Here is a 72,089-nt window from a genome sequence, read left to right on the forward strand (position 1 = left end):
ACAAGGGAAGGATACTTTGCTAACCGACTGGTTAACAGTTACGTCTTACACTATACAAACTGCTCATTCACAGTTGTGAAGTTGTGTACCTTTAAGTCAGCCTCAGTGATCTTTATTCTTGGGGATATATTGGATTAAGAGAATGTAAAGGGGTAATCTATGAGTTCGTCCATATTTTTGGTGGCACTCATACTACTTTGGTGTTTTAATAGCCCTTGTCAATCAAACATTGTTGGTGGTACTGTGATGTATTTTCCTTTGAATTTCTACTGATGATGTGTGATTTTTGTTGATGGCACTCTTGTCTTTGCCTGTTCAGCCATGTTTGCTCGTGCTAACTTCACAGCTTTTCCTTATTTCAAACAAACTAGAAATGTAGCTAAATCCACATTACTCCCTAAGAAAAAAGGCCTTTACTTAAACCTGCTGTAATTGATTTTTTTGAAGCTACCTAGCAGAGTTTCAGGAGCAGGACCACACCTCAACTGTGCCACATCCAGCATTCCTATAAATACCCACCTAACCCTCTCCTCCTCTTTCACTCTCCTATTCTGCACCAGAACCGAGATCACGCAACATCGCCTCGATCACTCTCAGAAAAGTGAGATACTCCTTCATTCTACGGGTATCATCCATCCATTTACATCACCTTAAGTATCGACTTTGTCCACACTGGAATTTCTGTACAACCATTCATCTCTCTTGAATGCAAAAATCTTCAGTCAGCCATAAATAAGCCAGAGTCTGTCGACCACCTGCTCACCAAGGAAGTCAAAGAAGGCTTCATGATTGGCCCATTTGCTCATCCTCCATTCCCTAACTTCTGTATCAGCCCCCTCGGTATCAAAACCAGGAAATACTCTGGAAAGAAACGCATTATCATCAATCTCTCAGCACTTCATGGCAGTCCCATCCCCAGCATTAACAGCTTGATTCCAAGCAAAGACTTCTCCCTTCACTGCACCACCATCAACCATGCCATTCCCTCATCAAACTTGTCGGGAAAGGGATGTGGCTCTCAAAAGCAGACATCATCAGTGCGTTCTAAGATCCCCCAATGCACACTGACTTCTGGCGATTGTTCTTCTGCATATTACTTTGCCGTCAGGCTCACTTTTGGTTGCAAAAGCAGCCCTAAACTCTTCAACACCCTGTTGGAAACCCCCTTCTGGATCCTGTCAAACAACCATAAATTTCCATTCCCTGTCCATCTCTTGGATGATTTCCTTATCATTTCTCCTTCCTCATCGCCACCCACTTTTGTTAATTTTGCTTGAGTCCCAAAACACTTAATACAACTTGGTCCTCCCAAGCGTATCACTGCTACATCCATTCAGATCTCAAAGATCTCAAATCTGCTCAATCTTAAGTAACTAGAAGTTTTGGGGATCTGTGGTGCTTGGGTGCTACGGCTGATTCCTGACCGAAGCTTCCCCACAACGTAAACAGCAAGCGGAAGAACTACAAACAAGTTTCATGCCTCGCACACCAATCATTTTCATTAATAAATCATTTAAACACCTCTTGTTGATGGTGTGTCCTTGCTAGTGAATGGCCACTTAGGGGCTGTGCAACAAGCTGTAAACACAACACTGACATATAATCAAGTTGATATGGCTAACATGTTAGCAAACAGTTGTGTTTTTAACACCTCCAGCAGACACAGAGCAACATTAGCATTTATTACCAGAGGAAAGAGAGGCATGATAGAATATTTATGAGACTATTTTGTATTTCCCTCTTCTCTTGGGTTTTGTTCAAACATGTGTATATGCATTTTACACAAACATTTGATATGGACAAACAAGGTGAATATGCCATCTCAAAATTTTTGGCAATGTGGTACTACCTCTGTCCATCCCAGTTTGGAATTTAGGTTTGTAAAAAAGACAGACTGATGTAGGAAAATACAGTATTGTCTATCGCATCTTTAATAGCAATTTGTTTCCTTCTTTTTCAGGCCTACTGTGCACAGTGGCAGGAGACAAGTGTCTCTCGTCTCCCTGCAACAACGGTGCCACCTGTATCGACCACCTGGGTGACTATGTGTGCGTGTGCCCTAAAGGACCAGTGCAGTACATGGGCAAAAACTGTGATGAGCTGTATGATGCCTGCATCATGGCACCTTGCACAAACTGTACCAGCAAACTTGGGACTGATGAGTTCACTTGCCACTGCCCAGATGGCTTCACAGGCCTCAATTGCACCCAGGATGTAGATGAATGTCAGAGCAACCCCTGCATAGGTGTCCGGTCCTACTGTGTCAACGGAGTCAATGGCTATTCTTGCCACTGTCCCTTTGGATTAGGGGGGGAAGACTGCCAGGATAACATGACCACTTGCTCAGAGGAAACATGCCAGAATGGTGGCACCTGTATGGACATCCCTGACACTGGGCACTGGTGCCAGTGTGCTGCTGGGTACCAGGGGACAAACTGTGAGGAGAACATAGATGAATGCCAATCTGAGCCGTGTCAGAATGGAGCCATCTGTAAAGATGGGGTCGATGCCTACCAGTGCTTCTGTGTGCCCGGATTTCAAGGCTACCACTGTGACTTGGACATCAATGAGTGCGCCTCCCGACCCTGTCAAAACAATGGTACATGTCTGGATGAGGTGGATCACTACAGGTGTGACTGTGTGCCAGGTTTCAAAGGTAAGACACTGTCTACAGTAAGTCAGTCAAGACATGAAGAAGTAAAATTGTCCAATAATACACAAGAAGAGATTCCAAAATTAGAAACAATAAATAACATATTGGGGCCCATGACTCAGTTTTCCGTCATCGCCCTTAAGAGGGTAAATCTGGCCCTGCCTAAACCAAACTTGACCTACACTTGATGTTCTTTTTATTGGATTGCAGTAAGGTTTAATACGGTAATGCTGCTGATCATGCTGTTATCCAGTGTTCTGTGACAGCATTCAATGAACCCTAACCCTTTAAATGTGATCATTTTAGGAGTATCTTTGAATGCAAATCTACACCTTTGGGGGTATAGATTATTACTTCCAGTGCAGATAGCATAGTGCTTTATTTTTACCTTTGTACAGAGAGTAAGACAGGTTGAGCTTTTATACCTATTAAATATATGAAAAGAGGCTGCATGGCTGTGTTTAAGTGGCATTAGTCTGTGTTGCTCTTGTCCGTCTGCAGCTGAGCTCTTGGCAGTACCAGTGTCATTGTGTTGTATCTGTATGTGTGCTGAGATAATTAGGTGTGTTGCCAATCTCATGCCTTGGCCCACTGCCATTCCTGCACTGTACCCTGCAGGGATTAACTGCGAGATAGAGATAGATGAGTGCGAGGTGCAGCCCTGCCAAAACGGCGCCACCTGCCGAGACCACATCGCCATGTACGCGTGTGAGTGCATGGCCGGTTTCCAGGGCCAGGACTGTGAGGTCAACATTGATGAATGTGCCAGCATGCCATGTCTGAACGAGGGCAAGTGTATAGACGGGGTCAACAGGTAGGACTACACACACACACACACACACACACACACACACACACACACACACACACACACACACACAGATGCATGTTTATACTGTCTGCACATACCCACACTTGTGTAGTTTGAATGATTTGAGTTTTTAAAAACACCGATACATAAGGTGTGTCTACTGGAAGACATATGTTTGAACCAAATTAGCTGAATTTCTTTGATATATAAAAAAGATCCAGCAAACAGACCACTGATATGTGAGTTTTAAGAGAAGCATAAATATAAGTAACAGAGCTCCAAAGCAGCAAAATTGCCTGAATCCAAACTACAGTAGCAATTGGTTAAAAAAAAGTACGGGTTTATGTCAAAAGGAATGAAACATAGACGATAAAACAGTGGTCATAGGCTGAGACTAAACAACAATTGTTAGCTCAGATTCACATACAGTACTAGCTGTTTCAAGATCTTTTAACAACATCTGTTATGCAACTGAATTTATGATGGAGATAAATCAGTCGTCACTGTGTGATAACATACAACAATGACATGATGAACATATGTTTCACCCACCTCTCTCACAGTGTTGCAATGGAAAAAATTTTGCATATTGATAATTGTGTTGTGCACAAAACAAACTGAAGCAGAAACTGAAACTTAACTATTTGGTCTTAGTTTCATTGTAATTTCCTACTAAATACAGAAATATAGTCAGGCAGTCTATTCACACAGATCTCTTGTCCTGCTGAATGTTGAGAGGTAGTGATGGTTACCTTGTGTACAATTGACCCACTTTGACCCACAGTTATAATGCAGCACAGACTGTGCCAAGGTTAAGGTAATTACTGCAAAAATAGTTGCTAAAGTTACATAATTAATATTTAGAATATTTTGCCGAATCATATGGTTTCCTTGTGGAAACTCTGCATTAAGGTGGGCAGAAAATATGTGTTTTTATTGATATTTATATGTTGTGTTAACACACACTACATGTTTTAATTGCCCTTTCTACACAGCCAGAACCTGCGACTTTTATGCTCGTACGTAATGCAACCAATTTTGTCCAGATAAAAATCCAATAAAGTTTATTCAAACAAGTTGACCACATCGTCAACAATGTTGACAAAAAGAGAGGAAGGCAGTATTACCTTATACATGTAAATGTAAAATATACTCCAAAAAATATTACAACAACCTCACTATAGTTTAAAACTGATCTTTTGACAGCAGTTGTGGGAAATCAGACCATGGAACTGCTGAAACTGCAGACAACAAAGCAAAATTTCTGACCTGCCAGAAATCCAACCGATAATCCTACAGCCAATTCTGCCCAATTTGGTGGCAACTAATTCATGATTAAAATCTAGCTTAATCTGTACAGTACACTCTGCCCTGTTTTAGGGAAACATTCTGTGAAAATACTCAGTATCTTACAATTTGAGTAAATTTCTCTGACGTCATACTAGATTAATGTTATTGGTGAGATATAAATTATGTCAAATACCCAATTATAATACAGGTTAGGCCCATAAACTGAGCTAGATTGGTGGTTGTAAGAGATTATCTCGATATTATATGTAACTAATATAATAGAATTAGTGCTAATTGCTAATAACTTCTATAACTCTGTGTTTACATCTCCCTCTCATGTTGAGCCAGTTGAGACGATGTGTCATCCAACAGTCTGTTGTGTCAGTCTGGTGCTGCATAGCAGACATTAAAGTTGACAAGGGATAAGAATTAATCCACTTACTGTTAATCATTGTGATGAGTCACTGGATGTCTGGAGGTGCTGTGAATACCTGGTAGTAGCACTAGTGGGAAGAGCAGGGAGTCAGGATGTTATATTGTAAATATCCTTAGGGACGAGACAACTCATGTAAAATGGTCCAGAAAACAGTATAAATTCATCACATATGTTCTGACAGGAAGTGAAGTCGATAGACCATACCCATGATCAGCTGATCTCCCAGAGCAAAACGATACAGCTATTCGCATAGCCAAGTGATCTTTTTGAGTGCCTCTTTAAAAGACTAACTCAATGACAAGTGCAGTATGTCTTAACTGTATGAATCTACTGAAATAACTTTTAATCTTATTGATCACCAACTTTGCAAGGAGCAATGTATTTGTCTATTTGAAAGGCTCTTAAAACGTGTTTATACATGTTTAATAAATACAGTATATATTGATGTATTATATATAATCCTTAGAGACTTTAGTGAGACTATGCAGTGTTTTAAAGAAGAAATAACACATTTGTCCTTTCAGGAAAATTAAAAGTTAAATTCCTTATTAATAAAATGCACTGCTACTCAGTTTAATACACCTAGAAGTTTTGCCACTGCAGCCTTAATTAGTCTGGTGTGACCAGTAGCTTATGGTGGCTAATGCTAGCTAATGTGCAAAATTTCTGCAAATGTATATTTCTGTATAACTGCATTACTGTGTCAGCTTGCTGACTCTTCTGTGCTTGTGCTACTGTGCTCACTGTTTCCTCCACTCGCTCTCAGCCTGGGTGCCTGATAATGATGTCTTTAAAGCAACTGGCTCAAGAGAATCTTGGGAAATGAGGAGAAATTAAACCTGCAGTGCGGAACTTTTGTCTCCACCCTCTGGCAACAAGAGTAATTACACAAACACTATTGACGTCATTGCCGCAGACCCCTGACGCTTTACATGAGCTGGTCCCCGCCCTGGTGACGCGACACGGTTGGGTCGTACTGAAGACAGTTCTCCTCGGTTGACACTTGCAAACCAATCATTACTGGTTGATATAAAATGCATAACTACCAGCGCGCCAGCATGGGAAAGTCGCCACAGACACAAGCTTTAAAAACTCCGTCATACTGCGAAATACAGAGAGATTTACCTGGTGGTGACAGGCTAAATCAGCATTGTGTGAACCCCTTTTGCTGAAGGTTTGAATGTAACTGACATTCATTTATATATAAAAGTCCTGCACTCCAGCTTTAAACGTACCATCATCTGTAATTGCCACTTGTGGCCACAGTGGCCACTGTTCAGCAAAAGTTAGAGTCTCGCTTTAAATCTTTGTTGACTCATGATTTTTCTTTCTTTCCTTCCTCAACAAGAAAATTAAGCTGTTTAGAATCTCCTTTTATGCCATTCCAAACAGTGAATCTAGATATATTTATCATCTCTTAACTTGTTAACAATCATATAAAACAGGCTTATATGTGTCTCTGTTCTTTCCTAGCTATGAGTGTGACTGTGAGGGGACGGGCTTTGTAGGTGACCACTGTGAAGAGGATATTCCTGAATGTGCTTCTGATCCCTGCCAGCATGGAGCCACATGCTCGGAGGGGATCAACCAGTACAGGTGCCTCTGCTGGGCAGGTAATGTAAAATAACTCTCAAACATTGCAGCAGTAACACATACACCCACTGTTCAGTACAGGTTATCAGAATATATTATATACACATTACACTCTGCATCACATAGTCGTCACGGTCTGAACAATTCTTTGATTATTGTAACAGTCACCATGGATCAGGATCTCTGCTTGGTCACTAAACTGGAATCAGGAAATGAAATGTATATTCAGATATGTAAGGGAAAATGGTAGCAAGATCTCAACACATTAAGGTCTTCTTGATGCTGGAGGTTCCCCACACATAGGTCAATCTGAACAAAAGAGTTAAATAATATGCCCCTTGAGTTTCGAGGGCAAGAAGGGGCTAAAGAGAAGGGCTGCAGTATTCACTATTTGTGCTACAGTTATAAAAACAGCATTGCAGCACAATTTTAATTCTTCAGGGCTGTGATGAATTATGCAAAGTAATGCACGAGCACATTGTGATGGAGAAAAATGCAGATGTGTGCAGTCTTGCTGTGATTTTTGCTGTGATGATTGTTTTTGTGAGTGTGTGTGTGTATATGTGTATACTGTTGTGTACCTTATGCTACATTTCCCAGATGAGTTTACAGAGTTAAAGGTTCAGATTTAAATAGGACTGACTTTATACATACCTGCCATATGTATTATATCCTGAAACTATTAATTATTCTAAAACTACAAACTACTTAATATTCACAATTCGGATTTTTTAAAAATTTTTTTAGCTTATTAATGCTTTTCTTTATTCTACATTGACAGTTGGAGGAGGTATGTGGACATAGTACACATGTAAGACAACAAAAGAAACAGAAAAAAAAGAAATTACTAAGCAACAGCGTTACTTCTGGCCCAGCAATTAGAATCAGACTCAATCGACAAATACATTACAATCAAGAAAAAGATGATAATTAACAATATTTTAAAAATAAACAAATATATAAAAGAACAAGCACGTTCAGGTAAATTTTAATTAGCTACTTAAAAGTAATCATCATTATCTTAACAAACTGCCGTTGATATTTTTAGGATTTTTCAGATTCAACAATGCATGTACTAATCCTATAGTACTGTGTTACTTATCTGTTTCTTGGATCATCAATCAACATATGATGATACTTGTCAAAAATAAAGTATACGGTCTTGGAACCTTGTCATGTAAATATTTATATCTTTAAATATTATTATAACTGGTATATTACAGCAGCTGCAGCTAACAGTTCAGCTCTCGCTAACTAACAATGGTAAAACAAACAGAATGATTAAAGCAACCAATAAATGATTACGCTAACTTCTAAATAACATGTGTTTTCTTTATTCATATCTAAACATCTTTGTGTGCATATATGTATGTGTGTGTTTGTGTGTTTGTGTAGGTTATGAGGGGGAAAACTGCCAGGTGGATATAGATGAGTGTGAGCAGCTTCCCTGTGAGAATGGTGGCGAGTGTTTCCAGCGCTCAGATATCCTGAACTACGGGGCGTTACCTGAACTCAGCACAGCTAATTTCAGCTATGAAGAGGCAGCTGGTTTCATCTGCCGCTGTCTGCCAGGGTTCACTGGTAAGCCAGTTCACAGCAAAAACCTTATACCTCATCAACAGTAAGTCAAGTGATGAAGTAATGATAAGATACAGTAGATGAGAACATCATTAATATGTTGCTCTTGCAGGAGAGAACTGCTCAGTCAACGTGGATGAATGTGAGTCTGCTCCATGTCAGCATGGAGGAAGCTGCCAGGATCTGGTCAACTCTTATCAGTGTTTGTGTCCAGATGGCTTCACAGGTAGGAAAAACTACTTATCTCCTCCTTTTCTCTTATCTCCTAACAAAACGCTTTTGATGAGCTGCTCTTCCTCCAGGGTTGTGTCTTGTTCCTGTATTTTGGTGTTGGCACACGGCAAGGAGTGCAACTCTGAACTGGCAGTTTCCTGGAGTGCACTGAGATTATTTCATTGACTGCTCCAGTTTGATATGTAGGTGATATGTGCTCTAGTGGGAGGAGAAGCCCATTAGGGGGTATGGCGATCCAAATCCAGCGCTGTAGGCTACTGCAATCTTGGTACCAAGAATGAGTGCGTCTCACGTGGTTCACCGCCCGCTGCTCAAAGCAGGTCGAAAGCTCAGTGCACTTGTGTTCTATAATATTTTGGTCACTTTATTTGGTGAGGGCAAACATCAAACAAATCCCCTTTCAGTCAGAGATATTTGTGTCAAGGAACTGACCATTTACGGTTAAACAGTAAGATTTGGTAGAAAGGGAGCTCTCAAAGAATCAGAGCAGCCAGGATTCTGCTGAGAGAGCTCATCCCCCTTAATCATATGTGAACATGAATCTTAGTTGAATGAACCCTGAAATACCATGCATGGTACCGCTGTGGGGTGATGGAGGGAGTTTGGGCAACACATGGGATTGGAATGAGGATGATCAGAAGACTAAACAGTGATAGTGTGAGGTTATAATGTCCGCACTGTACAGCTGCATGAATATGATTTAATGTTACTGGACACACACAGCTTTGAATGAGCCCATGATTGTGAATAACTGATGTCAATCCACCAGCACAAGTAACCAACCTGCTGGGTTCACAAAAGTAGATCCCTAAATGTCAGTGGGCCTACAAGGCAGGCGCTTCCTTACATTTGCTGTCGCATGGGTTTGTGGTCAGTGAGCTTGTACAGGATGATGACGCTGACCTTCCTTGCTTTTCTACAACTAAAGACATGGTTGGTGATTTCAGAAAAACATCACCTGCACTTTTCTGGGTGGTAAAACACCTGAAGGTCAACCTCTGAGTATTGGCAAAAAACACATTTTCTGCAGAGGCTGTTGTTAACATTGGCAGAAGGTTGATGGTGTTATTTTACAGATTCTTCACAGAATCAGTCTTGACCTGTTCATCATTTCTGTACTCACCAAATTATTTACTGAGATTTGAGAACACAGTGACATCATTACAAGGAAGTAGAACAAGGCAAAAAAAAAAACTTTAAACCCCCCCCCCCCCAAAAAAAAAAACAACATTCAGACAGGTTGTAAACACACCAACAGTTCAACCAGATGATCTAAAGCACTTATTTGGAGGTAAAGGACTGAAAAAGAGCACACCTGAAATGTCAGTAATATGAATACAAAATCACCTTTGTTGTGTCTTCAGCATATTTGGCTAATTAACTTGGTAAGTTTTCAAAAATGAGGTGCAACATGTTCAAAGGTTTATTATTCCATGTGCAGTAAACACACTTAATTCAAATACTGGAATAACAGAAACACAGACAAGCACTTTATTCTCATTTTGTTGTAGATTTTTTAAATCACATGCACAATTAAGTACATGTTCTATTGTAGTATGTTTTCAGATGAGATGAAATGAGACTTCTCTAAAGTATGTCTTCCTACATACACAGAGAAAAAAATGTATAATTATTGTATTTGCCCACCGCTATCGTTGTTAGTTTTTACTGGTTTTGTGTTTGCTTTGCTGCAGAAAGAACTTTAATTTGTGGAAAAATACAGATCTGAACCGAACTAAATGTCCCCAGAGCAGACAGATAGCCTTCACACCAGGTCTCAGAATCCTCTTGACCAAACAATAAAGAGTTAATCTTCCTCCAGTTGATCATACCTCATGGCCAGCCATGGTATTAATTCCTCATTAGAGGAGATTTGTCACCGCATTGTTCAAAACAGGAGGAACCGCACCAAAAGCTGACCTTGAAACACAAAATCTTGACTTAGAAGTAAGGAATCCAGCCAAAAGCTCTCATCAACAAAAGGAGAAGCTAATTTGCTAACAGTATTATGGCCATGCAATGTAGGGGCCACAACAGAGCAGAGGATAGGAGGGGATGAGGGGGCATATGGTATGGAGGAGCATAGCAGAAAACAACAAAGCCAATAAAAGGTGCCATATGTCAGCTGGCCATCTTGGGCATTAAACGGGGGTCTCCTAAGAAATATTTCAGGGGGAGGGGAGATTACAGTAAAGCTGATTAGGAGCCCAATTAAAGCCTGATGAAAAAACAAGGATGACACAAGAAAGCAAAACGAGAACCTTATTCCAAATGATGTGCATTTTATTCCTCTGGTATGCTACAGTGTAAACATACTGTTCTTGTGCAACAGCAAGCAAAGATAGAGGAAAACTTCATATGGAGCAAAAGTATAATCCTATTAAGTTTGTATGGCACGTGTGCAAGAGGTTGACTTCACACGTGCATGAGATGTTAAACCATAAAGATGAACCCCTCCTGTGCCCTCCGGCCATGCTTATATAAGTTAAGAAGCTAGAGTTTGATCGACCTGAGTTCTTGAAGGTTGATGAAGGACATTTTGGATTAAAGACGTCCAGGGTTAGGGTTGGATTTAAGGTTAGGGTTATTCAGTCATACATCATTTACAAATCTATGAGTGAATGATGCATTTCACAACGTGTCTTCTACAGGTTCACTCATCACATTATGAGCAACAGGTGTATGCTTTAGAAGCTTACTGTAGCGTCCACTTTGGTTAATTACAGATCATGTGACAAAACATCAGTGTCACTGTATCATTTCCAATATTGCAGATGCATTCACTGTTTCTCTCAGAACTGTATCAGTGTTGGGTGAAAACCCCTCTGAAGCAACTTTTATACCACCGGATACTGTAAGAGAATACTGTCAGTATTGCTGTTATGAAAGAAGATGATGGAAAAAAGATGTCTGATGTGAATCTTAGAATTATGTGAATAAAGGCAGAATTAAAAGATACTGTAAGTGTCACAATTGCCGGCATTGGGAGATTAAAGCAAATTCTGAGAAGAACATACAGTATAATACATATAATCCAGTCACACTGTCAATGAACCATTATTCCAAACCCCCACTTTCCCACCCACCCCTGAGGTCCAATGATATCAGTTTTAACATTAGTAACATAAACTAAAAACATATTTTTAGTCAGAAAAACAGTACTTTGATTAAACTTAGAAATCAAACAGCAAAGTCAAAATGATGAAGTCTGATAATTTAAGACTTAAATGTTACGTACATATCAAATTTCTGACAGTTTTCTCAAAAATCTGACTTTATTCCCAATCATAATACAGAAAGTATCATAATACAGAAAATCTGTTACTTTAGCAATTCAGAATTCTGAGAAAAAAGTTGCAGATTGTTTGTCCTTATAATACATTTTAGAACTTAGAAATTTGAGAAAAACTGATCATAGATCATAATCCTACAATCAAACACAAGTAGTACAAGTAGATGAAACTGATAGCTGATATCTATATTAATAAAAGATCAATATGCACTCCATGTTTTGGTCCAGCTGTGCTCAGGCCTGGCCCACCTGAAGACCTGGTCCTGCAGCACCTCCTGCAGGTTGATTCCAGCAGCACCTGCCGCTAGTGGGCATCCACAGGCCAGCACATAGATCAGAGAGGAGACTGCAGCACTGCATTCCTCTTGTCAAACACTGACAGGAGCCAGCTGGAGGCTTACTGCTCTGCTAGGGCTGGGCTGCAGACAGGAGAGGAGTAGGGCATGTGAGGGAGGGAGGGACGGACGGAGGGATGAAGGAGGGAGGAAAAACAAAAGGTGGGCAGGGCTGTAATCAGTCCTGTCTGTCTGCCTAGTACAGAGTGGAGGAGTGGAGGCACTTCTGCTTTGTAAGCTAAAGGGAGAGAGAGACAGAGAGAGAGAGAGAGAGAGAAAGAGAGGGGACTTGGTTGTGTCACTTGTGTTGACTCAGTGGATCATGGGGGGAAGGAGGTTGATGCTGCTGCTGCTGTGCTGCTGTGGGCCCTGGAGGCTGACAGGTACAGTATGGTACAGCACTTTTTAATGCTACATTAACAAAGAAGAAAGTTGTGTGCTTGTGCATGAGGTTGGAGTGTTGGCACAGAAAAGAAGAACAGCTTTAGGGTTCCTTGGGTGTAGAGTATTTTAAAGGACTATGCTAATGCAAGTTGACTGCTGCTGCCAGGGCTTAATGTTGAATGCGATTTGATGAGGCGGCTCCAACTACTGAAACCAGGCAGAAAGACTGTAACTCTGGCACAGGGTGTTGGTGTTCGGTACAAATTTATCTGACAAGCATATAGTGCAATATTTCGATGTCTTGCTAATACAATCAGTATGACAAACACTTCTTTAATTGTGTTAAGGAAGACTGCAAATCTAATTCACCTCTAATTTTGCTATTACTTGCTATTTCCTCCAGTCATTTCCTCATCTGCAAATGACAGTAATGGGAACATGCATGTATTGCCTCAACCAAACCTGCCTGTTCATCTGCATGTGTGCATGCTGAGCTCTGTATCAAATTAAGTCATTTAGTTTGACTTTCCAGGCAGCAAGTACAGTCCCCTTGTTGCTTGTTGATGAACTATATTTATGTTATTAAATCAATAGATTATATTTTACTCCATGGTGATCCAATTGAAAGAGGCAAGGGGAATTTGGATCAGTGTTGTCGAAATTAGTTGTATTAAACATCAGTGCCTCTCCATGCAGGTGTGCACTGTGAGGTGGACATCAACGAGTGCGACAGCAATCCCTGCAAGAATGGTGCCACGTGCGAAGACGCTGCCAACTCCTATAGGTGTCAATGTCCCGAGCCAGAACCTGGCCAGGAGCCATGGGGTGGGCATGACTGTGACGTCAGCCTGGTCGGCTGCCAACAGCACCAATGTCAACATGAAGCAGGTTGTGTTCCCATACTGACTGATAATGGTAAGCACAGCTACACCTGCCTGTGTCCGCCCGGCTGGACCGGAGAACGCTGCAACACCTCCACCACCTTTTCCTTCAACTCTGAGGGCTACATCCACATGCTGCTGCCTGTTTCCAAAAACAGGACAAGGCGAGAGACTGATGACCATGGTCTACACATGCAGCTCCGATTCAAGAGCACTCTGACTGACATGGTGCTGTACTACCGGGGCACCATGGTGCGCTATGTCTCCCTGGAGCTAGTTGGGGGTTCCCTCCAGGCCAGGGTGAAGTCAGAAAAGCTGCTGCAGGTCATTTACCCTGGCCCAGTCAATGATGGGGAATGGCACCAGGTCACTGTGACCATGGATGAGAGGCTGGTTCTGATTGTAAAGGGACCCGGCTGTGAGGAAGGGTGCCAGGTGAAGAATGAGGGCCAGAATCATCTGAACTTCCTCCACCCCAGCTCCTTTCAAGATCTGTATATAGGAGGGGCACCACAGGAATATTTGGCCCATGCGTCCAGTGGCAAGGGGTTCATCGGCTGTATGGAAGACCTTCAAGTTGACCATAAGCTGCTCCTGCCTCAGGACCTCATCAGAGAGGAGAACAAGGGCTTGGAACTGGGATGCACCAAAAAAGACTGGTGTCATGATGACCCATGCAAGCAACGTGGGCAGTGTGTTGACATGTGGGTTAAGGCCAGTTGTCAGTGTCACCGGCCCTACTATGGAGAAAGCTGTGAGAAAGGTGAGCATCATTACGGTATACCTTATAGATTTGCAGGAATACACTCTACTTTTACAGCAAAAATGCTACAGTTGGTAGCATTTGTTCCGTATGGCAAAATAAAATGTGTGAATGAAATCTAAACTCCCTCCTAATGAGCAGTCATTGAACACTGTATCCAGACAAAGCTGGATGTATCAAAGTCTGAGCTTCTTTACCTCCTCCATTTTGAAACCAATTTACCTCTTACTGCTGTTTGGGGTTGCCATGCAAAATAACATAATTCCTTTTAAAAACACTTGATGGAGAATGGTTCAGAAACAACAAAACATATAAATGCCAAATGTTAATATGAATTTGAGAATGCAAATATAATCACTTCACTTGTATGTATCAGTTTGACACTTTTTTTTTTACAGAGTTTACACCTCTGTCTGGGAATGTTATCCCAGAGCCATATCAAGCTATTGTTATTGCTCAAAGAAATATTTTTGTCAGACCCTCTCTGTCTAGTCAATTTCCATTTCATGTCAAACTAAATTCCTACAGTTTGTAATGCCTGGTTTTTGTTAAGAACGTGTTGTGTTCAAGCCCAGGCTGAGACACCCAAGTGACTTGAGTGATTTTCTCAAACTTGACAAAGCTCTAAGAAATTATGCAACTGTTCAACTAGCTGAGAAGTATTCCTCCTGACTAGTACTGCGCACTGACTGAAAGCTAACTGTAAAACTATAGTCCCCCTTAAAGAAAAATTGAATAAAGCATTGCTGATACAGGTGTAGCATGTGTTGGTGTGTTGGGGTAAGTACACTGACAATGCTGTGTTTCTCACCTCCCTCTCAGAATTTCCGTCCTGGACCTTTGGTCATGAGAACACCACCAGCTACGCTGCCTTCAACATCTCAGAAACCCATGGAGAAAACTTCACAATCTCCTTTATAATGCGCTCCCTCAAACACAACGGTCTACTCCTGCAGCTCCATCAAGAGGAAAAGCCTTACCTGACAGTCTACCTCAAGGAAGGCACAGTTGCTATCTATAGCCCTCACACCACACTGCTGTCAGAGGCCAAGCTTGTCACAGATGGCAACAATAATTTGGTGACTGTAAAGGTGCACTATGGCCATGTGGTCTTCCCCAAAGCAGGGAATAGGCGTGCTTTAGGGAATGTGAGTGTAGAGGCAGGGGATGTAGCGTATGTCGGAGGACTCCCTGCAGGCAAGAACATGAACGCCTGGGGTGGAAACTTCAAGGGATGCCTGCAAGACATTCGACTGGACCACAAGCATCTGTTCACTGTGAATCATGCAGAGGGGGTGGAGGTGTACCAGACAAGTGCAGAGGAGAATGTGCTGCCAGGATGCCAAAGTGACAACACATGCAAGGTAAAACAGAAGTATGGTATACAGTCTACTGTATGCTCATCACTTTAACTTCAGAGTAGACAAAATGTGTACCCCCCTCAAAACCATGTAGAGAAAACATGAATATTTGTGGTGTGACTGATATTTTTTTTTAGTTCAGTACAATGTAGCACCTTTAAATATGACTTTTTTCCTTCCACAACATTCCATTAAGTTATAAGAAACGAGAATACAACAAAACATCCAGTCATCCAAGAGGCTGCAGTGAAGCAATAATCTAGATTATTGGATTAATAAAACTGTGTACAACTTTGGTATTCTTTTTCTCCTGTGGGGCAAACAACATAACGTTTGTCCTTGGATGTGTCACCAGAGGATGGACCACATTGTTACCTAAATCAAAAGGATTTGCTCAGCTTTCATCAGTCAAAGCTGTATTTATCTGCATATGATACTAAGGTTTGCATTAATGCAAAGTACAGCTAAGGTTGATCAGTTTTTAGTCATTCTTGTCATGAACTGTGTTGGGCAAGTGGAAAGTCTAACCTGTTGGTGGAACTAGATGAAACATCAGTGTATCAACAAAGTCAGGAGGATTCATCCTCTGGGAACCATGAATGTCTGAACTAAATTTCATGGAAATCCCTCCGTTTGTTGAGAAGTGTTGAGAAATGTCGTTTGGATTAATATGAAAGTGGACACTCCAATCTCTAGAGCTACAGTGTATATCATTATAACATTGCTAAAAGTCAATTAGGCTGCATTTTAAACAACATGTCAGAGATTGGCATCACTACCTCCCTGATATTAAGTTTGAATGAAACACCCTATGTTTTTCCTGTGTTTCGGTCTAACACTGATCTGAAGTTAATTGTGTTAGAATCTTGCAGGGCTGTCTGATAGCTGGGCTGCACTGTGTTGCCTCAACCCTATTAACATTGATCTGGTTGTGAATCCCTTTGATCTGTAAATTAGCTCTCAATCCCCTCTGTGGCTTTTACCTCCACGGTTGCATCAGGTAAGAGATTTTACAAGTGATCATTTAATCCATCCATGTGTGTTTGTCTGTACACAGGATGAGCCCTGTTCCAACGGTGGACAATGTAGGGTCACCTGGAATGACTTCAAGTGTGACTGTTCCATTAACTACTCGGGCCGACTGTGTGAGACACGTTTGTGGTGTGTCGACAACCCTTGTCTTGATGGAGTCCAGTGTGTGGACCTACAGGACGGTTATGAGTGTGAGTAATCCTTTAGCAGTGATTATCAATCTCTTTATCAAGGCAGGGCAAGTCAAGTCAGGTCAGGTCAAGTTTATTTATTTAGCTCTTAATTTCTTAATTAGGCTTACAGTCTTGAAAAGTGTCAGAAGGACTATTTAACATTAAATGGTAAGGACAACCTGCCAACCGTAGACCCTCACTAACATCAAAGGGAAAACTCCTTAGTACAAAAGAGGAAAGGAACTTCATGGCCTCGGCAGTCCGGCTGTAAGACGAGATGAGAAAGCAGAATATCCAACATAGTGACACACAGAAACAATGATTATACACTATATTTTATGGTGGATTATTTTTCTAGGTAGCAGAGATGAAATGAAAAAGCAGAAGCAAAAGAGGCACATGGGAAATCTGATAATGACAATACAAGGCATGAGATAGTCTATCAATCACCCTACCATGTCTCTTTATTTTATTTTACTGAAATTGCATCAGGATCATGATGAGTTTACTCATCTTTTGATTTTCATGTTTGACTTTCTTGGGATTTGAACTCCTGACTGTGTTAGAGTTATCGAGCCACTGTACATGGGGCCACATGGCAAAAAGATTTTGGACTCCTTAATAGATTAAATAGGTGTGAATATTATTTAGAAACATTGTTTAAAAACACTGTTTTCACTGAGAAGTACTCCCCAGGAAGGTGGAGTACCCCTTTAATTGTGATACCTCAACATGATTACTGTAAACACATGAGGCCTGGTGATTGGTAGCGTCTATCTCATGCCTGTGTCATGGTTTCCATCAATGCTGTTTCTTCCTGCAACACCGCCAAGCTTACTGGCCCAGTATGTTCACACTTAGACAAATTTGTTTCAGATTGCCAGTAGCTCCCTATCTACTTACAGTCAGTTCCAGAAAGATGGGAAAAAACAGTAGTTACCATGAGTGTGTCAATCCTGATGTGGGTGTTATGAATATTCTGCTGACTTCTCTTCATTGGATGCTAGCTCGATGCGGAAAAATCAGCCCCAGACCAAAAGTTCACAAAAGTGTGTTTTGCTTCCAGCAGCTCAGTGCCTGCTATCAAAAGAATGAATTAATGTTATAGCAGTGACAAAATGGTAAGCTTTGTTTTACCATGTAACTCATACACAGTTCTTGGTTTCAAATGATCTTCTCTTCCCACAGGTTTAACTGAAGCCACTTTTCAAGACAACGCTCTCCAGTATGTTGCCAATGGCTCTCTGCTGAGCCCTGTAACCGACATCACTATGGACATAAGAACGCGGGACGAGAATGGGGTCTTGTTGCGGGCCTCCAGCGGAGCTGAGGTATTCTGCTTTGGCTTGCTCAACTCCACCCTTCTGGTCAAACTGGACAGCGGGGCGAGTGCAGAGCTGCTGGCTTTTACAAGTGACAGGATTATTGCAGACGGGGTGTGGCACCGCATCCAGCTGACCATGGTTGACCCCTCACAGTCATTGTCCCGGTGGCGCCTCACAGTGGACGGGGGGAGAGCGGGTGGCAGCTATGGCGTTGGCGGAAACCTCAACTTCCTCAATGATACCAAAATCTGGCTTGCTGAGAAATTCACTGGATGTTTAGGCGAGGTGAGAGTGGGTGGAGTCTATCTGCCACTTGTAAATGTACCAGACGCACCTCAGATGAGCCACTTCTCCAGACTGGATGGGCATGAACCAATAATAGGATGCCAGGGTGCCCCAATTTGTGATTCTCAGCCATGCCTCAATGAGGGTGTGTGTCAGGACCAGTTTAATGAGTTTAACTGCAGCTGCACCCCAGGATGGGAGGGGGAGCTGTGTGAGACAGAGATAAATGAGTGTTCTTCAGACCCCTGTGTCCATGGCACATGTAAAGACCTTCTGTCAGACTACCAGTGCGACTGCGAGCCTGGGTACATGGGGAAAGACTGTCAGGACGAGGTAGATGACTGTCTGGAGTTCGGCTGTGTGAATGGGGGAACCTGTGTGGAAATGATGGAAACTCACACGTGTTCATGTCCTCCTGGATACAACGGCAAGCGCTGCCAGTGAGTACAGACTTTGGTTTCTCTACAGCATATTTTGGGTCTTTTAGCTGTTGAGGCTCTCCAGTGTCCCACCAATGTGAGATTAGCTCCTACGCTTACAACTTTCCCATCTGCTTTTTGCCACACCATGCAAGAAAAGTTCACCTGGTGAAATCCAGTATGACCACACTGCAACAAAAGACATTATTGAGCTGCATTATGGGAAGTGTAGGAAATTGGAGCTTGACCCATACTAGGGACTAAAAGTCAGGATATATCTGCCTCTGCGGCAATTTTACTTCAAAAGTGATTAAAAGATTATATCCCTGAGTTTCGTTGACATTACTTGTCTGCTAAAAGTATTGTAATTAAAGGGCCAGTCCACCTAACTGTACAGTTGTACTACAGAATCATACAAATATACGTATAATAGAAAGTATGTTTATTCCAACAGGTGGCGTTTCCCTCCAGTGGCGTGTGATGCCAACACAGAGTGTCTTAATGGGGGGGTTTGTATAGGAGGCGACTCTGGAGGCAACTGCACCTGCAAGCCGGGATACATAGGTGCCAGGTGAGAGCTGCACACTGCACATTCCTCACCACACACCTGCTGCTCAGAAGAAAGTGTGTCTGAATAACATCCAAGTGCAAAGGTCAGGAGAGTGTGTGTGTGTGTGAGAGAGCTGCTGCTCTGTCAGTCAGCGTTGTGTTAAAGCCCTGCTGATGTGTTTCAGGTGCGAGACAGAAATAGACGAATGTGAGTCCAGCCCTTGTCTCAACGGTGCCACCTGTCTGGACAGACTCAACCACTTCCAGTGTGTTTGTGTGCCGAGCTTCAGCGGCAGACTGTGTGAGAGCAACGTAAGTGACAGTGTCATTCATCTTCACAGCACATGTTCTGAGTTATGGGCTAACTCAGCTAACTCATAACTCCATGTTTTTCATGACAGATTTTTAATAGTTGTATTATTTGGTAGTAGTAATCAGTAAGCCCTTTTAGGCTTTTTTTATGTTCACTGTGCATTCATTTTCAGTGTTCATTTGTTTGATTTGTGCCTGTGCAAATAAACAAATTCAAATTCAAATGGCTCCTGGATGAGGAGACTCTTTAGACAAGGACTGGAGAACATGTGGATGAAAATCCTTTTATTAACATCTTAACATGTTCAGCTGCAGACTTAATTAATTATAGAGAGTCAAAGTGAAAACACTAAGAAAGTTAGTAAAAAATTCTCAGTCAAGTCCTATTGACATAGTAGTAACCTAAATAACTAAGTATCCAACCTTCTTAACTGTGTTGTTTACTCCATATTTATTCTATTCTATCTATTCAGACAAGTACAGTCATTAAAAAAACAATCTAATATTGTTTCATTCAGTATTTCTGTTTTGTGGCCTTTAATGAACAGACATAAACCTTGACCGTAGAGGGTTTAATGTCATGGCTCAACACATGCTGAAACCATGGGTGAGTTGAGGGGTTGTGGTTCGTTTAGACATGAACAGCAGGGCAGAGAGGACTGAACGATGTAGCCTAGTGGTTTTCAGACAGCAGAGATTAAAGCTAAAAGTATGAAAAATGACATCAAAAGAAAGTGTTGATGAATTTTATATATATGATGACATAAGAACCCACGAATAGGTCTAAAATTCAGCCAGCAAAAATGCCTTATAGTTACATTTACGCCATCTAGCGGCCATAGTAATTATGACCCAGGGGCACGGTTCAGATTATGTCAATATGAGGTGACAATATTAGGAGGAGGCAGGTTGGGTGGATGGCTAGATAGATAGATGGCAAAAAGTGAATGTAGCTACTGTTTGCTTCCTGTTTCCAACCTGTTTAATGTTGCCATGACAATGAAGGCTGTATAACTTTAAGGAAGTAAAAACCACATTTCAAGTGATCATTTGAACTCAAACCATGACCCTAACCAAGTGTTTTTGTGCCTAAACCTAACCAGACCTCAACCAAACAGTGTTGTCGCACCATAAAAAATAATTCGTTTTAACAGTGATTTGTAACGGTTTTGGAAAGCAGCATATTTTGCTCCTATGGGTCATTCTGGAGTGCAAGTACAATCAATCTATGTGGTCATTTAATTATGAGGATATGTTCTAAATAATACATCTTTGTTTAACTTTGTTCGCAAAGGGTTCAACTTCTATTAGCTACTGCTGTAGTGGAGCCAATTTGTTCTAGAATATGTAAAGTTAGAAAGAAAGCAAACCTCAATGATTTATTAACCATTAATAAATCCATTACTTACAACTTATAAAACCTTTATAAAGGTTGCCTTATTAAAAAGTGGAACGAAAGAGGGTTTTTGTGATGCAAACACAATATTTTCTGTCCTGTCCTCTTGCAGAAAGAACAGTATAAAGAGCGAGTCCCCTGGCTGGCAGTGACCATCCCGCTGACCACGCTGTGTATGTTACTTGGCATCCTAGTTGTGTTTTTCCTCATCATGACGGCCCGGAAGAAGCGTCAGTCAGAAGGCACGTACAGCCCTAGCTCGCAGGAAGTGGCTGGTGCTAGGCTGGAGATGGGCAGTGTCCTCAAAGTTCCCCCAGAGGAGAGGCTGATCTGAGGCCTGCAGCCCTGCCTCACAGCCTTACATCCAGAGGATGTGTCTAACTAAAGGGTGGAGAGAACTGATGCTCTGCACTGTCATGCTGCTGGGCCCTCTTGCCCTACAGGGAAGTGATGGAGGATAAATCAGTGACTGATCCTCTGCCTGGGAAAACTACTGACATTGAAGCCTCAGACATGGACAGGTAAAAGACCAGAGGAGGAGAGAGGAGAGTGTGTCCAAAGGATTCTCTGACTCTGGTCATCATCCTGAAAAGAGTCTTGAGGATAATATTAATATTTAATCACATGGGACTTAAAAGATGTGAGGATCTCATGTAATAAGGAGTGTATTCACATAGGCTGAAAATCTCTGAAACTAAAATTCTCTGATGTCCTGTATATGGTCATGTAAGGGCAAGTAATTCATCATTTATGGTTTGGCAAAGCAAAACCTTATTTGCATTCAAAACCTTCCTCTGTAGACCTTCCTTTTGCATTTGCATGCCAAGGGAAAGAGGAACTGAGAAAATACATTTGAAACAAATGATGTCAATTTGCAGAATTTAATTTGCATGAGTAATGGCTTAATATTATCAGGGAGTCATTTCTTCACCAAAATACTTGTAATTTGAACTAGAATTTACATATCACGTACACTGGAGGAATTTCAGGTTGGTATCTGGTTAATTTTGGTACAGTTGGACAGTTATTTAAAGGGGCACTTCACTGATTTTCCACTTGAAGATATCTTCTGTGGCTCTGCAGTTGCTCAGGTCTAAATAACCCTGATGATGTCATCGTGATGTCAATAGGCTTGATGATGTCAATCTGAGTTTGGGCTGGGAGACTGCTAATTTACAACAGAAAGCATGCATTAAAACCAGGAGTGTGGAGTTTGAAAGAGATGGGCAACTGCATGAAGGGTCTAATAAAGAGATGATATCATGTTGCAATATGGGAAGTGTAGGATCCAATGTATTTGGAGCTTGACCCATACATATAAAGGCTAAAAGTTGCCTTCGCTGCACTGATTTCTACCATTCATATTTGAACTTTTCTCTTGCAAGTCAACTTTATGGAAATATAATATTAAATCACTGAATCTTGTCACAGGTCCCTCAATGACACTAAACCTGCATGACTTAATCTGCTGCCATAATGTCTTTTTCCCTCACTTTTTACTCCTCTTCCACAGTTCATTTTGTCTCTTTTCCTTATATCTTAAAAAAATGGAAGTTGCAAAAAAGTTAAGAAAGACTTTGAATGTATATACAGTATGTATATTCTTTGCTGAATCAGAAATTTTGAATTTATACATTTTGGTGTGGGGCACCAGTGATTTCACTCATAATGCTTGTACCATGAGAGAAGAGCATTTGAAGTATCCCTCCATCATTTGTTTGTTGATTTTTATTCAGCCAGGCGCTACTGGCTTCTGTCAACGAGTAGCTCCTAATTAACTGAGCTGTTGCAGTGTTTGGTTTGAAGGAATTTGTGCAAAGAGTTCATGTGATGGTACATAACTCGGTGTGCTAATGGACATCATTTCAGCCACTGCAGGAGTCAAAAACTGCTGTTAATAATTGCTGTATTATTCTGTCAATGTGCACTGTCTGTCCCAGCAGGCAAACTACTCTGCTCACTGTTACTGTGTAAGTATGCTGTGAGTGTTTTATCCATGTCTTTGTGTTGTGTATAATGTGCTGCAAAAGTTAGTCACTGTAATTTTTTTTCTTCTTCTTTTTTGTAACATATGCGAGCGGAACACTAATAATTGTGGTCTGAGGTGGTCACATCAGTGTTTGTGGACATAAATAACTTTATTCCAGTGTCAGAAAACAAAGAAAGAATTTAATTTGGCAAAGAATGTCTACTTGAATTGTAGAACATTTAGAAGAACAGTTCAACATTTTTGGACATACACAAGAGTTGAGATCTATCAGTCGTTCTGTATGTTAAGTACAGAGTTGGAGTAAAGACATAGTTATCCTAGCTTAGCATAGAGACTGGAAGCAGCGGAAACAGCTAGTCTGGCTCTGTCCAAAGTGAAAAAATACACCTACCAACACCTCTAAAGCTCACTAATGAACACATTGTATCTTGTTGTATCTAAATAGACATCAGATTGATATGAATCCTCTATTTTAATTTATTTGACCAGAGCTGCTCCAGACATGTCTACTAGCAACTTGGACTCTTCTCTGATTTCTAGCTTTGGGATAAAGTTTTCACAAATACTGATCAGACTGCACTAGAATTTAAAAGTATTGTGAAGGATTCTTTATTTGTTTGAATTCTTAAACTGAGAATTTAAACTCTGACGCCACTGTACTCACATCTGTACTCCAGGAAGTCCCTCCGCTCACTTGCCTTTCACTCTGTACTCACCAGTGCTGCTAACTTTACTAAACCACTAAACCAGGATGCTTTTACAGTTAACTAAAGGTGCTGAATCTTTGCAGATTGCACTGTACCGGGGTCATATTCATGGAAAGTATCACAGGTGAATATGAATTAGAAATACACCGGTCAATACTATTGCATGTAGTATTAAATGTAATTTTAAAGGGGCAGGAAGTAGGATTTTGATGATGATCTGTGGAGTCACAGGTAGAGTTTGTACTGATGACTCAGTGATTATTTAGTCCACCTGACCCAGTATTGCTCCCACATGGCACAGATTAGATACACTTTGTGGTCAAGAGTATATGAATACCCCTGTCCACATACTACTGTGTTCTTTTGGTCTGGGGCGGTTTTTCCTGCTTTGAGCTAAGCACCTTAGTTCCAGTGAAGAGAAATCTTAAAGGGGAACTCCACTGATTGTACTCATCAACGTTTGTTTACAGGTGTTGGGGAGTACTACTGCATTTGTGAGAGAAGTTTTGTAAGCATTTTGTGGCTTTAGAGACTACAAGTTTGAAAAGTAAAAAAATCTGGGGAGTGTGGAGTTAGAAAGAATTGAGGTTACAGACCTCTGTAGCCCACTCCTCATCTCTGCTTGAGGCTAGCAGCTCCAGGCTACATTAGCCGCTACTACCTTTACACACCTGAATCTCCAACCCAACTGTCGGCAGTTGAGTTGCATCATAGGTAATGTAGGCTGAAGCTTTTACAAGGAAGAAAATACGTTTGGAATAAAAAAGGAGATCTCTGTTGTTTTTGCTGCATCAATTTTTATCCTAAAAAAAAACAACTGTCCATTGTAAGTCCAACAGTGTTACAGCAGTGGAGGACTAAATCAGCGGAATACTCTCTTAATGTTACAGCACACAGTGATACCTAAGACAGTGGTGTTCTTCCAATGTTGTGGCAACAGTTTGTGTTTGTCCCTTTTCCTGTTTCAACATGACAACATGACAAATGGTTTTCAGTCTGAGCAAGAACTTGACATCCAACAGCTTTGGGATGAACTGGAACGCTGACAGGGTGCCAGACCTCATCACCCAACATCAGAGTTGGACTTCTCTAATGTTCTTGTGAATGAATGGGAGAAAATCCCTGTAGCCAGGTTCCAATATCCCAAATGTGGTGGAAATTCTGAAACCAGGAGAGTGCAGGTTGTTATAGCAGCAGATTGATTATCATGGTTTTGGAATGAAATATTCAGTAGTTAGATATGGGTGTACTGTTGGGGTGTCCATATACTTCTGGCCATGAGGTGCATCTATGAGGGTATGAGGGTATCTCCTCATAAAGTGGCTTCTTTATTCATCATCTCAGTTTCAGTCCTCTATAGCTTAAGATGTTGGTTTGGGACTTCCAGAAACTAAATGCACTCGCAGTTGGGTGTGTCTGGGGAAAGTGCATGTTTCTGGTTATAGTTAGTGAGGGTATTCTGTATTCTCCCAGCATGCAGCTGCTTCTCTATTGTTGCGCCTGCTGGCTGCCTGGAGTATTCCATAAAGGTCAGAAATCACTTAGTGTCCCTTTAAAACGATTGCAGGGAACATACAGGTAGTTAGTGCTAGTACAGTATGTGCCTTCATGTTCTCCTGCATCCCATCAAACACAAGCATCCTCTGATTGTTTTGATGTTACTTGTTCCTGTTCAGACAGATAACAGCCTTTGTGTTGACTGATTTTCAAAGGAGAGGTCACTGACAGAAACTCACCATTAGACGTGTACAGGGACGCAGCTCTGCTGGTATTGAAATGCTGTTAAATTACACAGGCAAAAAGTGTTATACAAAACTATGACTTATACAACGAATCATGTATACAGGAAATATGAATATTCCAGCTATGTACAGAATGGTAGTGATTTCACTGGAGTTGTTTTTACTTAAGCTGTACCATGTACAGCACACTGTAGATCAGTGAATGAGGAGTTATATTCCAAAGTATTATATATTCACTTTAGAAATAATAATCATCCCCTGTTGAGTTTTTGAAAGACAGGATTCTGCCTGTGAGAGAGTTACTATTGGGTCAATCTGAGACTTCTAATGTATCAAACATGTTCTTTAATTTGAAGTGTTTCCAGGCTGCCAGTCATTTTTAAACAGTCACCACTGCTTTCAAAAAGTGGATATCTCATTTTGGAATAAAATTCTTCATTGGTACTGTGAACACGTCTATATGGCGAGGATTTTTTTATGTGTCTGTAAAGTGAGATGTATACTTTCAATCAGAGTGGATAGTTAAACTGTAATTTTATGTATATAGAGGGAAATGGCACTTTTCTTTTTGGAGTGAAGGTCAGTGGGTATGAAATCTGTCTTATACAGTGTTCAAGGAATAATAAAACACGAAAGAGATAAATCATCTGAATGGAAAGTGTTTTCATTTTGTAAAATTACACAGTTTCTTTTTTTTCCCAGGAAATTATTTGTAAGAAGATTGAAACTTTGGAATATGGAATGAAAGCCTGAAAATATTGAATGAAATATATTTGCTCAAACATGATGACACAGGCACCATGTTTTGTTTCAGATATGTAATGTTAGCCTATCATACACTTCATACGCAGGTAGCAACAGCACCTGTAAATGACAGAAGTGAGTCAATGAGCTTTTATAAACTACTAATTTGTAAGTCTTTGCTGTATATACTATGTATTCGCAACAACATCACCCAGGTTATATTTTTATTTGACAATATATTCTGTCTGCAAAATTGGTTTGTGGCAGCAAAAGCACGATTTATGTTTTTAAAGTGACAGCACTTTGGTTATCTTGGTTAAGTATCTTAGTAGTGATTAAATATTGAAAAAGTCAGCATTGACATGGTGTGTGGACTTTTTCCACGTTCTTGTGGCCTAAACCTAAACACCTAAACCTACACGTTAATGCTTGTTGTTGACTATACAAAAAAAAACAACCTCCTCGTCATCTCAGAATAAGCAGATTGCTAAGAATTGAAAATCTGTTGTTTTTTTTAGTCTCTTTCTTAAGTATCCAAAAGAACTTACTTAAAGCCAAATACAGAACAAAATCAAAATAAAAGAGAGAGATACCCTTCAGCTAGTTTACACCTGTCACATAACAGTAATACTGATGGATTTTACTTTCTTATTTTGTACTGTATTAAATTGCATGTACACTTTATAATCCACCTCTGTGATCATCTGGTACCTCAGCACTGAACTCAGAAGCATACACATTTCTAAGATAACAAATATTTACCGTAGACATAAAGGCAGCAATGAGACAGGAAATGAAATGTCTAGGGCAAAGGGCTGAATGGAAAATATCATACACAACAATTTATTTTGCAAAACTTCATATTGAGAGGTGTTACATTGAAAATAATGTCTAATGTGATATAAATGAAAAAACTTTAAAAGATTATATCGGGTTTTAAGTCGGACAAAAGAAGCAAATGTATCGTTTATATGAAGATCATCTCTGCAACACAGTCCTGTCTCCCTGAGGACAAGACAACCTCCTTATATCAAGAATGGAGGAAATGAATGTACAGCTATGTTCTGAGTTTGTTCAAAAATGAAGTATATTGCTTCACCCATAGAGAGATGAGTGAATTCAACGGTAATAACTGCTCTCCAACAAAAACATTGATATCTGACTTTAGAAAAAGAAAAGAAAATCTGTTTAACTGTTAAATCTCCTCCGCATTCCCCCTCCTTTAAAAAAAAAAAAACACCTCCCTCCTTCCTCTCCCACTTTGCACTTTTCACCCTCCACTCCCCCTCCCTCCCTCCCTCTCTTTGAAGCTGTAATGGTGCATTCCTTTGTGTCTCTGAGTGACTCCCACCCAGGGTGGCTGCTGGCTTGGTCAGCGCCTCTCCTCCTAATGATGGCAAGTGAAGCAGGACAAGCATCCTCCTCTTCCTCCACCTCCTTTTCCTCCTCCCTGATCCCACAGTGTGGGGGTGGAGGAGCCAGAAATGCTGGCATGAAACACTGAGATCATCCTGCTACTCCAAACCATGTTAGAAAAGGCCGATCACTGTTTGAGAGACAGAAAGATGCACACAGTCACCTTATTAGACACTCTGGAAATATTCTGCTCTTACTAAATGAAACTGGAAGCAAGAATATGATGTAACAGCTTGACAACAAATGTCACCTTATTGACTCAGATAAAACACGTGATACATTAGAGTGCAATTTCTATCACCTCTACCTGATATTTTACACATTTACCACTTTTTAAGATACAACATTCACACCTAGTATTAACATGTGATCAGTATTTGTGTGGACACACTGATACTCTGGAAATGGAGAGAAATTTACAGTTTGTGATAGCTCTGCTCAGTGTTTATTTATTACTCACATTAATATTGTGACATCACTTCCTTTTCGCTGGTGAGTGTGGGGTAATTTTCTAAAATAAGAGGCTAATGTGATGGCACCTTTCAGTATACTCCAAAGGGAATGCTATGACCTGTAAAGTGAGTGTAACATGCCAGATGGCTGCTACTTTTTGGTAGCTTTGTTAAGTAGGTTAACATTATTTATAGGCTTCTATAAGATGGTAATCTGAGCTAGTGGAGAAGCTTGCTAGCTAAAAGCTTACAAAATGACTCTTGCCCTGCAGGTCATAGCAGTCCTTTTAGGGGCTCATATGGCAATTCTAGTGCTCTACTTATTTTAAGCCATACTAGCAACATGCCTCTGGGGATGGCAATGTCGGTCATGTTGTCTGTCTGCCGGCCCACCACTTTGGTCCAACAACTATGAAAGATCTCAACAACTATGGGATGGATTGACATTACATTTTATACAGAAATTCATGTTCCCCAGAGGATGAATCCTATTGACTTTTGTTATCCTCTGACATTTCTTCTAGTGCCACCATGCGGATGATGCATAGTTTAGATTGTAATATATTCACAACTATTTGCTGGTTTATCATGAAATTTACAGCAGATATTCTGGGTCCCCAGAGGAAACATTCTAATGACTTTCTTGATCCTCTGACTTCTCCTCTAGCGCCACCAGCAGGTCAAAGTTTTCACTTCTGTGCTGGAAGTCCATCATCCTCTGGAGGTTGGCGATCCCTGTGTCAAGCCCTAATAGGCTTATATCACGCAATATGCCATTTTGAAAATTTCCTGTGCTTTCCGGAAGTGTTGCAATGAGCGAGATGAACATGTCTTACTGTTGTGTATCATGCTGTACATCTTACTAAAGAACAGATAATGATAAAGGCATCTTTCCATTGCTTTCCTAGTTAGCTATACACCCGCCGCGAATGGATTGCTAAAATAAAGAGGGATGTTGGACCATATTTTCAGGTAATGTTATCAAGCTAGCTAGCCAAGCTAGTGTACCAGTGTACCTGATAAGCTGGTCAAGACTAACCTCATACATCAGCTAACATATGTCATCTCTCAATAGATCACAGATAATTATCAAAATGCTTTATTAATTTTCTGTCTTCAGCTATAGTAGTGTTGTATGGGCCACGGCCGATCCGATGGATATGGCTGTGCAAGAAAATGATTAGTGACTGTAGGCTTACTACATATTTTTATCAAGACGAGTAGTATTGCGCTGCTGCAATAGGCTCCATCTGCAGCCCTTTTTTCATTGCACTTGTCCGCACAGCTCTCTTCTGTCTTTGCATACTGACTGCCAAGCTGTCGAAGTCTGCGACCCTTGAGACTATTCTCTTAAAAACAGATGAAGTCAGATGTTGGAAGCGGACGTGGTGCCAGCTCTTGCTTATGCACCCTTGTTTCTATCTCCAATGCCTCAGCATCAGAGCAGATGACAGTTATGCCACTGTAGTAGTAGCTCTCATTTTCATTAAGGGCTGTTGCATAATTAAATGGCTTAGGGTGGAAGAGGAAGTACTGGGTGGTGGTCAATGGTGGTGGTAGGCAGGGCAAGTACTCCGTGGGTCATCTATGACCCATGGGGCAGATTTCCAAAGTCTGTTGCCACTTTGTCCACTGGGTGTTTACTTAATGCCAGCAGCAGTTTGTACATTTGGCTGTTGCTACCAATATCAGCAACGTTTTTTTGAATGTCATGAGCAAATTGATCACTTGGTAGTGGAACTGGAGCAGGGCAATAGAGGTTGGGTATGACTCCATCACAAGACCTTTTATATGTCTTTGGCGGTGTATTAGCTGTGGGTGGCTTTAATTTCGAGATTTCTGCTGTATTAATAGGTTTTTGGGCAAGGCCTGACACGTGTGAAGGAATATGCCATGTCTTTGGCGGTGAGGTTTTACTAACTGCAGAAGGGACTGATTTGATGCCAAGTTTAAGAAAATGTGCAAGAGTATAGAGTGATCCAGTTTGATGATTGCAGTGACCTTGGCCAGTTGTGCAGTTGCACTTTGATTGCCCAATGAGATTACCTTCAGATGTAAAGTCCACCTGATAACAGTGGGAAAAACAACAGTGAGAAAAGTCAGTATGTATTTCTTAATTAGTCAACATATAAAAGCTCCAGAATGTACTTTATGTAAATAAATACATTAAGCAAAAATAATGATGGGACTTTCCGATTATCATTTCCTAGTCATAAGTCTATCAATTAAAACAGACTGGTTTGAGCAGGCTTATATGTGTAATCTCCTTTTGTATTATGATTATATAAGTAGAGTAATCACACCAATGTGGTGACTATACTCATGGATTTTCAGCAGTTAGACAGGCCGTAGTATTTCCTCAGAGTTGTGCTTATACTTGAACTTATATTTCCACACGAAAATCGAGCTGAAGCAAAATTGAGCTGAAGCAATACCTGTCCTGTTGGGACTTAACAGAACCATTGCAGATACAATCTTGATCGACCAGTTACCTTGATATAATTTAATTGTGCAGTTAATTATAATTAATATGATGCATGAGTAAATATACGCTTGATTCAGTGTATTCTAATGTTTACTGTGGTATGTTGTCGTCTGCAGGGAAAGGTCAATTTCATGAGCTTTGAAAAGTGTGTATCTGCTAATTTAGCGCATTATTAAACAGAATAAAATTGAAAGTGAACACTCATTTGTCTTGGAGTAACCACCTATCTGGATCATGTAAGGGGGGTCATTTTTATTCTTATTGAGCGAAATGCCTTCACAACGCTGCCTGTCTTGTTCTTCCTGACTCAACAATCATTGCATTAACAGACTCAGCATTAGCAGAATAGAACACATTGGTTAATACAAAATGCAATTTGCACTTAAACTTATGTAACATACCATTTTGTGGAATGCAAGAAAGGTTTATTATTATCTCAAAAATTAAGGAAGCTTATTTAACAAAAAACGTATTTACAGTGCTAGCTAGTATTATCAGCCGAGTAGCTCAATGTTAGTAAGGCCCTCTATCCAATTGCTGTTGCCTTTTAGTAAGATTGCTGTTAATTTTGGTAGCTCAAGGTTAGCAGACCAAGACATTGTTATTAACCTTGATTTCTGGGATTTCCACTTCACCTCAGCCTCGTGTTCAATTCAAAATGGCAGCCGCATTAAAGTAGAGTATGGGATAACTGATGGGGACTCAGGAGAGTGTATATAGACATATAAATGCATCGGTGAAATAAAGAAGATTCTTACAGTCAAGTCATACTTAGTGTTGCAGGATTTTTTGTTTTCTTTTCACAAAGCGTTTTCTGACTGAAATAAATATCTCACCATATACTTAATGGATTGGCACCAAATTTTGTGCGGATATTAATGGTTCCCATACAATGTTTTGAAATGATTTTGGTGATCATTTGAATTTTTCCCCACTAAGAGGTTGTCACTGTTGTTTTTAATTGAAATATCTCGACAACTATTGGATGGACTGCTGTGATATGTGGTTCACACATTCATAGTCCCAGAGGATGAAATTTAAAACCTCACACACTGGAGCATAGGGCTGTGCGATAAAATGATCTCAATACAGGATTGCAATAAAAGTTATGTCGATTACGATGATAAACTTCAAACATTTTTTAACTCGATATGGATAGATCTAGCAGCTTGTTGCACAGCAGAAATAAACGTGACAACAGCCAGTCAGTTTTTGCCTTGCATGTCAAAGTCAGATTTCCTACTGCAAAGCATTGTTTGAGCTACCGCTAAAGCAAGTGGATGCCCTCTAGAAAGGAAAAAAATGAGTGGAACTGAGGGGCATGAAAGCAATATGATGATAATGCAGCACCCTCAGATTAGCCTCTGTCCCTGGGTAAACAGTGAACCCAGGTTGGTGAAAAGGGACAAACTCTGCCGCATCTGCTGACGAGGCTATGCTAGTGCTATCATTAGCAGGGCTAAAGTAACCCTAGCCGAAAAAAGCTGCTCTAACTCATGCGCACTTCTCTCTAGAGACATCCTGTCTGCAACTGAAGCACAGTCATCACACATCATCGTTTTAGTGAGGCAGCTTTAACTATGGATTCACAAAGCTAACTGCTAAGTTGGGCTAATCACAAAGCTAAGTAAACAGAGTAGCAACAAAAGGCTAGTTACCCACTAACACTAGTGTCGTTTCATAAAGAAAACTAGTGAATCTAGTGATATGTAAACTAAGCACAGAATATAATGTAGTCTGTAAGATAAATGAAGAGGTTTTTATATATATGGTAGTCCAAAAGTCTTTCCCATTCTGGAAAAGTGGTCTCTAGACTTTTGGACCCTACTGTATAGATATAAATAAAGATGGCTGGTTTACAATTTTTCACTTTTTACTCAGATTTCAAAATCTAAAACTGAGAGATGGCCAAAGGAATTTGATGTGATTGTAGTTACAGCTTTTAGTTTTATTTACATTATTTTAATAAGTTGTAAGGCAAGTTAACTTGTATTGTTTTGTTAGGCAGATAAAGCATGTTTGCAAAGTTGAATGTTTCCATTATGTTATTCTATTTTCTATGTTAATAAAGTATTCTAAAGTTTCACTTATGAACCCTCTGGTTTCTTCAGGCTTCAGTCATTATCTGGCCAATTCGACCATTTTTCATTAGAATGGTGTTTTTGCTCACGCATATTGTCTCAAAAACAACCTGCCATATACCTAACTCCATGTATGTATTCATGCTCCTCAGAAGATAATTCCCAATACACAAAGCCCACCTGACTTTCTTCTAACACAAGGCCAAAATGTCTTTCCTGAAGTACCAGAAACTTTACAGCTCAGACCCACCGTAATGGCAAAGGTCAAAGAAATGAAAAACAGAAAATGAAAAACAATATGTTGTAGTGTGTAATAAAAAGTTGTAATATCTGCTGGTAGGACTTGATCATTATTAGTGCCATATCATCTATTTTTATCCCTTATCTTTTTTGCTTTATGTTTGTATTGTACATTAGTTTATTAGAATGATTTCTGCCTCTGTTTAATTGTGAGTGTATGGTGTAGCCCTGTTAAAATCATGATTAGAACAGCTTACAACTTGCTTTCACTGCACTAAAGTGTCAACCACGGACCACATGTCCTTCGGACATGATGACATATATACTGACATTGTGCTGTACAAATAAATTTTAATATAGTCTCTCCCTCCCTGGGTCTCAGACTAGGGTGCACAGTGCACCCTCCCACTCTGCCTCCCACCCACCCTTGTGCACCTCCTCCTCCACCCATCTGCCCCTCGCTCTCCCTGACTGGATGGCTGGCTGGCAAGTGACAGGACTGACAGACGAGGCCTGTTCCCGGGTTAGTATCATGTCGACGGGGAGCGAAGCCTCCCGGCGGTGTCAGCCATCATGGTGCCAGCTCCAGGTCTAATGAGGGACACTGCCGCCTCGGCATTCCCTCCCTGGTGTCAGGAATCGGCCGACAAATCAGCAGTGCATCACGGGCCCACCACAAATGATATGTTGACAAATGCAGATATTTCACTTTTAATTGACACTAAGAGACGGAGATGATCCGGCTGCCAGAGATTCTGAGGAGACAAGAACAAGACAAGATGGGAGAGAGATATGGAGAGAGGGAATGGGGAAGGGGGAGGGGGGTAAAACAGTGTTAGAGAAAAGAAGATGTTGGAATAGGCCTTGGAAGATGTTTAATATTTGCGCAGGGTGTCATTTTTTCTGTGTGTTATGGTTGAGGGGGAGAAGAAAGGGGGGTTGAGATTAGAAGTGTGTGTTTCTGAGACTTGTCAGCGCTGACAGCCGCTGTATTATACGGCAGCCTCACAGCCGACTGACTCTTCTAAACCCTGACAACATTGCCTATTCATTTAGCCAGGTGGGCTTTCTCTGTAAAGTCCCCCTATCTCAACTGTGCCTGACAAAGGCTGGATTAGGGAACATTTGATATTCTACTATGTGTTTTGCTCTTATTGTTTGCCTTGCAAATTCATTTTGGGTTGTATTTTTTTTTTTTTTTTTTAAACAAAACAGTAAGTTCCAACACTATTCATAAAAATAATTTTACTGTTGGATATGTGCTGGTCAGTTATGATACAGTATTGTAGCATTAGAACCAAACTATAATATTTATACTTATTATAATGGTTTTTTATTATTGTGTCATGCATACATACATAAACCAGATCCAGAAGGCAGCATATATATTTCAAACAATACTACAAAGAGTCCAGTTCACATAGCATACATAATGAGATTTTCAGATCATCATGTGCATGACTAAATTCACAGATTACTTATAAAGCACATGTAGCTATAACCTACTAGATCAAACAAATTAAACACCAGTCAGTCTTCACTGTTACCTAACTTTGAACATTAATTTAAATAATCATTCCAAATCATTACCATCTGTGCACCAGAATATTCAGTGTATATTGCTTTGTTGAGGCATTTCAATTATAAATAATCACTTCACTTTTATTCATGTTTTCATCTTCTCCAGAATTGATTATTGTAACTTTCTGTTTACCTGCCTGAGTGTCAAACTTATACAGAACACTGAAGCCAGTTGGTTCACTGGAATAAAACAAGAGAGATCACATAATTCACATTTTAGCCTCTTTGCATCATCTTCCATTTGATTTCAGAATAGATTTTAAGGTTTTACTCATTACTTTTAAAGCACTCCATGGTCTGCCACATATACCTGCACTCAATTAGCAGTTCCACAATCTAGATTTAAAACTACTCCCTTAAAATCTATACTAAAAACAATGTTTCCTATGTTTGCATTTCTGCATTAAGTGGTCTCTTTGCTCCATGTCACTTTGAACCTCTGCTTGGGTTTGCACCAATCACTTTTGCTATATCACTGTGTTGTTTTTTAAATTTTGAGAAAGTGCTTTTTGAATAAAGTATATATACATACATATACACACATACATATATATATGTGTGTGTGTGTGTGTGTGTATATATATATTATTATTAAGTGATTAAATAATGTACAACAGAGAATAAAAATTGACTCACTTTTCTCTTTTGCCAAATCGGTTTCCTCCTGGAATATCTTCTGAATCTGCTTAAGTTTGAGGAAAAATACAGGTTATTGAATGCGTGAGTAAGGATTTTTTACTTCTAGATTACGCAGATGTAAAATATGTTTCATGGCCTATTGAGCACCACAAACTAAACTCCATTTATGTGACAAAATAGTTTACACTCAAGGTCCACTCATGGTCTTCAACAGTGAGGAGAAATAATATGAATGCTAAATGCCTTTGACCTCCTTTATATTGATGTGGTGAGAGAAGTTTCAGAAGCAGATATCTATTTGTGTTATCACTGATAACCAAAAATATTACAGTTTCCCCCCATCTTCAAAAAACTTCTAAACATTACAGCTTATGTGTCCAAAAAGAGCAGATTAAACTCCATATTCATTTAAGCATTTAGTCAGTAGTGTTTCCACCAGTAACAGTGGCCACCGTTGAAGTCCCCGAGGTCCTGAGGTCTGGACCTCAGTATTTTTTTTACCACAGGCTACTCTATTTTGGTTCTCCCTGCAAATGAAAGTGATTTTTATACTGTAGTCTGTAGTGCTGTGCTATTGTCTTAAAAATCAACATTAAACATCAATATGAGTGAATAACTTTCAAGCATTCATACAATTTCTTAAACATGACAGTGTTTGCTTGGTCCTGCATAGTGTAGCCAACATGTAGAATAACAGCACTGGGTTATTTTACCTCACATTATTAGTCATGATAACCAACTGCAATTGTACAAAACATGAAGCAAAACTAAATCTTTAATGTTATTTCACTGTTAGAGTTGAATCTGAAGACTTTCCATAGCAACCAGCATGCCAGAGTCCTCTGACTGAGCATCTGTGAATGCTACATGAATATTTTCCAAAGATCAGACTGAGTTTGTTTGTTGGATTCGTTAATTTTTGGAGACTGAACAAACAGACATGGATCACACTGCTTTTTTTTCCTGTTGTTTTACAGTCTTTTGAAGGCTTCCTGTAACGGATCCCTGCCTCTCAGTGTGATTTTAGCGTTTGCCTCAGTTGCTTGTTATACATCTAATCTGAAATCTTAAGCACTGCAGTGTTAACATCCTAAACTCTCTGGTTCTTAATATCATAATTTCAATATGTAAAATAATAAAGACTATAAAATTCAACTTTAAAGGACCATGAAGACAAGGCATAATATGATCAAATAATACTGCTTCCCTGCCTATGGGTTATTGTTACTAATGTGAAATCACTATTGAAATAGGCTTTTTAACATGTTTAATATATGTTGAACTTAACACATTTATTACAATTTACTGTGATATATTTAGCATGTATTTGTCTTTATTAATAGCTTTTAAAGCAACTGAGGAAGAACAGTAAAAGACCTTCAGTGTAGCAGAGTGAGTTAGGACTGAGAGAAGGAAGAAGAGATTGAGATGACAGCGGATGATGCTCCTCTGGATGCAAGAAAATGCAACAATTTCTGTTAATTTTTATGTTAACGTTTCGCCCTGGCTACAGCCCTGAGTGGTATACTAGACTGTACATATAACATTTTGTATCAAACCTTGCAAACATGCAAGGAGAGAGAGTGAAGGGAAATAACAGTTTTCTGTGAGTTCACAGACACAAACACACAGAAACACCCACACAGATATGGTCTGTTGCTAGCTAATGGCTAATGTACAGTTGATACATTGGGTGTTTGGGACAAATAAACACAAAAGTCAAACTTGTGCAAATGACCTCTGTCGGAACGAAAGACTTTATGGACGACATGACAGCTAAACAAAAGTGAAGCCAAAATATCTTGATCACCCCCTGGTGGTTGGTTGCAGTATAGGTCATAAATTCTGCCCCACATGTTAGCGGATGGGAAATGGACCAAAATAAAAAATCAAAGTGCATATCAAATACATTTTTCCTAAAGATGGTTTCTGTCATTTTAGGTAGTTCTTTTGACAGTGATGTTTGTTCAGGGGTTCATTTTTCTGATAAGTTTGCTTTAAATTAGTTGTTTGATCATGTAAAAAGGGAGTGTGATGTCATGATTGACAGCTGTGATTGACAGATGCTAATTGAAGATGCTGTTGTGATTCACTACCAGCTGTAGCTGCTAGTTACCGGCTGGTTTTTGCCTCCATCATGGCTCCTGGGTTCACTCGGCTCTCAGTGGCAGGATGGCTGTCAGTCAAGTTGAGGGGGCGTGTCTCGCAGGCCATCATCCCACCCCCCAACTCTACTGCACAGACTCTGGTTGCAATGGACGTCACACAAGCAAGCACAAACACAACCTTTACATACAGTCTATGGTCAGAACACACCATAGTAAGTATGCTGTTGGTTTGAAAAGTATTGCTCCGTCAATAAGATATGAAGACTTATAGTAGCTTTGATGTCTGCTGTGTGATTGACAGCTGTGATTGACAGTTGGCTCACCTGATGGTCTCCCTGCTCCGGGACTCGTGCTGTCTCTGACTTTCAAAGCCTCTGTTTAAAGAATAAATGGTGATTTTTCTCGCAGTTCTACTGTGTTTGTAGTCCTGAAGTTCAACCAACAAGACCCTCACATGATTCTGTCATGCAATATTTCATAAATTTAATGTTACCTGCCCTGTTAGCACAATTTAGCTAGTGTGCAGCACTCAGTGTTCCCAGTAAGCTAGCATTAGCTTGGGTCTGAGATAGTGGGGCATGTTTCCAAAGCGTGAGGTTTTGTTTTTGTCAATGTGCTGGCATGCTTTTTCCCATGATACATAGCTGCTCAGAATGAAATGTCTGAACATCTGTTGGATGGAATGCCATTGAGGATGAATCCTTATGAATATGATGATCTCTGAACTTTTCTTCTATAGCACCATCATCAGACCAATGTTTTGGTTTATGACTAAATAGGCTACCTGAATAGATAATGACATTCCCATTAGCCTCAGCTGTACTTTGTGTGTTTAGTGCTAATAAGTACCTGCTAAATATCAACATTTTAACATGGTCATTGTGAGTATGTTAGCATGCTGAGGTTAGCATTTAAATGAAAGCACCTCTGTGCCTGCAAATACAGCCTCACAGAGCCACTTTTTAAAAAATTCTTTAATATATGTTGCATTTTTTAAGATATTTTTGCATTTTAGCCTTTTTTTATTGTTAGCTGAGACAGACAGGAAGCATGGGGGAAAGAGAGATTGTATATATCCTAAACAGAAGGCTGGAATATGTGTTTAATAAAAGATTGCTGTTCATTGCCATCTGTGCACTCCTGTGACCTGTGTTATAAATAGTAATAAAGTAGTAGTTGTATTTCATATATGTAATATTTTAAATATTATAATATATAAAAGGTATATATGAGTCTCTACATGCCCCCCAAATATCATGTCTCAGACAATGCAACTGGAAAGAAGTTTTGTTTTGTTTTGTCTCCAATTTGTGAGGAAAATCTCCTCTTGGAGAGATGACATCAAGAAGACATCAATTTTTGAGAATTAGCTACCATTATGAAAAAGGTTGAAACTTTTAGCAAAAAAGAGAACAAAAAACAGGCTTTAATAGTCATTGAAGTTACACTGTTTGATGAATCTAAAGGTGTAGCATTGACAATGAAGGATTTTTTGTCATCCAGTGATTCAGTACTGCACGACTGTAAAGTTGGAGGACTCATCAGATGTCAGCAAACAGCAGAGGCACAAATATCCTGACAACTCTGACAACAATGGATCCTACACTCCCCATGATGCAACCAAAGACATCTTATCATCATCCTCTGTCTTTTAAATGCCCATGTCTCTCAACCCCCAGTTTGAAACGCACGCTCTCTGTTAAAAATTTGCAGTCTTCAAGCCCAATCCTGATGACATCATCAGTTATTTTCTCAGATTTCATAACAGCACATATTATACTGTCTTCGCAAACTGACTCCTCCTGACTACTAAACTGTCCTTTATGCATGAAATCAGTGGCGTTGGAAGCTGTAATTAAACTACCTATTTACTTAAGTCTCTAGAATTACATGGTCTGTACATTGTGCAATGATCCTATGACCAAAACATTCACTTTCATGTCATATTATTTCACATTTTGTAAGTGTTATAAATCAATAATTTCTTGCATCTGAAGAACTCCCTCTAGTTTTGTTTTTGTCAGTGTGCTGGCATGCTTTTTCCCATGATACCTAGCTGCAGTTTAGCAGTGACTGCATCCTTGAATTTGTAGATGACTTGTTAATGATTGATTATTGAAGTTTATGCCATTTGACAAATACATATACAAAATCACTCAGAGGTGACTTCAAAGATGACTTTCTGTTGTCTCTTACTGACCCACATGTTTTCTAGAAAAAAGGAGGAATGTTTTTTGGAACTTAGGGTCACAACTTCTGTCTCCGCCTGTTCTCTCTGACTGTCCTCTGTGTTGCAGATCCCAATTTTGACCACTAGATGGCAGACACGAGCCGCAGCTCTGACTGAGCACTGACAAGCAGAGGGAGAACGTCCAAGTTTCAACGTGTTTATTTCACATCCTTGGGCTTTACTCATCAGATCAGTTTAAATAACTAACCCTCCCATTTCCATTTTTCTTCCATTTCTCTCTCATGAATAAAGCTGTGGCCCTTAGTGGTGCCTGTACTGTCTCTTGGCAACGCTAGACTGCTCTCTGAAGCTTAATACACAGTCACTCAAACAGACACACGCTTGGAAACCCACAAACACACACACATGGCACGGGTAATAGTTGCGGGTCACAACAGAAACATCATTAGATATCCAGCTGTCAGCCACTTTCTTGGATTCTAAATTGGACGCATGGGTGAGAGTGATATAGCACAGCCGAATAATGACTCAATTGCATATTTTCTGATCTGTTAAAAAAAACTCTGGTGTCTTCTCACCTTTAAGTGTCTACTGGAAATGAAGGCAGACAGACTTAAAGTACCCCAGGAATCAAGTCGAGTCTGGGCTGAATCACTTGACTCAAGGGGGGGGTGGCGGAGGAGATGGAGGAGGGCTTGCTTTCTCACGGAAGTAAGAGTTTAAAAGAAGAGTAAGTTTCACACGGAGGCAAGAGAGAGTATTTACTCTGCTGATGAATTTGTGGTTAATTGTGAGTGTTGCTGTGTATGACTATGTGGGGGGAATGTTAATGTGTACCCTTGGGTAGGGCTGATAGAGAGGGAGACATCCCTCATTAAAGTAATTAGACCTGCAGGAGAGGATCCCCCGGCCCAGGAATAGATATGCACACCACATCCACATGCACAATACACACACACACACACACACACACACACAAACTGTGAGGACCTCTCACACACTACTGGAAACCACACAGACACTAACCTACACGCATGTTTCACACACAACACACAACCTAATCCAGCTCTAATTTCAAAAATTCAGCTTTGCCTCACACCCGTATGCATTCGTCAATATACCTGAAAGCAGTATAGCTGTATTTTTTTAAAAAAAAAAAACAACACAACATATTAGTATTAAAGGATCATTCCAGTTTAATACAACTTGGCTCTTATTTGGGTCTGATCATCTGAGTCCTGCCTTGTCTGATGTCATTGCAGTGATGTCACCATGTTCCCAAATCTCAGTAATTAGTTTAGTGAACACAGTGTTATCACAACAGACAGAAATGATAACAAAAACTGTAAAAATAAGTAACCCAAATTGCAATAAACTAGAATTATGCTTTGATGAAACAGCCTGATCAAAGCTAACAAGCCAAACCTCACACTTTGTGACAAAAATCAGTTAAAATATGTAAAATAAAAGTAATAATTCCCCCTTCCATTTTTATGTCTGTGATTATGATTTATTAATTTTTTTCTCTTTTTGGTGGTGCAATTTTGCCTTTATTGGATAGCAAACAGTGTAGAGGCAGACATGAAATGTGGAGAAACATCCCAAGCTGGAATCCAACTCATTGCTGTTATATGTGTCTTAACCACCAGGATGCCGGAATGTCTGGTAATTCTCTATAGTACTTTTAAAAATGAGAAAACAATTTATTTTATTTTCTCACATAATTTTCCAGCTGTCTAAGCAAAGGTGACATTTCTTGAGCGTCATTGTAGATGACATGTTTTGAAGTGTCATGGTGGCCTAAGGGTCCAAGATTTCCACTATCAGAAGTTTTTAGCCCCCCAAAACCATGTACAGTGTTAAACATAAATGTTAACATTTGATGTGATGCACCAGAGTTAGCTTAAACTAATTTTCATCTGCAGTCCCTTACAATTAAAACATATAACGGGACAATAACAAACCGTACAAAGCAGAAAACACACAGGACACATTATACAAAATATAAAGCTACACACAATAGCACATCACATACACCCACAATGTCAACTAGAAATTAATAATGTAAGCTTGTCAAATTAAAAGCAAGATTATTTGCATTCATGAGAAGACCATGAGATGACATTTAGATTCAGTGGTTACAGAGCTGAGTAGTTTTTAGCAGATTTTTTAATTTGTTTTTTTTTTTTTTTTTTGGTTTGTTTAATTTGGTTTTGAACGTATCACACATTTAAATGCTCAATACACTTTACATTATGTCCCCCATAGTTTATAGCATAGCATAGAGTAGCATTTATAAGCAGTATGAAAACATTTAATTTAAATGGTTTAACACACGACAATTTAGTTGTAAATGGAGTGGAGTGGAATGGAGTGTATATTAATGTTTTTGTCAACAGCTATGACTCATCCTGTGGACAGACTTAAGTGCCCACAGGAGAAGATATAATGTAAAATATTATTAGTTGCAGTTATGCAAAATATGTCCTCATGGTAGAAGTTGTAATTGTTGAGAAATACTGTATATTAATAAGCATTTACAATGTCCTTATATCTGCTTTCAACTACAATATAGTGTTATAAACCATTTATTAATTGTTTATATATATATATATATCAGCCACAACATTAAAACTATTGTGTAGGTCCCCCTTGTGCCGCCAAAACACCTCTGACCCGTTGATGCGTGGACTCCAAAAGACCTCTGAGGTTGTCCTCTGGTATCTGGCACTAAGACGTTAGCAGCAGATCCTTTAAGTCCTGTAAGTTGTGAGGTGGGGCCTCCATGGATCGGACTTACTTTTCCAGCACATCCCACAGATGCTCAATTGGCTTGAGATCTGGGGAATTTGGAGGCCAAAGCAACACCTAGAACTCTTTGTGACGTTACTCAAACCATTCCTGAAAAATGCAGTGGTGCGTTATCCTGCTGAAAGAGCTCACTGGCATCAGGGAATACTGTTTCTATGAAGGGGTGTACCTGGTCTGCAACAATGTTTAGGTAGGTGGTACGTAAGTAACATCCACATGAATGCCAGGACCCAAGGTTTCCCAGCAGAACTTTGCTCAGAGCATCACACTGCCTCTGCCAGCCTGCCTTCTTCCCATAGTGCATCCTGGTGCCATCTGTTCCCTAGGTAAACGACGCACACACACCCGGCCGTCCACATGATGTAAAAGAAAACTTGACTCATCAGAACAGGCCACCTTCTACCATTGCACCATGGTTCAGTTCTGATGCTCACGTGCCCATTGTAGGCGCTTTAAGCAGTGAATACAGCCCCATACGCAGCAATCTGCAATGCACTGTGTGTTCGGACACCTGTCTGTCATAGCCAGCATAATCTGTTTCAGCAATCTATGCTACAGTAGCTTTCCTGTGGGATCAGACCAGACAGGCTACCCTTCGCTCCCTACATACATCCATGAGCCTTGGGCGCCCATGACCCTGTTGCGGGATCACTGGTTGTCCTTCTTTGGACCACTTTTACTAACCACTGACCACAAGACCTGCCATTTGGAGATGCTCTGACCCAGTTGTCTAGCCATCACAATTTGGCCCTTGTCAAAGTCACTCAGATCCTTACGCTTGCCCATTTTTCCTGTTTCCAACACATCAACTTCACCAACTGACTGTTCACTTGCTGCCTGAGTTGACTGGGTGGAGAGTTGAGGCAGGGGAGATGGTGAGTCCCTCTGTGAGTCCCTCCTCACAGAGGGACTCCTGGGCGGCTGTGGCTCAGGAGGTAGAGCGGGTCGTCCACTAATCGGAAGATTGGCGGTTCGATTCCCGGCTCCTCCAGTGCCGATGTGTCCTTGGGCAAGATACTTAACCCCAAAATTGCTCCTGATGGCTGTGCCATCAGTGTATGAATGTGTGTGAATGCTTAGCTTCCTCTGATGGGCAGGTTGGGACCTTGCATGGTAGCCCCTGTACCCATTCAGCGTATGAATGTGTGTGAATGGGTGAATGTGATTCGTAGTGTAAAAAGCGCTTTGAGTGGTTGGAAGACTAGAAAGGCGCTATACAAGTACAGTCCATTTACCATTTACAGAGGATGAAGAACTGCCAGATGTCCTGATGATGGTCCTGAAAGTTATGGAGAGAGTGTGCTGATGAAGACATTGGATCATCCAGGGTGCAGAACTTCAGTGGCATGACTTGAGAGCGTCCCGTCATCCTTTGATAAAGAAAACTGTAATTATAATGAGGCTGCCCCATAACACCATATGATAAGGCAAACAAAGCAAGCTGCCAGCTACTCTTCTATGTAACAAATTAAACTCTATAGAACAAAGATAAACTCAAAAATCGGTGCTGCTTATAAAAACTAAATAGGGGGGATTTAAAGTAGTGTTATCCACAGGAGTAACAAATCAAATTAGTATATACATTGACACTGAGATTTTGCTTTGTTGATCTATTTGAAGCACATAAAGGCTTATATCTACATCTTTTTCTGCAGAAATGTGATGCAAATGTCTATGAAGCCCTGCATTCCTCTACAAATGCCATTTCAACACGATGTTGCAGTCGTGTAGATTGTTTATAACCTCAGATTTCTTTGCATGCATCAAACTTGCAAATTGCATACACTTGCATTAGCATAGAATATATAAGGGCTCCAAATGATATTGGCTTATTTATTATTATTTTTCTATTTAAACCAATCATCAACAATCCAGTTGGAAGCACTATATGTATTGCTTTGTAGTAACTTTTTTAAGATTGAGTATCAAAGTGACCAATTAGTTTTAAAAGTAGCTTCCATCAGAACTGCCTTAAGGCAACATAATCTCCCTCAACTGTATTAAAAGCTGTACAGTACTGAGATGTTAATGACAAAACACAGTTGAAGCTTGCCTCGAGTTCCACTCAAGTCTGCTCCACTGGACAGTGCACCCTCAGCGGAGGGGTCAACAGTTTTGGGTAGGGTGTAGGGGGCTGGCTTCGGTCAGGCTTTATTCACAGTTGTATTGTGGAGGAGATGGGGAGGTGAACATGAAAGCCTTGCGCTGTTTGTCTGTAGTTGAAATAGTGGGAATCTGGGGAGGAGGAGAACAACAGAGCTAATTAGTCAAGAGAAGCTGACAGAGCCCAGCCAAGTGGCTCAGTGCCAGTCAGGGAGGGGGAGGCAGTGGTGAGGACATGGACATCAAGGTTACACTCATATATTGGTTTGCAGATGTTGGATTTTTATTATTTGTATCCTGCAGTTTTACATGCTGATTACAGGTATGAATGTGTTTTATTTTCTTAAATGTCCTCCATATCCAGTGGTTTTAATACTATCAAAGGAGATCACTGGTTAAATACTTGGCATAGATAATAGCCATAAACTAAATATTAGCAAACTCAGATCACCTGAATGAAAAGACAGTTAGAGGAATAGGAGTTGACACCAGACAGAGAGGACAGCAGAAGAAGGAGTTTCAGATTCCCTCAGACAAACAAAACAAACAAAGTTTGTGTGATGTGGTCAAACCACATTAAACACCAGTTCATGCCGTTTCTCAACTTCAAAAGCCCAAGGGTCATCATATAGATCCATCATATAGACCCATAAATCATATAGAAGAAACAGGTTATAACCAGGATTTAGTCCAAAAAGAGGACTAAAAAAAAAGAACTAAATGAACTGTCAGCAGTAAAGAACATGTGATGATTGTCATGTCAGGAAGATAAGGATGACTCACTATTGATTACTACAGACAATATATAATAAAACCAACTGTATCTGGTTAACAAGTCCAACCTAACAGGTGTAAAATAATAATAATAATAATAAAGACCTTTTCTTTTTGGTTGTACTCTTTTCTTTGTTTTGTGAATATCTGGAAGTGTGTTATGTGTGGGTTGTGTGTAGGACAGAATAAAACTCAACCAAACTTAAAACGAAATAACAGGCCATTTGGCATTTCATCATGATGTCATCATATGAGCTTCTCTGATCTGTCACCTCTGTGGTTAAGGTTTCGTTTCGTTTTTTTGCTTGTTTTTTTTTTTTGAAACAATGCAAAACAATTAGTTTAAGTGGAACCAATTCCCAAAAGAAGTCAAGTCAAACTGCTTTTTAAAGGTATAAACTTTAAAAAACCTTTATTATAGTGTCTACATTATAAAAACAAGACCACACAGCCTTCCTCAGGGTCAATCAATCATACACTCAGATAAGTGAATGCAGTACAAGCTTCAGTCACATGCTCAGACAGTCTTGTGGAAATTGATTGGGCGAGCATCAGGAGCACCTGTTTTGTGTCATTTTGTTGTCTCAAATCCAGTAAGAGCTTCCTCATTAGTTTTTCATCATAAAACAGTTACTATTGTTTCATTTAAGTGCAGGAATGCTCACTCAGTTGGGGTATGTGTGAACTGAGAGACAGACATGAGATGTATGTATGTTGTGTGTGGATGTATGTGTATGTTCCCATCTGCTAGCCTGTGGGTAAGTGTGTGAGGATGAATAGAGAAAAAAGAAAATGAGACTAAAGAAAGCTTGAAGAGAACAAATAAATTATTAAAATCCAGTAAAAGTGAGAGGGGTAATAGGAGGAAGGGAGAATAAAGAATAGAAAAAGGAAGGGGATGGGAGGAGAGGGTGTAGCAAGAAAAATGGCTAGGCAGGGAGATTTTTGCAGCCATGGATGTTTCAAACGTGTTCCAAACAAGCAGCAACTACCATGGCTTGAGGCTGAAGCCAATGTGGAAGTACCTTACAGTGCGATACCACCGACGGCCGCTAGATGCTGGCTACAAAAAATCTCCCATTGACTCATGTTCAGTGCCTCTATAAAAATACTATTTTTCAACAAGGCATTATGGTCTCAATTGCTAAATTCAGGCCCTCTAATGAGTGTGCTGGTGGTGATTTTAAGCTAGCGTTAGGAGGGATGGGAAGTGGGGTGTGTTTCCAAAGTGTGAAAGGCAACACCCTGCACTCCTTATTTGGAAGGCTCCAATGCAGACCAACGGGTGACAGCACACCTCGCTCCATCCATCCTTATATACAGTATGTGGTTCCAAAGTGGCCCCCCTTTCATTGGAAAAGCTTCCTCAGGCTTATGATTTTGGGCCCAAAAAGCATTCAAGACCTCTCAATTTTATTTGACCTAACAGATCAAATTCTGATCATTCAAAGAGTCATTTCAGAAAAAAATGTAATCACCATTTTACAGCTGCTTTTTTTCTAATGATCATATATGATGATCATGTGACACCGCACTACCGAGTGTGGCCACTAAACCGCAATAACCTTGTTTGCTTGTGGGCGTGTCTGGCCTGGACCCCAACTGACAAAGCTTCCTCATAGGTCATGACACCATCAGGAAGACATTGACTCTGGTAGGATACAAAAGGTGAATCATGGTTTCTGGAGTCAAAGTCAGACACAACAGTAAAGAGCATCGTCACATCTGGCAGAACACTTGGTTAGATTATAAAGTAGGTACTGTAGAGACTTCACAGTGTACAAAAGTGCAAAATCTTAACTGCTCCAGACTTATCAGAAAGTATCTGCCTTTCAGCACAGCCCAGCTATTCATGCATGACATGATATTCTCACACCCATCATACTGCATCACTACCTGGTCACAAGCCTCACAGTCAACTATACAACCATATCACCATATCATATCACTATATAATAAGACAATAAAAATCATGGATAAAAAACCAATGAGTTGGCACCATTGTCACATCTTGGAGAAGCTTCATAAGCTATTCCAACCTAAAGCTTATTTTTAAATGCCTACATGGTCTTGCTCCTTCTTTGCTTAATGAACGAATGAACGAACAAGACAGCAGCACTCCAGTAGAGTCAGCACACGGGCCTCAACAAACAGTAACTGTTGCATTGCAATGTGCAAAACCTCATTTGGACAATCAGTCTTCTCTGTTCAAGGAGCAAAACTATGGAAGTGACTACTCACTGAGTTGAAAATGCAACACAATTTCAATGTTTTTAACAGAGGTTTTAAATCATGACTAAAAGAGAAACAACATTGTTCTCACACCTAATATCCCTGTATAGACACACCTGTATTTTTTTTATCTTCTTTACATTTTAACTTCATGTCCATGTCAAATAAATAATAATAAAAAATGTTCTGACGCAAACTCAAATGTTCCAAAACATTAATTTGAGGCATTCGGCAGCTTTTAAAAAGACAGAAGAGCAAGAGATGGACAGACAGGCTGGCAGGGAGGAAGAGAGTCAGCATACAGAGAGAGAGGTGAGAAATGAAAGGTTGTTTAATTAAGCTGAAGTTAGAGGGCCACTGTGGACCAGCCTGTCAAATCAGCCTGGTCTTCTATTACTTGTAGCTGTTATTCACTCTGGGAAAATTTGCTTATGCTATGTACTGTTCTTCAGCCTCACACTGTCTCACAGTCTTTCAGTTACAATACATGGCAGCAGCACAGCCTACTGATGGACACTTACAGTAGCATCTTGAGACATGTCATGTGTTAAAGGAGCACTTAAAGCTGCACTAACCAATATTTTTATGTTAACAATGGATCAAATGACAGTGTATAATGTGAAAGGTGTTGTTCATAGTGACAAGTCCTCAGAGATTTATCACCTGACTCTGCAGTTGTCCTCAGCTTTACATAACTTTTTAGCATCTTTCAGCTCATTGATTTGGTTTTATGCCTCACAACTTTACACAAAAAAAGGAAGTCAAAAAGTTCTGATAAACGCACAGTACACTGCCTGTCCAGCACCAAACAGCAGACAAAAGTAGCAACTAGCTGATAGAGAAAGTGCAATATAGAGTTTTTTGTGATTACTGTGGCCAATAATGCTTGATTTTGCAGCTGCTTTTTTTCAAAAATTGTGACACAATTTGTAATGTTTTATGTGCTCTTTTTGTGGTAAAATTGTGGGAATTGGGAAATTTGCAAGCAAAGGAAAAATAATGCAATTTTTAAAAAACTACTACAAAAGAAGAGTTATATGTAACCACTTCCTTCAATAAAAAGCATACTACATATCACAGAGACAACTATATTTCAGTGTTATTTTTTTAAATGTATTTTCTGAACATGAGAACCATGGCCTCAAAGTTATATGCATCACTGGGGAAGACAGGAGAAAAACCAACCAACGGTGTCATGTTATTTTACACTAGTTGGCTACTTATCTTGACTTTCTTATGTTCAATGAAAACTTAATCAGTAAAACAATGGCTTACAAGATTTCTTAAAAACAATACCTTTATTCAATCCTGTTGTTTCCAGATTAACCATATAGGTCTAATGCAGAAGAGTGTGAAATGAAACAAGAGGCAGGTCAGTGTTTAACACCTGTGAAGACATCCAGTACATTACAGTGGGAATTTTACACAACACCCTCTGATTTACAATGGAAAATAAAAACCATGAAATTCTGGAATAATTAGAAAAAAAAGCAAAACTGAAGTGTGTTATGAGTTCTTCTGGCTGTGGGAGGATTCCACTCACTTTACATGTTGGGAGATTATCTTCATAGCTGCTGTGAGGCCTGTTGTTGCATCCAATCTTACAAGAGCAAGAGAGGAGTAAGGGCTGCCTGTCTTCTTTGAATCACAGGAAGAACAAATATCAAGCGTTGGCAGTTTAACAGTGATTGAAAAAGCACCGTGGAAAAAAACGAAATTTAGCTATGGATACTCACCTTTTCTTTGGATCTTATAAGGTTACAAGGCAGAGTAGCTGTTGTCACCAGGACATCAGGTCCCTGCTAACCAACCTCTCCGTGTGTGTGTGACACAGCCACAGTTAGTCCAGTAGCTATTGTAATTGATTGTCTGGGCTTGCTCAGTGCTGCAGGTGTTAAGGCAGCAAGACAAGTTATCAAGTTACCGATAAAATGTACTTTACACCACTGCATTACAGCTAGTTTTCAGGACCAAACCAAAGTTTAATGGTAGTAAAACATTCTCAGTAGCTGCACACTCTCGGATATCAAATTTAATGCTTTTTAAGACCTCAACAGAGAGCAATACTGTTGACAATATTAATAAGAATATCTTAATAGGGATATTTTTCTGGATATTTTTGTATCTCCATATAGACCTTAAATTCTGAACTCTAATTTAAGACTTTTTAAGTATCCTGGGAGTTTAAAATTTTAAGAATCCGCGGGAAACCTGACAGAAACAAAATGTCATAATAAAAAAGACTTTACAGCCCATCTTGTGCTACCAGTATTTTCCTCCAATGCTCTAAAGATTTGGCCATGCATTTCTTTTCATTCTAGAGATGTTGCCTTAAATTTGGCTATAAAAAGTATAGTATTTAATGTTATAATTATATAATTTAAAGATCTAATGGCCTACTCTAGTGACACAAGAAACATGCTGAGATAATGAAGAGGACTGTAACATTTTATTCAGGATTTATTTTAGTTTGGTTTATTTTCAGCATTTTCTAACTGCCCTTTAAACTAAGAGGAAGTTGCCATTGAGTTGTTATATTTTCATCATATATCATACCTGGATTAAATGTTTGTTTTGGTTGATTGCAAAATCATCTTTGTTGCAAATACAAAGAGTTTAATTCATGATTACAATTCCATAACTTCCAACACTCCAAATTTTCACGGGAGTCTCCCTATTTTGAACCTTTCTCCCACTATACTCCCAATTGGTAATTACTCCCGTTAATGTCCCAGTTAATGTCCTAGTTTTTCCTTCACGTCATTATCACAACCTGTTTCTTGTTGATGCTACTCTGTCAATTTATCTATATCTTACAGCTCTTCTTTTCTTACCAGTTTGTCACACTCAGGTACTACAGTGGTAGAGAATTGAAGATGAAATCTGGAAACTATCATCGGACCAATGCGATGTCAATATTGCATTCTGGTTGTTGATTGGTTAGGGAGGATGTCCTCCCTTGGAGCGTCATTTCACATGTCTTGGCCAATCACAGATTAGCATGAAAAAAAAAGTACATTAAATTGATGTAAGAGATCCCGCCCTGAGGAGGACAGCAGGAGCTCGTCCTCCTCTGCCTCCCACTCATAGTGTATAATAAGAGCTGGAGAGGGCGCCACTGCTCAGCCTTGCAGCCAATTTTTCCCAGTGGCCACTCGCGGTATTGCAGCGAAAAATCCCCCTGTGGCCCAAAAAGGATTTTCCCCATAGACTACCATTGTAAAAGAGACACCTGTAAAACTGTTGACAGGACACCTCGAACTGCAACAAGGTCAGTTATGACTCTTTCTATTATGAACTTTTGATCCATGGAGGTTTTATATTTGTAAAACTTTCCTCGAGCCGAGAAAAGTGATTTAAAAATCTGTGACGTCATCACAATGTAAAGTCTATGGGCCAAGTGGGAGCTCGCGAGCGGGGTCAGCGGGGGAAACACTAGTGCACATATTCAGTGGGCGGCACAACGCGGAAGCTAGAAACTTTTTTTGGTGTATGCACCAGGTGAGCAATTCCTATAGGACTGAATGGGTGCCATTTTTAGTCCAGTATCCAGCTCTTATAATACATCCATGCTCCCACTGCCCCCCACCACCGCTTCACACAGACTGCCCTTTCTCCTCCTGCCCTGCAGGTGTCGCCGTTGAAGCATTTTAATCAGAATTTCAATAATGGATTTTTTCCAAAGAAGAGAGAAAAAATATTTTATACCAAGTATTATTTTTTTATATTTTGATCTCCCTCTTGCCTCTCAATAAAGGAGGAACAACCTAATCTGCTTCTATGGATGAGCCTCCTCTGATATGTATATATATATCTATAGGTTGCAATGGCAAGGACATGATAGCAAGATAGTTGTTAGGCGCCTAGCAATCACCAACTTTGGCGATATAGTAAAAAATGAATTTAATGTTTAATTAACTAGTGCTCAATGAGTAATAGCATTATTTTCTAGCCCAGCACAGGGCTTAAAAATCCTAACCCATGTGGCTGCTCTTCACCAATGTCAGAAGTGCTGCCTCTCTCCTCACCTGCTGTGGCAGATAAAGGAGTCGGCTTGGTGCATATGAAAAGATTCATACATATTGAAACCACAGCAGGTCTGATCCCGCCCTCATTCATAATCCATATTCCTTAAGAGCTCGAAGAACAAAATACCTCTTAGTGCTCAGCTTTGGCATTCATTACAATACATTCTCCCTCTGTTGCTTAGTTTGGACCTCATTGAATGCAGAATAGGGTCTGAGGAATAAAGCTGTGTGGCCCAGATATAATGTGATTAAACATGCAAGACATAATGCATTTGGTACCGGGAGGCTTTTTCCAGTGGGTAGAGAGATAAGGTCATATGACAAAGGGGAAGGATTGGCGGATTGTGAATAGAGGCACCATGGTTAGGCTCTGCTGCAGCATGTAAAACATGGTAATGTTGATGAAGGGGAAAGTTGCTCTCCCACTTGGCTGTAGCAAGATTGAATTTTATAAAGAGTGCTTAAAATGTCCATAATTTATCTTTCATCTCCCAGAAAACAAGACAGAGAGACCAAGGAAAAGCAAGAATGTGAGAGCAAGCAAGAAACACCTTTAATGGGAACAAACCTTGAGCAGAACTCTAGGTGGGCGGCCATCTGCCTTGACTGGTTGGGTTGAACAACAACAATAATAATAGGTCATAAGTCCCGCCCCCTCCATGTATACATGTATTGCAGCCGGCCACCAGGGGGTGATCGAGATGATTGACTTAACTTTTGGGCAGCTGTCATGACATCCATATTTATATACAGTCAATGCACTGAACCAACGAGTTCCACCCACTCCCAGTCCCCATTGATTAAGACAATTAGGCCACCGGATGTTGATGGAATGAAAAAGGTGGAACTCAACTGTGAGGGCAGTGCAGCATCCAGATAGTCTACAGCACACACACGCTATATTTATCTTGTAGTTCATCCTCAAAAAAGGCAGTGATAGCAAGCATTTTTTGATTTGATGACTAAATAATTACCTTTGCAAGAAGATTGTTAATTATACTGTGAATACTTTCTACGCTGTCACTCAGTTTAGACAGCGTTAAGGCTTTTGATATGATGCCTAACACTTTTTCATAAGTATAAGTGGTAAAAAATGGAGAATCAGCTGCTAAATCATCATTATTTATGTTTCCCTTTGTTCTATCAGGCAACTGCCTGTCCCCCCTGAAAAAATATACAGGGGGAAAAGTTGTCAATCATCATGTTTAAATGTCAGAAGGATGATCAATGATTAACCTTTTGTGCTCATATTGAAACAGACTTTACAAAGTGCTTCACAATCTGAAAAGATCATTAACAGGGAAGTAATGAAGAAAAGTCACAAATTGAATCATTTATGTGTTTACACTGTTAGGATGCTTTCAACTGTTCGTCTTTCGGCACTCTGCAATCGCAAACAAAATACAAACAGTAAATTATTGTCATTTTTACCCAGACAAGTGACTTTTGTGCCTTGACAAGTGAAAGGTAAATTTACTTGTCCGAAGGACAAGTGCTTAAAAACGTAAATGTTGAGCCCTGCTTATTTTGTCTAAAATGACAGGTCTTACACCTGCATTACCCTTCAGTAGTTGACTTATCTAAAGATATGCCCACATACTTGGTTGTGAGAAGTCCTGTCCATACCATACTTAATCACATCAAGAAAACTGCAATGGCTTCACCTATTTACCAGACCAACTCTGGCTCAACAACGAGTAGTCATGTCAGCAAATAATAAGCAGATGAAATGACAGCAATAAAACGTGTCCCAGCCATGCAGCTAGATTTTGGCCTAAATGTGCACACTCAGCTGGACCGCGCTGGTCTTGAAATGCCCATGTAGCTGTGAGGCTTACAGCCCTGCATGTCAAACAATTAACAATTATTTTTAGATACTCAACACAACATGCGCAATTGCCCACATATTAAAATGTGGGACTCATAGGTCTGCACGCCGAATAATTTCTGTTTTGCAATCATCTATGCAAATATTTATTCAGATCTTCTTGTCCAAGCAGAGAAAAGCAATCGTATTACATAATATGCTGACACATTTACAAACAAAACTCATGCTTACCTTGTCCATGTCCTCCATGTCCTTTACTCTGTTTGTCTATGGCGGTTCTGTGACCTTTGGCACTCCAGCGATTAGCCTGGAACTGGTTACTCTTCACTTGAAGCCACCCTAACGTTAGCTCATTTAATTTTCTGGAGGTTTAGATTTGAAGTTTACCATAACAGTCAACTTTGCAGAGCAGTTCACTGGGTGTCCATACCTGGGATGCCATATTGGTTTGACGCAGATGGCACAGATTGGCTGAGTGTCGTAGTAATGCTGTCTCTCATGACCAATGAGAAGCACATTCTCTGGGTAGTGGAGCATAAGATAACAGACAGGCTGAAGGATAACGGAGTAGGAGGGTTTCCTTCTAACTCATAAAAATCGCCCTGTCTTAAGTCTTAGTCTAACCTGTAATATTTCTCTCCCATAGACTTGCACTAAACTGATTCTCAAAAATTGTTTCCTATTACGGGATGATTCTGTATTTTATGTGACATTTCCGTATTTTACAGGACAGGTGGCGACCCTGTGACTGTGGCATGGAACTTGTGAGTGAACGAGTCATTCATGCAGCCCAAGTTAGACTTCAGGTCAGGGCAGGGAGAGTGAGCACTGAGCTAGAACAAGCACAAAAGTGGTTGCTTTTCTCACAGGGCTAGGTTAATACATTTCCACAAGTACAGTTAATATAAGAGTTGCACAGTAGTGACATCTTTTGCAGTTCGCGCTAACTTGCTAGCAGGTAGGAGAGGTTAGTCAGTGAACGAACTAGTGGAGATGAGGACTTGTCACTCCTGAGTCAGTAGAAAGAGTCATTCGAACAAATTCAAACAATTCATTCGTGACTTGCACATCACTAATATAAACCACCAACACAGACCGGATGTAATTAAATTTTCCTGTAGCTATGTATCATTATTGAACTTACTTGAGATGGATATTTGATTGAAACATGGAGGTGTTGCTACAGAAAGGGGAAGCATCTGACACAGATTTGGACCTTCAGGATGCTACAGATGCTAAACCAGCAGCTGAGTCTGAATTTTAGCCACGCTACCGACCTTTAGGGATGACAATATGGGTTGGTCAAAACTCTTCAACAACTATTGTAAGGACTGCCTTATAATTTGTGTCAGACATTTATGTTCCCCATGGGATGAATTGTAATCATTTTGATTATCCCTTAATTTTCCATTTAGGAAATTTCACTTTGTCCAGTACTTCCCATCAGACTCAGCTGTAATTTGTGTTTAGTGCTAATTAGCGAATGTTAACATGCTAAACTAAGATAGCGAATATGGTAATAATATGGTAAACACCTGCTAAACATCAGCATGTTTAGTGTTGTCATTGTGAGCATGGTAGCATGTGGGTGTTAGCATTAAAAGCTCATAGCACCGCTGTGCCTACAGCCTCACAGAGTAGCTAGCATGGCTGAACTGTAGATTCTGGATAATATCAGTTAGCTAAATGTTTAAGTCTGCATCTTTTCATCCAACTCTCTCTTTTCTCCTTCTCATTAGTGTCCGAATGGAGAGTAACAAGCATTTCCAACAGCTCCTTATACAGTTGTGTATACAGTATGAGTGTGCATACTGTATACATGAGACTGTATGTATGTGTGTGTGTGTGTGTATGTATGTACACTTTTCTTCATGTGAGTGATGGAAAGCTTATTAACAGAGTGGTGAGCAACTGGAAAAAAAAGCACATCCTGAAAAACACACTGCATGCAAATGTGTTTGTCACTCTGACAGAATGTCTCAATTAAGGCCTGAAAAGCCGAGCGGAGCCGGTCTTAGCTGCCAGTTTCACTGACCCCCCACCCCCCAACAAACACTCACTCACTCACACACACACATTATGTTCACACACTTCCTTAAAGCGTGGCGAAGAGCTGGAAAGAACAAAGGAGAAAGAGGAAAAACTGAAGGGAAGGGGAAAGAGGAAGCCTTCAGCGGCGTGACAGCAGGGGAATCTGTACGGTGAATTGACAATTGGAGAACCACGGCGAGGCGGGATGGTAATGATAAGACTGGCTGGAGCACACACACCACTGATGCCAGCGCTAGCCGTAATGACAACAATAATGGCAAACAATAAACACTCAGATCCGACATCCCACTGCAACCCCCCCCCCCCCACACCTGCCATGTAACCGCCCCACAGTCATCTGCGCTGCTGCGAGATTTGACGGCTACTGTGGCATAACTCTCTACTGAAGCGTGGCTCATCCAGCAGAAGCCACACAGACGTAGAAAACACACAAGAGAAACACACATACATATACAGTATATAGGCGAACTGTACATACACATTCACACAAAACACAGGCGCATAAGCACAAATATAATTGGACTTCTGTGGAGTCGCTAGCAACTAAACACATATCCACACATACTGGACAACTCTGCAAGCACACACACACACACACACACACACACACATAGGCACCACAAAATTAATTTCCTGTGCAACTCACACATACGTGCACACAATTACACACCGGAACATGTGAACACACTGAACTGTCACACAGTGAAATACCGTACACACCGAGTAGAACTCACACACACAAAACAAAGATGAACTGATCATTTTAATAGTGTGTGTAGCTGCGCACGCACGGAAGGACACGCACTCTCTCCGGTGCCACTGTAGCAGGGAGCTGATGGCGAAGAGAGGCTGATGATGGCTGATGATGGCTGATGTGGCGGTGGCTGGCTGGGTAGCCATTTAATTAATCTCCAGACAGACAGTGGCATCAGAGAGCGAGAGAGAGAGAGAGAGAGAGAGAGGTAGTGGAGGAGAGAGAGAGTGCTTAAGGAAAATAAAGATAGAGACAGAAGCAACGACAGCCACACAGGCTGTGTCTGTCTTTCTGTCAGCCCTCAGGACACATCAGAAGACACACTGCAGGAGTCTCCGAAAATCTGCGACACGCTGAATCTCAGAGGCCTGTCTCTGGCTCAGCGGAACAGTTCCAAGTCTCAGTTTATAGAATATGAAGGCACGGAGGGATGGGTTGAAGTTTGAAGGGTGGCTGGATGACTGTACAGTGAGTTGGGGGAGGACAGGGGACACTATCAACTTAGTTTTTTTTTTTGTTTGATGTGTTGCAGTCTGTCGTGGAATTGAGACATCTTTTGTTCGGCCATCATTTCTTCCAAACTAAATCATCAGCACTCTTAGTTTTCTGCAGACAAGCCCTCAAAAATAAAACAATAATGCTGCTGCTGAAATGATGTGAAGGTATGCAAAATCAATCCTGAGATAAACATTTGTCAAAATTTAGAATCACATCCACACTAAACTGTATAGATTAAGCACAATTTTAACCCTGACTTTGTCACCCTGACTTATTTTATACTCTAATTTTGATCTGGCTGTTGGAAAATTGCATAGAAGAGTATTATTTTACATGTTGTGGTTTACTAGTGGTGAGCATACTGTCCTGTCTTTCCATCTGCGGCTCCATATTTTTCTTTTTTTTCTTCTTGGATTCCATTCAAAGTAGAATTGTGCAGAATAATTCTCTTTTTTGTCAACAATTTTTAGGGCTGAGTAAATGAATAACGTTCAATATTCAGTGTATAAAGTACAAGGTTATTATAACTGTGAATGAATGAATGAATGAATGAACTACATTTTTATCAGTGTTATGCATATAACTATGTCCAGCCTGCACTGGCCTACAAGATACCACAAACTCATACAAGCCAGGCTCAGATTGCTGCATATACAGAAAGAAGAGAAACAACTTATACAACTTTTACAATCAAATCTTCAGACCATCATTATGTACAACAAAATTCATAAATCACTGACAGAAACATTTATAACACTGGAGAGTAAATATTAATGAAATAATCCGTCTTTTACAGGCTTTTGAAACAAAGTTAGCAAACTTCAACACATCAAAGTTAATCAAACATTACATTTTTGATCATCTGTACACCAGAATATATTTGTTTCATATATGCTATATGCTTATACGCCAGCTACACCACCTCATTTTATCAATAATAAACTCGGTATATTCAATATTAGTGACATTCCTTTGGTTAGTACATACCTTAAATTCAAGAAAAACAATAGACAGCATCAGTCATTTGTTCAAACATCTAAAAGTGACGTGTTTTTTGTTTAATTGACCTGTAATGGTTGTGTGAATTATGACTTTATGTTTGTCAGGAGCAAAGACGAGACTAGTGTGATGTCATACAGCCACAAATCTTCCACTTGAAGGTGTAATGACGCGTTAACAGAAGACCACTGGTCATTTCCCTTTTCTTTTAAACATGATCCACAATTTATTCCTGACTTTGACCAAGTAGTTCTTCTTTCAACCACCGTTAACAAACCTTCCCCAAACAAATAAAGTTGTTTTTTTTTTAAATACAAACATTGATCTTTCCCTTACTCGACTCAACGGCCAAGTTAGATCAATTAGCAAGACTGAAGTGACAATTATTGAGATAATGGTAAATTCTAAAATATAGTGTAAGACAGATTCAGTAATGGACATCATACAACAATATGTAAAGTTTACGACCTTGAACAGTATGAGCAGTAAAATATCACCTCAAATATTTCTCAGTTTGTCTGTTTCTCTGAGATTTTTTTTTAAAGTCCAGAGATGAAAGCTTTTATTACGAGGTAATTCAACATAAAACAGCTGTCGAGATGTTTTGAATAAAGGCCACAGTCTCATCATCATGAGTAGTTTTAAGTGTTTTTCTTTTGCTTGACTTTGTGTACACTTTTACAAAGTATTCCATACATATACTGTAATTTTGCCATAAAGAAGCATGGATATTGGACCATAATGCCCACACATACCAGTGATAGTGTTGGACTGAGTCTGCTGCAGGCCAAATTCTTTCAAGTTAGTATAAAATACAAAAATAGGTTTGTCAACATAGTATGTTGTTAGGATAGAAAAACCTCAGAAACAGCACTGGGATGATAAAACTCAAGTGAAACAATGATAATGATCTTTGGTCCATGTAGGTCTGTTTCCTGTTTTTATCTTCAAATCAGCAGAAATTAAACCAAAACCAGAAAACCACTTGTTTTTCATATCTATATTATCTGCCCTATCTAGATAGATAGATAGTACATCAAATGGTAACATTTATTACACATAAAATAAAATAAAAAAAAATAGATATAACAATAAAAGCAAAAAACAAGTTGTTCCCTGGTTTCGGTTTAATTTCTATTTCAATTCCACAGATGTCTGTTTTTGTTTTTTTTTGTTTTTTTTAATTCAATGGACCATCTCGCATCCTTTTTCCATGTTTGTTTGCCTAATTAGAATCAGTTCAGGTTATCAGGCTCATATTGATCAGTTCTAATGAATCAATAAAACTGCATCAGATTCATCATATCAGTGTTTGGCCACACTGGTTGTATGAGATCTGTTGTTTTTTTTTTATAAAAATGACTGGTCTAGTTTAAATTTCATGTGACCTGTTTGTGATTGCACTGTGCAGTGTGTGTGTGTGTGTGTGTGTGTGTGTGTGTGTGTGTGTGTGGATTATGCTACATGCATGGGCCTGCACATGCGTGGAGTTGTGCTTACCTGTATATGGTGGGTGTGTCTATGGTCCCCTGGTGTGGAGGGCCTGGTAACGGGGCTAATTGGGTGTAAAGGGAGGGGTGTGTGTGTGTGTGTGTGTGTGTGTGTGTTGAGATTTTACACTCTTTACATCAGCTGCACCTGATCCGGCTGCCTGATTAAGCTGTGTAATCTCCTGCATGAAACAACAGCTGACCAGCTCTCTGGGGGTGGTGGCCACACACACACTCACACACACACACTCGCACATACACTGGCACACACCTGTGCTGGTGGCCATGACAGCAGGCACCTTGCGCTCCCTGAGGAAGATATTCTCTATCACACACCTGGTATCTACAGCTCCCATGTCTCAAAGGTGAAACCTCACAACAGAAAAACAGTTGAACAAACCGTGTGTGTGAGTGTGTGTGTGTGCATATGTGCGTGCTTGTGTGTGTGTTTTTCTGTACAGGTTTTGGAATAACAGCTGTGATTGTGGGAAAATGAAAATTGATATCTATTTTTCTGCAGATTTTGATCGTTCATTCACCATCATTCATCATCTACTCTGTGCTGAATCTTCAGAAATAAGTAAATAATGTTAATAAGCAGTAAACAGCCTGTAACCACCTATCAACACATTATACATATGTTCACAGCATAATTAAATAAAAGCACTTGTGCTAAATTATTGTTGGCATACAGTTCATGAATGACAAAACACAAAATGCGTCATGTGACACACACAAAACCAAAAGAATTATATGAACCATGACGTTACACATACATCTACACAATTTCAGTTAACTTATCTAAATAACTGAGCATCAATAAGAACTAACTAATACTAACTAACAGGCTAACATTAGTGTTTCATTTGTGTACAGTCTTCGTGCATCATCCACCCAAAAATCTAAACTATCTATTATGGTTCCCAGTAAAATTACAGTGTAAAATAAAAGGAAATTCATTGTATTATGAGATGGCACTTTTCTTTTTTGACACTGAGCCCGCTGTCCAGTTTACAGACTTCTTAGATAAACTGTTGAGTAGAGTTTACTTAAAAATACCTCAAATTCAGTTGAGTAGTTGGAACGTAAATTCTGGAAGCCATTTATGATCAATATGTTGTGAGTTATTTTGCTGTATGTCTAGATTTAGTGACTTTTCACATCCCCACAGTGACTTCATTCAACTGGAGGTTTTTCTAGTGACTAAAGATATACTGGACTATGAGGTACAAATGTAACTTAATTGACTCCCTAAACCTCTGGGACACCTCATACATGCAGCTGGTACACGTGATGTAAATCACATTACTTGCTCGCAGTAATTTGCACCGTTGCACCAAATAAACTCAAACACATTACATTTGTGTTGGTTTTCATAGATAAACCTGTTAGAGAAGGCATATTTCAAATAATGTAAAATTATAATGTAATTGGAGTGAATCTCAATCCCTGTGATGGAAAAAGCTCCAGAAACAGTGTGAGAAAGTTTCAAAAGCACATTTTTTTATTTAATATAATTCCATTTGTCTTGTCTTGAGTTTTTCAGAGAGCTTCCTACCTCTCCTGCACAAGTGTTTGTTTAGTTTAAATTCATTTATATTGGAGTATATGTAGGTAAAAGTATGTTTTATATATGTGAATGTCTCTGTGTAAATATCAAATAATAAGCTTTCATAAAAAATGACTTTAATGTGCAAAGAAAAAAAAACTACAAAGAACCCCACTGTGCCAAGACAGACTTGGCCTGCATATACCGTATAATACGAGAACGTGTTGTTTCCATTTTTCAGAGTAAAGGTAACTAAAATGTTTAGGAATACATTTTTAAACACAGAATCACATCATCAACATTGCAAACTTCCACTGAAATCTAGTGTGGAGACTTTATCTGGTGTTTTCCTGTCTGAAGATTAAGATTTAGATTATTATGTTATTTGCAGATTATTCAAATACTTCTGCTCGTACAACCCCACTGGAGGTATCTTATGTGCACACACACAGCAACACACTCAACTCACACACGACTCCAATAACTTCCCTCCCCCAGCAGCGTGCTGTGGGAGCTGGTCAGCGGCGGCAGTCAATTGATTGAGCGCAGAGGAGGAGAAGGAGGAAGGAGCCGCAGGCCATGAGCAGCAGAGGAGGTGAAGACCTATCGGAAATCAGTGCACCATGAGCATTTCTGCCCCATATGGGCAAAACACGCGCTCAGACAGCTGCCACAGCCCTCTGCAGCCGGCCCCGTTGCACACTGAGAGGGAGAATTTTTTTCAGCGTGCAGGATCCACACTGTCAGGAGTCTGACTCCACATTATTCTGTTCACTTCTTGCTGATTTAATCAATTAGTATCCTTGAGTTCGAGGTCGCCTCTTCAGGAAAAATGGAGAAGAAATATTCATAAAGATGACACAAAAAATACACCGTGATTCAATTCAGGATGACAGATGTTTTTGTATGTGATAGCATATTTACAACAAATGATACTTTACTGTACATTACTGCAGACCGTTTTCCAACTCATATCATAGCACACTGCATTATTGAATGCTTTTCTGATCTTCGAGACATTCATTGGATGACTTTTTATTTCATTCTGCTTTAAAAATCAACTTTAAAACTTGCTTGAGTTCAGTCTCATCATGTCTGTTTCTACCGCAGTCCTGACTTTTCAAATCAAGCTGCACTTTCAGCTGCGTTTTCACACTATGATAACGCTACCTAATAGAAACAGGCCTGACCTGATTACTTGAATTACAAGTTTCACTATTCAAAAATAAAGAATATTTTGGAATTTGAAACACTCAAGTCAGTTGTATTAATATAAACCCCAGATCATAAATATGTCTCAGGGGGCTTTAAAACCTCAACAACATACAGCAGAAGTAGCAGTAATTATAATATGGAGGAAAATTATTTCAATAATAAGTAAATAAAGCTCATAATATTAAGTACATATCCAGTATAATAAGTTGAGGTATCTTTTCCCAACCTTGAGATCCACCTGATATGATAATGTGGTTGCAAACTAATTTTACTAATCAAGTATAAAGTTCATTTAAATTGAGTTCATTTAGTACAACTCTTCAGTGAAATCCATATCTGTCATGAAAAAAAGGATAAAAGACATGAAATGCATTTATTTTAAAACCTGCAGGAGTTTCAGCAGTCATGTAAATATGAATGTAAGTGATTTCTTATAAATGGAATAAAACATGCAAAAACAGTGTCATGGCCCTTTAAGAGGAATCAGCTGCCATAATCAATGGGTTGATGAGTAGAAGTGTAGAAATACTGCACACATACTGAAACATAAAGGGTTATTACTGTAATAATTATGCACCAAAAATAGTCCTAGTTTGAGAAATACAGATATTTTGAGGTAGTGGTCATATTTTTTAAATTCAAATGTAATGTTGTCTTAATTCCTCCTTAAACATTTTCCTCTCAGGGTAGAAAAGCATCTGAACATCACGGGACACTAAAACTCTCCACCAAAATCCCGACTGATGAAATTGTTTTACTGGTGTTAGCAGCTCTTTAACGCAGCATCAAAGCAGCTTCCTCTGCAGGGTTTACAGACACTGACTGGGATGGATTATTTGGTCACTCTACTCCACTTTACATCTGTGTTATGATCAAAATGCAAAGAGACCTTCAGCCCTCTTCCAGTCCCTGAGAGGAGCAACTTCTATAGATACAAGACAACAAACACACTCTCCCACTCCAAACAACATCTCCAAAGGTACAGTGCTGTGGTTAATTAGAGCCTATTTATAGACTTGGTGGTGGTGGTGGTGGTGGTGGTGGTTGGAGGAGGGGGGGAAGGGGCTGACACTGTGGCGAAGAGGCTGCAGTACCCAGTGGGTCCTCTGGATGCCAGTGTGGTGTCAGTAACAATGTGCCGGGAGAGGCGAGGGGAGACAGAGGGAATGGGTGATGAAAGCGATGGACGAGCCGGTTGAAGGCGAGGAGGAGCTGATGTTCAGAGGTGAAAAAGCGACTGCAATCTCTTCTTTTCTTCATGTCTCTGTTGTCGGGTCCAGCTGCACCTCCCAGTTCCTCAGAATTCTGCCGTGTGTGTGTGTGTGTGTGTGTGTGTGTGTGTGTGTGTGTGTGTTGAATTGTGCTTTTCACCCTCTCTGCCTGTTTTCCAGCATGTGATGGAGGTAGACCATGGTGTGGCAGACTTGTAGACTGCCTAATTAATGCTCCAGAGCCTAGGAGGTGTGTGTGTGTGTGTGTGTGTGTGTGTGTGTGTGAGAGAGAGAGAGAGAGAGAGAGAGAGAGAGAGAGAGAGAGAGAGAGAGGGAGTATGTGTGTATTTGCACTTCCAGTCTGTGCTCAGTGTGACTGTGTGTGTGTGTGTGTGTTGGCCCCCCACCCCTTCTACCTCACCCCCCCCCCCCAACCCCCCGGGGCGTGAAGCAGACTGCAGGGGCTGGTGCAGGAACAGAGCTGGGATCATGGAGGCAGCACTGCAGGCATCTGCCCCCAGGAAGCAGCACCAGCCCCGTGCAGCTGGCACCAAGGCCTTCATGAGCCAGGAAATGGCACACCTCCCCGACAACCAACACCCCCCCCCCCCCCCCCCCCCCCCCCCCCTACACCTACACACACATCTCACACACGCCTCTTCACACTGTTCTTCAAACAAGCAAACATCATCGATTCCCTCTGAAAATGATTATAAAATAACAGGGGGAGGAACCAAATGCTGGATTAGGAGGGGTTTCATTTGCTGTTTGTATGTCGCAAATGTTGGATCTTTTTATTTTTTAATATTCAGGGAGACAGCTTACATGACGAGAGTGTGTATTAAGGGAGGAATGGGTGTATTTTGAGTCTTGTGACATTAATTCTTGCCCATTTATCATGTATCCTAGCTGGAGAAAAAAAACAAAACAGGAATGGCTTTAGAATTGTGTTCAACATATTTACATACAAAGTTCTTTGGGGAATTCAAAGATGGACAATTTGACAATTATAACCACCCCCCCTCCCTCTCACCCCCCCCCTCACTGAAAGCCTTGGATTCCCTTAAGAATACAGCGTGCATGACATAAATGCATGTGTATCTATCTGCCTCTCCCTGGATTTCATGTAAATGGAGTTTGATTTATTGTTTGCATGTGTTGTGAGTGGCTGTTTGTGTATGTGTTTGCACGTGCATGCTTGCCGTGCACGCCAGCATGTGCAGACGGCAGGCTCAGAATACATATCTGGCATGTTCTGCAGGGCGGCGTGTCCATCATCCTCTGCAGCCGGTAGACAACCAGCTGACAGAGCGACAGGCCCTCACCTTGGATTACTCCCATGCTGAGGAGGCTGCTCTGGGCCTACCCGCCAGGGCAAGCGGGGCACTAACAGGCCCAGGCCTCAGCCATCCTCTCTACACCCACACACAGGCAGGACTGCGGGGTACAATTAGGCGGACAGGACGCCATACCACCGCTCACCTGTCAGTTAGACTGGCGACGTGCGTGGGGTGCAAATTGACACAAGTGCCACAACCGGGCCGACAGGAGATCCACGGCAGGGACAAATCTCCCTAACAAACCCCAGTGTCCTGTCAGTCAGTGCAGGGGCCACCTCACATTGACCCCCCGGACCAGGCGTTGGGCTCTGCCTGTTCCTCACTGCTCCCCTGGCAGACACCGACCACCACAGGCCCTGTCACTGAGCTGAGATGACATGGTCACATGCAGGCACAGCCAGCACCACCATCAGCCTCTCAGTCATTACCTTCCATCAGCCGACCAGAAAATAGACTGATAGAATCTGTAGGGGAAAATGACCTAAAGGCCTGACCTGAAAATGGCACAAAAAGCTGAGAGATGGTGCTACTCGCTCCCAAAATAATAGTCTGTGTCAGCGCACCTGGCCACTAGCCACTGGCCATATCAGTGCCTCCCAAACGAGACAGAGGAGCACAAACTAGACAGAGATCCTGTTGAAAATTGCCTCTACCCTCAGTACTGTGGCTTAAAAGAACACAGAAGACCCACAGTAGTTTTGCTCGGCTTTACAAACAAAGTTGATCATTAGAGACGGAAATAAAAGAAAACTTCTTTGCGTGGTCGACGGAAGAACAGAGGAGGAAAAAAAAACATGATTCCTGACAAAAGATTACGGCAGGCAGGGACTGGGAGCAGGAACTCAGCTAATCCAGTTGTCTGACTGCGATCTGCCATTTGGAATGTTGAAAGGGTAATGCACCGCTAAATTTACTGACGTTTGCGCTAATCCATTTAATTCTCTTTTAAGGGGGAAAGTGTTCACATGAGTGAGCGGCGTGTTTTAATGTTGATGATTTAAAGATGGACGGAGTTATGGAAGCAGACAGATCTATGCACGCAGTCGGCCGGCCGGCCGGCCAGCCTGGGATGGAGGATGCTGTGGGTTGGAGGATAGCGGCGGGCTTGGGGTGGGGTGGGAGGGGGGGGGGGCGTTCTTTAGGTTGGCAGGATGGCCATTTTTCCTCTCTCTCTCCCACTCTTTCTGTTTCTGTCTCAAAATAGAGTTCGGAGCAGAGGAGAAAGGTAGCACTCAATTAGGCTTTCCATATCCTTTAACACAAGTAATGGTTCTCCATACTGGGGCCTATATGGGAGCCAAATGCTGGGTCTGTATGCAGGGCCGGTCCCCCTGGCGAGGCGGGCTCATCCCAGCCCATTGTTCTCTATCAGTGGACAAGGCTGATTCCTGTAATTAGCTGTCAGCGCAGAGCCCTCAGCAGCTTAGTGCTGTCCGCTCAAATCAAACTAATGAAATGCAATCCGCTCAAATGTCCTGGATGCATATCTGTAACAGGCCTGCGCACACGAGAGGGGAGGCAGGGGGAGCCTGCGCCACGGCAGGGAAACATCCCCCCTTTGCCAAACTTAGGATTCAAATCCACGCTCATTAATCCGTTAATTCAGCACATTTTTGACAGCCAATTAATGTGGATGAGGAGTGGGTGATCTGGGCAGGACAGGAGGTGCCTGAGCTCGGTAAGAGGACCAGGCGTGAGGGGGTGAAGGGCTAGTGGACCCCAGCATCACTCAACCATTTCTTTCTCCATAGTGATCCTGGCAACCAACAAGCCTCAGTGTAGTAATAATTCCCTGCACAACGGTAGCGCACATATTTATTCTCTTAATCCATGTATGAGCCGAAGATGTTTTGGATTTTTCCTCAACAGAGAGCGCTCAGACGAAGCAGAATGCAGCGCTGCCAAGAACTTTCATGCTAAATTTGACAATTTAACGTTAGACTTGTCTTATGGTAAAAACTTCCAGAAAACAGGGAGGTGATATCTATCTATTGTGTGTACACACACACACACACCAGATGAACATGTTTTCCACCTCTCTGGCTGGATTTACATGCACACACCGATGCAAAACACTGGCAAGAGTCTATATAAGATATTGCTATGGTACGCTAGTATAGTAAAAAGAAACAGCATAAGCACTTCTGTAAAGGGTTAAACAAAGCTGATATATGCCAATACTGTAAATACAAAGAGACAAACCCTCAAACAGAACTTACAGTATGTTGCCAAGCCAATACATGTGTATTGATCCCATATATATTGTCTATTTTCACTAAATCATTGGAAATCAGAAAGTCATAAAATCCCCTGCCAGTGAGAAAAGAGTAACATAAAAACATTTCTCATAACATAGTATGTATACACTGTTTCTTAAATATGAATAATAAGTATATTTGTCTCAGCTGATTATAAATTAAACATTTTAAATCTATTAATAGCATCAGTAAACATTAACGAGCTCAGTTTAATTATCTAATGTACTTTTCTGCTGTATGGTTTTAAACAATGGTACATTTCAAGTATTTCTGTAAATCAGATGATTGTAAGAAATAACTTTGTGTTTTTCAGTGATTTTAATTATGTGCAGACTGAATTTCTGTATATTAGGTTATATAGAATATTGTTTGAACCTAACGTTTTATTTTATCACTTTAAGTACAATATATGTATATTTTTTTGTGAGGGAAATATTTGCTCTGTTGATATGCTGGTTGCATGTCTCCCTCTGCTTTTACAGTTTTACAGTTTGAGAGCCTCAGTCTCTCTGAAAAGTGGCCTCTTACCGTCCAACTGTTGTAATCCAGATGAAAGAAGTTGATAAAAGACATGATAAAAGTGGAAGCCGCCCTCAACTGTTATCATTATACTACTTCTCACTCACAGCAGTATCAGTCTATTAAACTCTGATAGGTGGAGTTTGTTGGGTCCAGACTAAAAGCGCTATTTTAACCTCTTCCTCACATTTTTTGGAGGGAAAAAAAAATCATTGATTTTACATTTCATTTTGCAGGTGACAATGTGGAAATGTGTTATTCAAATAAGCACATTTTATTAATAAAATAAATGTTACAGTTAAATATAAATCAGAGCAAAGACAACAGAGGACAGTTCTCATGTTTGTTGTATTTATTCAGTGTATTTTGGTGTTATGTACACATAATCAGAAAAGGTAGGAAAACCAGTTTTATTATAATACATATTTGTTGGATTAATATGAATATATGTAAATAAATAGAATTCACATTTTTGCCTCCATTTCTGAACACAAACCTACATTCTTGTTTTTTTGTGTTGTTACACTGTAAGTCAATAAACAATGTAAATTGTATATATAAAATGCAGACGTCATGCTTACATGTGCTGACTCATGTTTATGAATGCCAGTGAAGTAAATGTACTAACACTGCTTACTCTGACTAAAGCAGGATCCTATTAGTATATTCACTTTCTGTTTACAGGCTCCCGTCTCACTTACAGTGTTTCAATTCCATTTGTTTGTGCACGGCAACGCGTTTGCTGCTTCAAATTATGCTGTCACTCATTTCATTCATCTCTTCATTCCACCTCTCCTACGTCTTGCCTTCCTTCTTACTTCCCTTCCTTTCTCTCCTGTGCCGTGCAGGCGTGTGTGTGTGTGTGTGTGTGTGTGCAGTGTGATGTGGATATGATGGAAGCCTGAGGGCATTAAAAGCAGCCAGGGTTTTGCCGTAGTGTTGGTGGGCTCGTGGTCTCCACTGAGCCGTGATCAGATGGGTCTGGGCCGCTCGGGGACATGGCCTCAGGCGTTTGACAACACCGCCAGCCTCGCCATGTGTGAACACTTGTTCTCTTCAATTAAAACAGTCATCTGAATATTCAAATCACATTGCTTAATGACAGCTCTCCACCACGCATGCATGAAATCGAAGTAGAGGTCAATCAGCTCCGACGAGGAGCATGAATGGGCGGTCGGGTTGACCCAGACACAGAGTCGGCATTCAGAATCACTCTCAAATATCTAATTAGTTTTTAAACAGACAAGAAAAGTGTTCAAATGTAGCAGTATCCATAATTTGTCTGTGTGTAGAACCAAGATACCTCAGAGAACATGGGACTAACACAGTCAGAATTACAGATTTCAAATCTCTACAGCGCGGACTGGTTTAGCATACTGCCTATGCTTAAACGTATGGAATTATGCATGTTGTATTGCAAGTGCTGTATTTTTAGTTTCTCAGTTTCTTCTGGCCTGTGGCCCCTAACTTTTCAGTCCCAATGTTTTCATGACAGCAGCAGTTATGGAGGTGTCAAGTTGTCATGAGAATTTGAGCGGAGCTTGTTTTTGTATTCTGTTTTGGGGGAGCTAAAAATAGAAATTATGACAGATTTCAAATTTATTTTAGTCAAAAATACACAAAAGATATATACATAAGCTGTAGAAATCTACTGGGACCCCATCTGTGCATCAAGTCACCCCATGTGTTTTAGCTTTTCTTTTCTTTTCTTCTTCTCTCTTATTTATTTCATAATCCTTGATTTTGCAGATTTTCCTTTTTATTTGACTATATAATACTGTGAATATAATGACAAACAATGCTATAGGCAGGAATGATTCACATTTATCTGACTGTAATAACAGAATTAACATACAGTAAGTGCATAGTTTATGGTATAGTACTTTTCCCCATTTTCACTATTTATTTGCTGGTTTCTCTTTAAAGAGAGAGAGAGATAGATAAAGATATAAAACCAAACATACAGCGGAATTAATAAATAAATGTAGGAATCTAACCGGCACATACACTGGAAGCGGTCTGATGTATGTACGCCATCAATTCATGTATCCTGTCAAACTCCAGCGTGTAACGTCTGAGGTTGAGTAGATACAAGGCCTGGAGTCACTGGGCTCTGATGGTGTGTGTGTGTGTGTGTGTGTGTGTGTGTGTGTGTGTGAGTGTGTGTGAGTGTGTGAGGCGTGTGGATATGATGCGACACGGCAGGCTTCATGCATTCACCCCGCACTGTCACACACACCGATGGAAGTGTGACCAGCCGTCACCGGCCACTTCAGGAGGAGGAGACGTCTTTTTTAGTGTGTGTGTGTTTGTGTGTGTGCACATTTGTGGTATATGCATTTCTGATTCCTGATTCTGAGTGAATACACACTTGAGTAGTGAGCATGATGTCTATATGAGTGTGTAAAGGCTCACCAGTGTTCAGGCATTAGATAACTATACTGTGATGTCTGTAGCTCCAAACTACCTCACAAAATCAGATCCATTCAGCACCTGATATGATGTAAGCATTATATAATTCCAATGTAAGGAAATTACCCACTTAAGAATGTATTATGTCATGAAGACAAACTACTAGTTTGGTGGAACATATTCATTGTTGACAGAAGCATATGTTATATACACATGATGTGTCGCTTTTTGCATTCAAACATTAATATCTTATTTCTGTAATATTTAAAAAATGCTTCAAATGATGGAAAACATCTCCATCCATCTTATTGTGCCATTTCTGTCTATAATTGAGTCTTTAAAACTTTTTTAAATGAAAAAAAAACAAAACATTAAAGCCAAATCATGCTCTCACTGGCAACAAATGGAACCTGACATTCATATCTTGAGAAGTGTGTGTTTCAAATGAACCAGATTTAATGTTTAACCATTAATAACTTGCAGTGAGCACCAGCAGCTTCTTTTAAATATCATCTCTTTAAAAGTAACCAATGACTGCTGTTAGTGTCTGCTTGCAACTGGCTTTTATTCATTTTCAGTTTCTATGAATATTCACTTAACTCAATGGAGCATTGATTAGTTTCAGATTTTGTCCCCCATCCATGTACTATAACACAATAAAATAAATAACCTTACTTACAACATAATAGACACCTGTAGAAAATGACCTTAAATCTGATGCTTTCTTTCTCTACATGACAAACGTAGGTTTAAATGTTTGACCTTCACAGTGCAACCCTCTCTCCTAGAAATAATGATTATATATGACCACATTGTTTTCCTCTTTATGTTGTGTTAATAAACATTATTGCTGCCTGGATTATGTTCGTCTGCAACTTTTTTCTAATGAATGAAGCTACAATTATGCTCCACAATGAAGTCATACATATACACATACATATTATATATAGGGGCCCCTTGACACCAGAAACCAAGGTTCACTTCCTATGTGAGGCTAAGTTTAGTTGCACTGGTTCATATTACTGAATGATTGTGGTTTTGTTTAATGTTACTAAACACATTGTCTGCAGTGTCTTGTACTTCAAGTCATTAATAATGCTGCAGTTACTATGAACCGACTTTGTATTGTAAGATGGGATATGTTTGTGGGAAAAAAAAAGAAATAGATTGTCCCTGAACATTTGACTCCTACGTACAGTTTAACATGTTTGTGACTTGTCAGATACATTAATGAACAACTTCTCCTGATTATGTCGACAGAAAACCTAATTCAGCCAGAATTACGTTTCCTTCAAAAAGATATTTGCTGTTTCAATTTAGAAGTTTATAAAATAAATGACAAAGAGACGAGGTTGCATTGTTTCGCAAGATGCAAAAACAGTCAACGTAAAAGGCAAAATTCAGGACAATAGGTAGTTTTATTATAATATTGAAAATGATTACGCTGAGGACTGAACATCCAGTATCTTTACACTATTAGATCACAGTTATCTCTTTATTTACTAGTACAATAAGCAAACTGCACTGGACATGAAGTCCTTGTTAATGGACTGGAAATGTGACGTTTTGGTCTCATGTCTGAATGTCTTCACAGCAGCACGAGGTTGAAAAGAGAGACGAGAGATTAAATGCACGTCTACTTCCACCTTCTGAAGAGCACTGCGATACATTTATCACACTTATCCCTTATGCATAAAACATTTTTTTTATTGTTGACTTATTCATGTAATTCTTTTAAAATAGGTTTTATTCAATCTTTTTCTTTCTAACCTACTATTATATTTTATTTATTTATTTAATTCACATTTTACGAGTCACATGGTGTTTTACTTGTATCTTGGCGTGCATTAGATCCATATTTACCTTGTTGTGCGTTTGTTTGCATTTGACTGCTATATAAATAAAGTTTGAATGGTTGATTGATTGAGTTAATGATGATGAAAAAAATCCATTTCTTTTATTGAATATTAACCAATAATTCCAAACTGTGGATGCTCAGAAACCTGAGACTAAAGGTGTGTGTCTGTACAGTCTGTGTGTGTCTCAGGTGTTTCTTAACGTGTGTGTGTGTGTGTGTGTGTGTGTGTGTGTGTGTGTGTGTGTGTGTGTGTGTGTGTGTGTGTGGAGCTGCACTGTGCACAGTTAGTCTGAGCTCATCTGAGCATCTGGGGAATTGAAAAAGCAGTCAAGTTGTTCATTTGAACCTGGCCATATTGAGGCCTGGTCGAGTGGGCTCAGGTATGGCAGCTTTTAAATACAGCTCATTACTCATTACTGCGGAGCCCGGGCCCTTTAATTTGTGGAGCTTGGCAGCTGGACCACCTGGCCACACATTAAACACTAAAGGCTGCTCTCCCTAATGGCCGCAGATTAGATCATTACCTTAACAAATCAGAGAGGAGTCTGCCTGGGCCGAGCTGGCAGCCAGTAGAGACGCAGAGAGAGGATGAGAGACCAGCTGAGTTTACATGCAGAGACACACATGGAATCTGACTCTGGGTCAGTGTATTGGCCAGGCTCATACAGGCTGATTGATAA

At 40.2% G+C, this 72,089-nt stretch overlaps 1 protein-coding gene and 1 long non-coding RNA gene across 2 annotated transcripts; one reads left to right on the forward strand and one right to left on the reverse strand.

Moving 5' to 3' along the window:
* Positions 1–785: 785 nt before the first annotated feature.
* LOC121903858 (protein crumbs homolog 1-like) lies at positions 786–23,741 on the forward strand. The gene is made up of 13 exons (XM_042421249.1): positions 786–1,011; positions 1,961–2,656; positions 3,272–3,467; positions 6,664–6,803; positions 8,179–8,364; positions 8,474–8,587; positions 13,303–14,250; positions 15,073–15,614; positions 16,669–16,834; positions 18,005–18,866; positions 19,300–19,416; positions 19,580–19,706; positions 21,215–23,741. Exons 1-13 carry the CDS (start codon positions 786–788, stop codon positions 21,434–21,436), a joined length of 4,542 nt encoding a protein of 1,513 aa, XP_042277183.1. The 3' UTR covers positions 21,437–23,741.
* A 9,610-nt stretch (positions 23,742–33,351) lies between these two features.
* On the reverse strand, positions 33,352–43,655 carry LOC121903353. The gene is made up of 3 exons (XR_006098021.1): positions 43,525–43,655; positions 35,177–35,225; positions 33,352–33,714 (listed from the first exon to the last, which is right to left on the reverse strand). It is a non-coding gene; the product is annotated as an uncharacterized LOC121903353 (long non-coding RNA).
* Positions 43,656–72,089: the final 28,434 nt, after the last annotated feature.

This window comes from Thunnus maccoyii, chromosome 9 (assembly GCF_910596095.1).
Source record: "Thunnus maccoyii chromosome 9, fThuMac1.1, whole genome shotgun sequence".
Taxonomy (NCBI): Eukaryota; Metazoa; Chordata; class Actinopteri; order Scombriformes; family Scombridae; genus Thunnus; species Thunnus maccoyii.

Coding starts and splice junctions, on each gene's coding strand:
- LOC121903858 (XM_042421249.1), top strand. CDS start 786: ATGATTGGCCCATTTGCTCATCCTCCATTCCCTAACTTCTGTATCAGC. Junction 8,588..13,302: donor GTGTCCAGATGGCTTCACAG/GTAGGAAAAACT, acceptor CTCTCCATGCAG/GTGTGCACTGTGAGGTGGAC. Junction 19,707..21,214: donor GCAGACTGTGTGAGAGCAAC/GTAAGTGACAGT, acceptor GTCCTCTTGCAG/AAAGAACAGTATAAAGAGCG.